General features: G+C 42.6%; 1 protein-coding gene across 1 annotated transcript; it reads left to right on the forward strand.

Annotated features, from left to right (window-relative positions):
* The first annotated feature begins 19,696 nt into the window (after positions 1-19,696).
* On the forward strand, positions 19,697-52,943 carry cfap96 (cilia and flagella associated protein 96). Its single transcript, XM_060843364.1, has 5 exons — positions 19,697-19,879; positions 23,657-23,876; positions 27,590-27,727; positions 29,692-29,761; positions 52,884-52,943. Exons 1-5 carry the CDS (start codon positions 19,780-19,782, stop codon positions 52,914-52,916), a joined length of 561 nt encoding a protein of 186 aa, XP_060699347.1. The 5' UTR covers positions 19,697-19,779; the 3' UTR covers positions 52,917-52,943.
* Positions 52,944-60,948: the final 8,005 nt, after the last annotated feature.

The following is a 60,948-nucleotide window of genomic DNA, read 5'->3' on the forward strand; positions in this document are numbered from 1 at the left end:
CTGTGGGAAGCTAGAGAAGTGATTGCTGGGCCTCTTGCTGAGATATTTGTATCATCGATAGTCACAGGTGAGGTGCTGGAAGACTGAAGGTTGGCAAACGTGGTGCCACTGTTTAAGAAGGGCAGTAAAGACAAGCCAGGGAACTATAGACCAGTGAGCCTGACCTCAGTGGTGGGCAAGTTGTTGGAGGGAATCCTGAGGGACAGGATGTACATGTATTTGGAAAGGCAAGGAACCTTTCCACTGACACCCTCCTTCGACTGACTGAACTGGTCCTCACTCTGAACAACTTCTCTTTCCAATCCTCCCACTTCCTCCAAACCAAAGGAGTAGCCATGGGCACCCGCATGGGCCCCAGCTATGCCTGCCTCTTCATCAGATATGTGGAAAGGTCCATCTTCCGCAGCTACACTGGCACCACCCCCCACCTTTTCCTCCGCTACATCGATGACTGTATCGGTGCTATCTCGTGCTCCCACAAGGAGGTTGAACAGTTCATCCACTTTACTAACACCTTCCACACCGACCTCAACTTTACCTGGACCATCTCAAACTCCTCCCTCCCCTTCCTAGACTCTCCATTTCTATCTCGGGCGACCGACTCAACACGGACATTCACTATAAACTGACCGACTCCCACAGCTACCTAGATTACACCTCCTCCCACCCTGCCCCCTGTAAAAACGCCATCCCACATTCCCAATTCCTTCGCCTCCGCCTCATCTGCTCCCAGGAGGACCAGTTCCAATGCCGAACAACCCAGAAGGCCTCTTTCTTCAAAGACTGCAATTTCCCCTCAGACGTGGTTGACGATGCTCTACATTGCATCTCCTCCACTTTCCGCTCCTCCGCCCTTGAACCCCGCCCCTCCAATCGCTACCAGGACAGAACTCCACTGATCCTCACCTACCACTCCACCAACCTCCAGATACATCGTATCATCCTTCGTCATTTTTGCCACCTCCTAACAGACCCCACCACCAAGGATATATTTCCCTTCCTTCCCCTATCAGTGTTCCAGAAAGACCACTCCCTCCGCGACTCCCTCGTCAGGTCCACACCCCCTACCAACCCAACCTCCACTCCCAGCACATTCCCCTGCAACCGCAAGAAATACAAAACTTGCGCCCACACCTCCCACCGCACCCCCGCCGCCCTCACTTCCCTCCAAGGCCCCAAGGGATCCTTCCATATCCATCACAAATTCACCTGCACATCCACATTTACTGCATCCGCTGCACTCGATGTGGCCTCCTCTACATTGGGGAGACAGGCCGCCTACTTGCTGAATGTTTCAGAGAACACCTCTGGGTCACCCGCACCAACCAACCGAATCGCCCCGTGGCTGAACAATTTAACTCCCCCTCCCACTCCGCCAAGGACATGCAGGTCCTTGGCCTCCTCCATTGCCAGACCATGGCAAAACAATGCCTGGAGGAAGAGAGCCTCATCTTCCGCCTAGGAACCTTCCAACCACAAGGGGTGACTGCAGATTTCTCCAGCTTCTTCATTTCCCCTCCCCCCACCTTATCTCAGTCCCAACCCTCGGACTCAGCACCGCCTTCTTGACCTGCAATCTTCTTCCCGACCTCTCCGCCTCCACCCCCACTCCGGCCTATCACTCTCATCTTAACCTCCTTCCACCTATCAAATTCTCAATGCCCCTCCCCCAAGTCCCTCCTCCCTACCTTTTACCTTAGCCTGCTTGGCACAGCCTCCTCATTCCTGAAGAAGGGCTTATGCCCGAAATGTCGATTCTCCTGCTCATTGGATGCCGCCGGACCTGCTGCGCTATTCCAGCAACACATTTTTCAGGGTTGTTTTTCAGACTGGAGGCCTGTGATCAGTGGAGTGCCACAAGAATCGGTGCTGGGCCCTCTACTTTTTGTCATTTACATAAATGATTTGGATGCGAGCATAAGAGGTACAGTTAGTAAGTTTGCAGATGACACCAAAATTAAAGGTGTAGTGGACAGCGAAGAGGGCTACCTCAGATTACAACAGGATTTGGACCAGATGGGCCAATGGGCTGAGAGGTGGCAGATGGAGTTTAATTCAGATAAATCTTAGCAGAACTTATACACTTAATGGTAAGGTCCTAGGGAGTGTTGCTGAACAAACAGACCTTGGAGTGCAGGTTCATAGCTCCTTGAAAGTGGAGTCATAGGTAGATAGGATAGTGAAGAAGGCGTTTGGTATGCTTTCCTTTATTGGTCAGAGTATTGAGTACAGGAGTTGGGAGGTCATGTTGTGACTGTACAGGACATCGGTTAGACTACTGTTGTAATATTGCGTGCATTTCTGGTCTCCTTCCTATCAGAAAGGTGTTGTGATACTTGAAAGGGTTCAGAAAAGATTTACAAGGATGTTGCCAGGATTGAAAGATCTGAGCTACAGGGAGAGGCTGAACAGGCTGGGGCTGTTTTCCCTGGAGTGGCAGAGGCTGAGGGGTGACTTTATAGCGGTTTACAAAATGATGAGGGGCATGGATAGGATAAATAGACAAAGTCTTTTCCCTGGGGTTGAGGAGTCCAGAACTAGAGGCATAGGTTTAGGGTGAGATGGGAAAGATATAAAAGAGACCTAAGGGGCAACTTTTTCATGCAGAGGGTGGTGCGTGTATGGAATGAGCTGCCAGAGGTTGTGGTGGAGGCTGGTACAATTACAACATTTAAGAGGCATTTGGATGGGCATATGAATAGGAAGGGTTTGGAGGGATTTGGGCCGGGTGCTGGCAGGTGGGACTAGATTGGGTTGGGATATCTGGTCGGCATGGACGGTTGGACTGGAGGGTCTGTTTCAATGCTGTACATCTCTATGATTCTATGACTCTATATAAGGTGGCAGCAGAGAGAGAAAGAGAGAGAGAGAGAGAGAGAGAGAGAGGTAATAGAGCAAGGAAGGGGAAAGAGTAATGAATGAGGTGGAGTAATCGACAGTCAGCAATATCCTGGCTTTAATGAAGAGACATGACTGCACTTGGCATGTTGATCCAAAGTGCCTCAGCCTGAGGGGGTAAAACGATGAGATGACACGGGAAAATTTAGTACAAAAAATGTCATTACGTAAGAGGCAATAAAAATTCTATTTTTTCCATGATAGAAAAATATTGACAAAATATGTAAAACAGATTAATTTAAATGAAAATAAAGGATTTAAGAAAAGATTGCTCACCATCAGATTTGTTGATAACTCCTTCCAACTGAACTCCTCCCTTTATTCGAAACAACAAATCTTCCGAATCAATTGGCAGCTGAAACAATTGATTGAAATGAAGTAATCCTTTGTCTAAATAATGTATAAGTTTACTGTGCAAGTTTTCTACTCATTCATGACCTGTGAGTATCTATTGCCAACACCCTGGACTTTTCCTTATGGCCTTTTACTTGTATTTGATTTTGCATTGAGAACTGCTGATGTGAAATTGGCCTCCTTAATTTCTCTGCTCCCCTCACCCACTATGATCTGCCTCCTCCTGAATTAACTGTGTTCCATTCCCTCAGGTCTAGCACCTATCCGATCATCAAACCTGGCCACAAGGGTGGTGAGATCTGCGCTGTTGATCTCTATCTGGCAGAGGCTGAGAGCTAACTGTCAGACACTTCTTCCTATGTGCCCCAGGATCGTGACTCCACTGTTGAACATTATACAATAGCAACCAGGAGTGTCAAGGACTCATTTTCTCTGGACATCTTAGCATTCCCAGCTTTCCACTTCAGTCTCCCAGTCCTTTATTGCCTAATTCTAACTCCTTCCCAAAATCCACAAACCAGACTGTCCTGGCAGATCCATGAGTTCAGGCTGTTCCTACCCCACTGAACATATTTATTGATATCACAACTCTACTTTTCCCCCTTTGTTCAGTTTTCCCCCACTTACATTCACCTTACATTGATGCCTCAATAAAACACTTTTGCAGTCCTAACCACCTGCTATTTATGATGGATCCATTTCCCATCATGGTGGTCTGAAGGCTTTTCCAGTACCACTCTAATCTATACCCTGAATGCTGTCTGCTCCATTCTTGAAAAGAGGCCTGCACATTGTCCATCTGCCATCACTCTCCTTTGCCTGGCTGAGCTTGTTCTCACTTTGAACAACTACTCTTTTACCTCATCTCATCTTCTCCGAGTCAATGGTGTGGCTATGGGTAAACACAAGGATCCCAGCTATGCATGTCTATTTGTGAGGTAAGTGGGACATTCCTTGTTCCAGTCCTTCTTGGGCCACCATCCATAGTCTTTTCTTCAGTACTCTGATGTCCTCTGTGCTCCTTTCTGCTCTCATCCAGAATTGGAAGTATTCATTAGGAACCCACATAGACATGGGGAGAATACAAACTCCACACAGTCTCCCGAGCTTGGATTCAGACACAGGTCCCTCGTGCTCTGAGGCAGCAGTGCTAACCACCGAGCCACCATGCTGCTCACCAAAGGGACCTGAGGGGTTCTTATGTGGGATGAGCCTCCAGAGGAGATGGTAGTTGCAGATATAGTTACAACATGGACAGGTATATGAATAGGAAAAGTTTAGTGGGATATAGACCAAATTCAGGCAAAATGGGACTAGTTTAATTTGGAAACTTGGTCAGCATGAATGAGTTGGACTGAAGGATAAGTTTCTGTGCCGTATGATTCTATGACTCTAAATGCCCCGCAGTTGTAGAAACCCGAATGAGCATTGGTATCATTAGCATCTTAAGCCACCTTGGGACAGAATTCTCCTTGTTCAAATTTTCTTTAACTTTTCAGTCTTATCCTTTGGAAGTGTATCTCACTCCATGTGTCTCACTTTCTTTTTAGCTGGACTATCTGAGATGTTCAACTCACTGTTAATAGAGTACTTTAGATACCTAATGTTTTTAACCTTTTGGCCAGCTCAAAAAAATGCAATTGAATTAGACAATAAAGCCATAAGATATAGGAGCTGAATCAGCAGGCCATTTAGCTACTGGCTCACTCCACCATTCAATGATCAGATAATCCTCAGCTCCACTTTCCTGCTTTATCCCCATAACACTTGATTTCCTTAATTAGAAATCTATTTAAGACAGCCTTGAACATTCTTAATGACCCAACACCAATTGCTTTCTACAGTAATGAATTCCACAAATTCACTACACTCTGGGAGAAGAAGTTCCTCTTCATCTCTGTCTTAAATGCTCAACTCCTTACACAGCGAATATGCCCTCTGTTCCTAGACTCTCCTGTGTAGGGAAGCAACCTCATCACATCTATTCTGTCAAACCCCCTAAGAATTTAATATTTCAATAAAGGCCAACTCTCATTCTCCTAAATGCCAATGAGTACAGGCCCAACCTGCTCAATCTTTCTCATAAGAAAACATCTCCATTCAAGTTACTCCCTGAAAACAGGTTGCACAAATCAGACTGCTTGAAAGAGATGTTTCCTACAATAAAAAGTTATTTTTTAAGCTTGGTGTTTCTTCTGTCCATCTTACAGGTGGGTTGGTCACATGTTCAGTTGTTGAAACAATTTGCTTTTCACAATGAATCATAATCCCGACAAACCAAGTTCATAAATGGCCCATCAATTCACCATAAAACATTATTGTTTTTTTCTCTCTCAAGAGCACATACATTGATGATCTAGGACAAGAACAGCCAATGTTGTAGATTCAGAAGATGCTCCCAAAGGAGTCTTACAGCAGTGTTTCTTAAATATGCCACACATTGCTGCCACTAGACATTAGTGGTGGAAAGAATCAAAGTTTAAGTTGGTGGATGGGGTGCCAATCAAACAGATGACTGTATAAGGTATCAATCTTTTTGTGTGTTGATAAAGCTGCATCCATGTAGATTGGTGGGTGGGGGACTGTATTCTATCAGACTTCTGGCTTGTGCCTTGTGGCTGGTAAACAGGCTTTGGGGAGTCAAGAGATGAGCTATTGCTGCAGAATTTCCAGCGTCTGATCTGCTTATGGCCATTTATCTCTGCACCCTGGATGCTCCCTGCTCCATTCCTGATGAAGGGCTTTTGCCCGAAATGTGGATTTTCCTGCTCCTCAGATGCTGCCTGACCTGCTGTACTTTTCCAGCACCATTCTAATCTAGACTCTGGTTTTCAGCATCTGCAGTCCTCATTTTTGCCTTATGTAGTCAGAAGTCATATGATACCAAGTTATAGTCCAACAGGTTTATTTGAAATCACAAGATTTCGGAGTGCTGCTCCTTCGTCAGGTAAAGTGATTTCAAATAAACCTGTTGGACTATAACCCAGTGTCAAGTGACTTCCAAATTTGTCCATCCCAGTCCAACACTGATACCTCCACATCCTGCTTATGTAGTGACAGTTTTATATATAGTTGATTCAGATAATTTCTGTTCAGTGTGGGTAATTCAGTAATGGTAATGCCATTGAATGTCAAAGGATGGCAGGTGGATTCTCTCATGTTTAAGTATGGTATTTGTGTGGTACAAGTTAACACAAGCCTAATCGTTGTTCATATCTTGTTGCATATTTTCATGGACTGATTCTGTCTCAAAAAAGATGTTGTTAGTCCTCAGCTGAAGTACTTGTACAGATTTAAAAGGGACCTAAGGGGCAACTTTTTCATGCAGAGGGATGTGCACGTATGGAATGAGCTGCCAGAGGAAGTGGTGGAGGTTGGCACAATTACGACATTTTAAAGGTGTCTGGATGGGTATATGAATAGGAAGGGTTCAGAGGGTTATGGGTCAAATGCTGGGAAATAGGACTAAATTTATTTAGGATATCTGGTCGGCATGGAAGAGTTGGTCCAAATGGTCTGTTTCTGTGCTGTATATCTCTGTGACTCTATGGCTGTAATACAGTCCACCATCACATCTTCATGGGCAAAGGATTACTTCTGGATCAATGAATAGCGCAGTATTCTTGAACTGTTCTAGTCAGATAGGTTCATTACACTCTGAGTGCTGTTTCATGGGGAGTTCTAGGATTTTGACTCAATAAGGATGAAGAAATGCTGATATTTCTAAGTCAGATTATTGTATGACTTGGAGGAGAACTTGCATGTGGTGCCGATCCAGGCAATTGTTGCCTTGTTATTCAAGTCAGTGATTCTCAAACATTTTTGCCTGTGGCACTCCTATCAATCCTCAGCCAGCTGCTTTCACTTGCCACCACAAAATACCTTTCAGAATTTATGTAAATAAACATATTTCTTCCTTATTCACTATATTTCACTTAGTTTCAGTGCATTTACAAGGATTAATTTGTTTTATTTTATATCATAGCAAATTATTCATTTGTGACTGAAAGAAAAGTACAGACATTTTCATATTTTAAAAATCAATGCTACAAGAAAATTCATATATTTGAACCATTCTGTGACATAAAACCATAACATTAATCTTCTTAATAAAAGCAAATTACTGCAGACGCTGGAATCTGAAACCAAAAGAAAGCTGAAACCAGCTTTGACAAAGGGTCAGTTAGACTCGAAACGTCAGCTCTTTTCTCTCCTTACAGATGCTGCCAAATCTTCACATTAATCTTCTCCTTGGAAATGAATACATATTAATAGGCACATAGTAACAGTCACCTTGAATAATACTAAAACGAGAGATATGTTGTCAAAGCTTTCTGTCTTGCAATCATCAGGACAATTTGCAGCATGTCAAATTTCAAACAATCACAGTTTATAACGTAGGAAATATCCAATCTAATTGGCTGAGGTAATGTTATGCAGAAAGCAATATGGAATACAAATTTCATGGGTAATTTGAGGAAGTACCAGCTTTGAACATGTTCCTTTTGTTTGCAGAGAACAGGTCCCTGCATATTAAAGCATGCATGAGTTTGTTTCTAAAATCCTTTATATTCAAAAATGGTCCCATTAGATTGAAAATTGGAAAACAATGACACCACATTTCAGTAAAGGAGAGGAAGAGAAAACAGTGAGTTACAGCTTTAAAATCACACAACACCAGGTTATAGTCCAACAGGTTTAATTGGAAGCACACTAGCTTTCGGAGTGACGCTCCTTCATCAGGTGATAGTCACAGCTTAGTTACAGCTTAGTTAGCCTCATTTCAGTTGTTGGAAAAATGGTGCAATTTATCAAGGAAAATTTAACAATGCGCTTAGAAAGGCATATTATGATGATAACAATTCAACATGGTTTTAGTAAATTATGTTGGAACATATATTTTATTCATTCATAGGATGCAGGTGTCACTGGCTGGGCCAACATTTATTGCCTATTCCCTGTGCCTTTAAAATTACAGTTGTGAGCTGCTGCCTTGGCCTGCTACATTTATTTGTTGAAGCCTTATACGTCAATCCAGTACAAGGAGAGACTTGATCGGTTTGGTTTATATTTACTTGAGTTTAGAAGAATTGTTTGGGGGAGGGGTCTGTGGAATCTCAAAGAAATTCTAATAGGAGTACAAAGTTAAAAATCACACAACACCAGGTTACAGTCCAATAGGTTTAATTGGAAGCGCACTAGCTTTTGGAGCACTGATCCTTCATCAGGTGGTTGTGGAGGACACAATTGTGAGGCACAAAATTTAGAGCAAAAATTTACAGTGTGATGTAACTGAAATTATACATTGAAAAATATCTTGGTTGTCTGTTGAGTCTTTCATCTGTTCGAATACCATGATAGTTTCACTTCTTTCACGTGTAAATCACTAAACCTTTTTTAAAGGTTGCATTCTCAGGTTAGCTGTAACAATTGATGTTAGCTAGACAATATGTTGAAAGTGTTGGCCCCCTGTGTTCTCTGTCTATGCCATGATGTTTAGATTGATTCTAATCTAAAAAGTGGGATAACAAAATTTCACATGAATTCATGCAGGTTTTGAGCAAAGTACAATGTAACTCTGCAAGTACAAATTCACCCCACAAAAGGACTATAACCTGGTGTTGTGTGATTTTTAATTTTGTACACCCCAGTCCAATACCGGCATCTCCAAATCATGACTAATAGGAGTAGACAGAGTAAATTCAGGAAGGGTGCTCCAGTTGAGCGGGGAGTCCAAAACCCCGGGTCACAGTCTTATATGAAACGGGGTTTAGGGCTGAGATGGAGAAAGTTCTTCACCCAGACAGTGATGAGCTGGTGAATTCTTAGTCACAGAAAGCAGTTGAGGTCAACATATTCAATGTTTTCAAGGAAGAGGTCGATAATGCTCTTATGATAAAGAGATCAAAGTGTATAGGGCAAAAGCAGAAACATGGAAATTACCAAAATGAACAGCCATGATCATTTTGAATGTCAAGCAGGCTCGGAGGGTTGAATTGCCTATTCCTTCTCCTACTTTGTATAATTCTCAATAGGTTGACCTGCAAAGCCTTTCTGAAGCCAGAGGAATATCCGGAATCTTGTGTAAGTGAGACTGAAGGAATAGAGATATATCTGTAAGTCAGGATGGCGAGAGACTTGGAAGGGTGCTTGCGGTCGTGCTGTCCTCATGTCTCTGTTGCCCTTGTGCTTCCAGATGGTAGTGGCTGTGGGTGTGGACGGCACAAAGGAGCCCTGGCGAATTTCTGCCTATGCATCTTGTGGATGATAAACACTGCTACCACTGTGTTTCAGTGGCAGAACGAATGAATGTTTGTGGATGGGTTTTGAATAAAGTGGTCTGCTTTATCCTAGATAGTGTCAAGCCCCTTAAGGATTATTTATTAGCATTCTTCGATCTAACTACACGTTAGATAAAGAGAAACCAGTGAATGCTTTTTACGTTTATTTCCAAACGGCATCAAATTTAGTGTTCTACAAAAGGTTACTAGCCAAGCTAAGGGCTGTAGGAGTTGGAGGTCATATATTAGAGGATTAGTTCACCAACTGAAAGCAGACAGTGGGCAGGCAGTGAGTAGTGGAATGCTATTAATAATCTATATTCATGACTTAGAAGAAGAGGCAGAGCTTAATATGTCTAGGTATCTGGTTTGCTAGATTCCCTCAATTAGATAGGGTAATATGCCAACACAGAGAGACTGCAAAGAAAGAATATTTGATGTGAAAGGCCTTCTAAAAGCTTTTAAGCTTTGACTTTCAGAAAGAATTGGCTATGCACATACAGAAAATCTGGATTCAGGTACAATAAGTAATTAGGATGACAAATGATATGTTGGCCTTTATTCCCAGGAGATTGAAGTACAGGAATAAAGGAGTCATGTAACAATCGCACAAGGTATTGGTAAGAAAACATCTTGAGCCTCGTTTCCTATAAGCTGTGTGCTGCTGAGAAAGCCTGTGAACATGCCATCATTCTCCGCAGTATCAATTCCATTTTTGTTTAAATATAACATGTGTACAGATCTCAGAACAATTAAACAGAGGAAACATTGATCTGGAGTGCCATCTGTAATTTTGGTTTCCACATTTAAGAAAGAATATATTGCATTGAATCAGTAAAGTGAAGATTCACCAAACTGATGGACGGCACGGTGGCACAGTGGTTAACACTACTGCCTCACAGTGCCAGAGACCCGGGTTCAATTCCCACCTCAGGTGACTGACTGTGTGGAGTTTGCACATTCTCCCTATGTCTGCGTGGGTTTCCTACGGGTGCTCCGGTTTCCTCCCACAGTCCAAAAATGTGCAGGTTAGATGAATTAGCCATGCTGAGTGGCTAAGTGTCAGATGCAGGGGTAAATGTAGGGGAATGGGTCTGGGTGGGTTGCGCTTCGGCGGGTCAGTGTGGACTTGTTGGGCTGAAGGGCCTGTTTCCACACTGTAAGTAATCTAATCTAATCTGATACCTGGGAGGTGGGGTTGTCCTGCGATGCCACGTTGAGTAAAAGATTATAAGAATATCAATGTTTATGGTGACTTGTGTATGGGAGAACAAGTCAATTTGAGTGACTTCATGTGGCAGGTCATGAGGTTCTTGGCTGTTCTCTCATGGCTTCAGCCATGGCATTACACATCAGGGTAACTCTGAAACAAGACAGACACCATCTAAGGGAAACTTTATGGCATGTACTTGGGACAGTTTTCCAGAACAATATGTTATGGATCCAACCAAGGATCAAGTTATTTTGGACTTAGTAAAGTGCAATGAAGTTGGTTTAATAAATAAGCTGAGAGTAAAAAATTCCTCAGAAAAAAATGAGAGTGAGAAATGTGGGTCAGAAAAATTTGTTAAATTTAAATAAAAGTAATTACATAGGGATGAGGACAATGTTTACTGGCATGATCTGGAAAAAACATTTAGTAAAAATTACAGTTGATGAATAATGTCAGGCACTCAAGAAAAATTTTATGATAAATGTATGTTAAGGATAGTACACATTGAAAGAAAAATGAATGAATGTGATAAAGATTAGGGGTGAGCTTGAGAATGGGGCAAGTTTTAAATCCAACAGAAGGTGACTGAAAATATTAAAGATGGAGTAAGTAAACTTTGAGGGAAAACTAGAAAGCATACAAAACAAATAGAAAGAGATTCTTTAAACATTTAAAAGAAACATCAAGGTCAAAATAAACATAGTCCTCTTAGAGAATGACGTTGGGGTATTAATGGGGACCAGGAAATGGCATCAGAGTTAAATAAATACTTTGCATCAGTCTTCGTGGCAGGAGACCTGAATGAAAATCCAAAGCTACAAAATAAGCAAGTGGCAAATGGGGGTGAGGAAATAAATACAAGTATTATCAATTATCATCAAGAAAAACTAGTTGGGCGAAAGGTTGTCAGGTCCCCTCGACCTAATGGAATGCATCCTAATATATTAAAGGAAACCGCTATGGAGATAATGGATACTCCGGTAATAATCTTCCAAGAATCCATATTCGCAAAACATTCCAGAGGGTTGGAAAACTGCCGGTGTAACATCCTTATTCAAATAGGGGAGGAGACAAAAACAGGTAATTAAAAGCCAGTTGGATTGACATTTGTCATCAGGAAAATGTTAGTGCTGGGGAAGTGCAGCATGTCAGGCAGCATCCAAGGAGAGGAAAACCAACATTTCAGGCAAAAGCCTTTCATCAGGGCTCCTCGGATGCTGTCTGACCTGCTGCGCTTTTCCAGCACCACACTCTCAACTCTAATCTCCAGCATCTGCACTCCTCACTCTCCTCACGGAAAATGTTAGTGTCTATTATAATGGATACTTTGGTAGAGCATTTAGAAATATATACTATAAACAAGCAGAGTCAACATGAAGGGGAAATCATGCCTGACAAATATATTGTAGTTCTTTGAAAAGGTAACTGGCAGGATAGATAAAGGGGAAAATGGTTGACGTGATATATTTGGATTTCCAAAAAGTGTTTAATAACATATCGCACATAAAATTGTGAGCTTATGGTGTTGAAATATTGTATTAGCATTGACAGAGGGTTGAGAAAACTGATAGTTGTAATAAAAAGGGTATTTTCAGGACGGCAACCTGTAACCAATGGAGTGCCACAGGAATTTAGTGTGAGCGCCACAGTTCTGTACAATATATATTCATGTCTTGAATGACAGAAGTGAATATATTATCGCTATGTTTGAGGCTGACAGAGGACTGATTAGGGATAGCCAACATGGCTTTGTGGGTGGGAAATCATGTGTCACAAACTTGATTGAGTTTTTTGAAAAAGTAACAAGATTGATGAGGGCAGAACGGTCGACGTGATCAAGATGGACTTCAGTAAGATATTCGACAAGGTTCCCCATGGGAGACTGATTAGCAAGGTTAGATCTCATGGAGAACTAGCCATTTGGATACAGAACTGGCTCAAACATAGAAGACAAAGGGTAGTGGTGGAGGGTTGTTTTTCAGACTGGAGACCTGTGACCAGTGGAGTGCCACAAGGATCGGTGCTGAATCCACTGTTTTTCAACATTTATATAAATGATTTGGATGTGAGCATAAGAGGTAAAGCTAGTAAAATTGGAGGTGTAGTGGACCGTGAAGAAGGTTACCTCAGATTGCAATGGAATCTTGATCAGATGAGCCAATGGGTGGAGGAGTGGCAGATGGAATTTAATTTAGATAAATGCGAGGTGCTGCATTTTGGGAAAGCAAATCTTAGCAGGACTTATACACTTAATGGTAAGGTCCTGGGGAGTGTCGCTGAACAAAGAAACCTTGAAGTACAGGTTCATAGCTCCTTGAAAGTAGAGTTGCAGTTACATAGAATAGTGAAGAAGACGTTTGGTATGCTTTCTTTTATTGGTCAGAGCATTGAGTACAGGTTTTGGGAGGTCGTGCTGTACAGGATATTGGTTAGGCCACTTTTGCAATATTGCTTGCAATTCTGATCTCCTTCCTATCAGAAGGATGTTCGAAACTTGAAAGGGTGCTGGCAGGTAGGACTAAATTGGGTTGGGATATCTGGTCAGCATGGACGGGTTGGGCTGAAGGGTCTGTTTCCATGTTGTACATCTCTATGACTCTAACAATAGGCGAGAAGACTAGTGGTGATGATTACATAGCAAGTTTATAAAGGGATATATACAGGTTGAGTGACTGGGAAAAAAATTGGCAGTTAGTATATAGTGCGGAAAAATGTGCGTTAATGTGCTTTGTCAGGAAACACAGCAATAGAGGAAGAAGAGAGGAGATGAATATTATTCAAATGGATAAAGATTATAAAAACTTGTAGCAGAGGAACTTGGGGAACTTATGCATAAACCACAAAAACCTAGCATACAAGTTCAACAGGTATAGCGTATAATGCAAATGGAATATTGGTCAAAGAGAATAGAGTATAATAAAATAGTCTTGCTTAAACTATACTAGGTTCAAGTTAGATCACACCTAAAATACTGTGAACAGTTTTGTTTCTTATCTAAGCTGGAGCTGAAGCCTGTCCAGAGAAGATTCACTATGCTGATCCTGATACAGAGGGATTGTTTTATGAGGAAAGGTAGAGTAGGTTGGACTTGTATCATTAGAGTATAGAAAAATGAAATGCAACCTTATTGGAACATTTAAGATTCTTGAGGAATTTGACAGAGTTGATTGTTTCACCTTGTGGGAGAATCTAGGAAAAGGGGGTATAATCTCAGAATAAGGTGCTGCCCATTTCAGACAGAGATGAGAAAGAATTTCTTCTTTCAGAGGGTAGTTAATAGGTGGAATTCTTTACTGAAGAGGTTCATAATTAAGAATCCAGCACTCAACCTGAATATGCCACTAACAGACTTAATCAGTAAATGTGTAGAGGTCTGCATGCCAAAGAAGTTAATCTGTGTGTTCCCCAACTGGAAACCATGGATGAACTACAACGTCCACTTTGTACTGAAGTCCAGGTCTAAGGTGTTCAAATCAGGTCACCCTGACCTATACAAGAAACCTAGGTATGATTGTCACTAAACTAGAGTCCCAGACTAACCAAATGAACACCCATCAACTGTGGCCAGGCTTACACAATAAAATGGGCTACAAAGCGAAGTTGAGTAGAATCGCTTACAACAATGTATCCCTCCCCAATGAGCTGTGTATATTGTGTTCATTTTGAACAGAAGGTCAGTGAAATTATGTCACCTGCCCAGATAGCCTCAGGTGCACTTGTACCAACAATCACTGTTGCAGATATCAGATCGGCCTTCTTGAGAGTGAACTCACGGAAATCGATTAACCCAGATACAATCCCTGGCTGAGCACTCAGATCCTGTGTGGACCAGCTGGCAGGAGTATTTTAGCCCTCCTTATCTTTTACCCCTCATTACTACAATGTGAGGCTCCCACCTACTTCAAAAAGACCCACTACCATCCTGATGCCAAAGCAAAACTCAGCCAACGCCCCTTAATAATTACCATCCAGTGGCTCTGACATACATCATTATGAAGTGCTTCGAAAGATTAGTTATGGCACACGTCAGCTCCAGCCTACCAATTGTCTTTATCTGCTGCAATTCACCCACAATCACAGTATGTCCACAGCAAATGCCATTTCCCTGGCCCTATACTCATCCCTGGAACATCTAATGAGCAAGGATCATATCAGACTTCTATTGATTGACTCTAGCTCTGCTTTAAACACTGCAATTCCAACAAAACTCATTTCCAAGCTTCGAGACCAGGACTCAGACCCCCTCTGCAACTGGATCTGCGACTTCCTGATCCGCAGATCACAAGCAGTAAGGATAGGTGACACCTCCTCCACAATAGTCCTCAACCCAGTGTCCTGCAAGGCTGCATACTCAACCCCTTACTATACTCCATATACACTCATGGTTGTGTGGCCAAACTTAGGTTGAACTCCGTTTACTAATTTGCTGATGACACCGCCATAGTGGGTCAGATCTCAGACAACAATGGGACGGGCAGGAAGGAGACGGTCAGCTTAGTGGCATGGTGTAAAGACAACAATCCCTCCCGCAATGTTAGCAACCTGTTTATAAAATCATAGGGGCATGGACATGATAAACAGCCAAAGTCTTTTTCCTGGGGTGGGGGAGACCAGAACAGAAGGGCATAGGTTTAGAGTGAGAGGGGAAAAATATAAAAGAGACCTAAGGGACAACTTTTTCACCAGAAGGTGGTATGTATATAGAATGAGCTGCCAGATGAGGTAGTGAAGGCTAGTACAACTGCAACATTTAAAAGGCATCTGGATGGGATATGGGCCGGGTGCTGGCAGGTGGGACTAGATTGGGTTGGGATATCTGGTCAGCATGGATGAGCTGGACTGAAGGGTCTGTTTCCGTGCTGTACATCTCTATGACTCTTTGACTGTAAAATGAAGAAGTTGGCCATCAACATCAGGAAGGAGAGTGGAGTACACACCCCAGTCTGTAGCAGTGGTGCTGAGGTGGAGGTGATTGAGAGCCTCAAGTTCCTAGAAGTAAATATTACCAATGATTTATCCTCGTCCATCCACATTGACATTACAATCAAGAAAGCATACCAGTGCCTTTACTTCCTCAGAAGGCTAAGGAAAATTCAGCATGTCCACAATGACTCTTAGAATTTTTTAGAGATAGAAAGCACCATAAAGTACCCTATTCCAGCTTGATATGGCAACTGCTCTTCCCAAGTCTGCAAGAAACTACAGGGAGTTGTGAACACAGCCCAGTCCATCACACAAACCAGTCTTCCATCCACTGACTTCATCTACACTTCCCACTGCCTCAGGGAAACAGCCAACATAATCAAAGATCCGTCCCCATTTATACCTCTTCAACCCTCTTCCAGCAGGCAGAAGATGCAAACATTTGAAGATACATCCAAACAGAATTAAGAATAGCTTCTTCCCCGCAGTTATCAGATTTGATATTAGCTGACCTCTCATATATTTATTAGAATTGATTTTTCTCTGCATCTTCTTTGTAGTTGTAACATTATATTCTGCATTCTATTACCCTGATATACTTATGTAAGGTATGATTTGTCTGGTTAGTACGCAAAACAATATTTTTCACTGTATCTTGGTACAAGTGACAATAATAAATCAAATCAAATTAAATCAGATGGAGTTAGTAGAGATGAGACATGATTTAATTAAATGGGAGAGAAGACTTGAGGAGCTGATTGTATTCCTCCAATCTGTGTGCTAGAAATGTGCTTGATGTGATTTCACGACCTGAATTGCACTAAGCTGTACATTCAGCACTAAGCTATGTTTTGAATGTTTTATCCCTCAACCTATCATTGTATCTTTGACAAATTGGCTTTGCTCACGATATTCTGGGGTATAACTAAGGCTGTCCCATTAAAGCCAGGCTTGAGTCACCCTCGTGCAGATAGACCTTAAATAAGTCCAGAGTGCAATAAGAATCTAATTGATCTCTGCAGCGTGTTTGACACTTGTCATTCCAAATTGTACAGTGTGTAGGCTCCGGTTTTGACAACTTTCAATGCCCAACTTTGCGTTCCCGACGGGCCAAGAGTTAAATTACAAAGGCACATTCCATGCACTCCCATAGGCAGTATTGCCCTGCTGGGCCCTTCTGGCCTGCACACTAGCTCCCCTGGCTTGATCGACGAATACTGAGACTCACCATTTTGTTTTTGTTACCGTTCACGATCCAGAGGCCGTCCCCCCGCACAAAAAAAGCCTCACGATTCTCTGTGCTCCAAGCCGCCGGGTACAGCAGGCGCGTCCTCAGTCACCATGACAACCATTCACTGTTACCAAGGCGGACATCTGAGGGGCAACAATAAGGAGGGTCAGTTCTGACCAATCAGACACCCAACCCATTCCAATTCTGGAGCAATAAACACAGACCCATTGTGGGGGTGGGGTGGAGTTTTGGGGGTGAGAATCCTGGAGATCAAAAAGAGATTTCAACAAAGATGTGCAACAAAACTTTTTTTTTCAAATGCAGGCTGGGTAGCAAGAATTAGCGTTAAAAGTTTTGTTTTATGCAGTAAGGCAATTTATTTCCTCCTCCCCCCATTTCCTATGTCTTCTCCAACACAGATTCCTATAGGTTGTTTATTATCCCTTTTTGGAACTAAAAGATTGATTGTTCCTCGTGTTCAATCGAAAGACTAACAACCCACAGGACGGTTTGGAAATGCCCCGTTGAAGGAAATATAGAAATTAACCAATGGTGGTTTCTCAAAAGATTAGGTTCAAAACCAAAGTGTGGATTGATATTAAGACCAATGGAGTGACTTGGGGTGGATTTTCAGAAACGGTTGGATGCAAATATCCTAGTGTGCTGGAATCATTCAAGAAATATTGTTACTTTGCTGCAAAGAGGAAACAGCCTCCGGATGACTGAATACAAACTCCACCGGAATGAACAGTCGCCAGTCTCGTCCTTCAGTGTACTTGGATCAGAGAAACTCAGCACATCCAGCCAATGAACATCGAACCACCTGGTTAATCCTTGCATGTAAGAAAGTGCTGCTCCTCTGACCATTTTACTTAGAGTGGATTAATGTTTGAATTCCTATTGGTAGAAAGCCGTTGCCGATGCTGCTGACTTTAAAGGCATCGTACAGGGTTAGCTTTTGAATCTCTAATAGCTGCTCTCTTTGCCCAAAGTCTCATTCCGCAGTCTCCCTGCCTCCCTAATAGGCACTAATACCCAACTTCCATTCCCCACTCTCTCACCCAGAACCATCGCCCACTTGATCACAATTAGCCTGTCACTTTCTCTTCTCATTCCTTAATCTCATTTTCCTACTCCTTGACTCAATCTTCTCAAAGTCCCAATGCACCATCACTCTCTCCGAGTTTCTGCTCACTCAATCTCCAGACCTCTATTCCTCCATTTCTCCCTGCCATCTACCATCAACCCCACCACCACCTCAGACTCACCTCACACTAGCTTCCATCTCTCTCAGTCTACCAGTCAGCCCTCTTTCTGGGCAACCTCTTGGCTGGGACTAGCCTTCTGCACTACCAGGTGAAGATACCATCCAACTGGAGGCCATACTGGTACAGAGAGGTAAAATACTAGAATCACTTGTGTCATGAGGGGCATAGACAAGGTCTTTCCCCTGGGATGGTGGAGTCCAGAACTAGAGGCATAGGTTTATATTGAGAGGGGAAAGATTTAAAAGGGATCTAAGGGACATTTTTTTTCACATTGAGGGTGGTGCAAATATGGAATGAATTGCCAGAGGAAGCGGTGGAGGCTGGTGCACTCACAACATTTGAAAAGCATCTGGATGGGTATATGAATAGGAAAGATTTAGAGGGCAATGGGTCAATTACTAGCAAATGGGACTAGATTAATTTAGGATATCTGGTCGGCAGGGACGAGTTGACCGAAGGGTGTATTTCTGTGCTGTGTATCTCTATGACTCTATAGTTAATCCACTCCCCTTTCTCATGGACAAAGCAAGTTGGCAACCCTATTTGCCCTGGAATTGAACTTGGGTCTCATACAAATCTCCTACAGATCCTACAACTCTATAAGTTTGGCAGTATTTTCCTGTTCATCATTGTCTGGTGTTCACTGGACCCAAAACGTAATTTCTGCTCTTTCTCCACGAATGTTGCCAGACCTACTGAGTTTCTCCAGTGATTTCTGTTTCCGTTTCACAAATTGCATCCGCAGTTATTTGTTTTATCAGAACTGCTTTTATGCCTTTGTTGGTGCGGTGTTGAACTGGGGTGTACAAATTTAAAAATCACAACACCAGGTTAAAGTCCAACAGATTTATTTGGAAGCACTAGCTTTCGAAGCTCCTTCATCAGGTAGTTGTGGAGCAGCGCTCCGAAATCTAGTGCTTCCAGATAAACCTGTTGGAGTATAATCTGGTGTTGTGTGAATTTTTAGCTTTTATACCTGTCTTCCTCGTCAATGACTTAGCAACGATGTGGATACAACATCCACGCAAGGCCAAGGGGATACCCCCATGCCCTTATTTGGTGTTGTGTTTGTCATGGGAGTCCTCGGATGCAACCAAAAAGGTCGGGGGTGGGGGTGGGGAAGATATATTGCGCTATAGTAATCAGGGATAGATACATCTGTATTAACAGTAATATTATGACTAACTTGTAAATCTTGAAATTCTTCATTTTAAGTGTAAAAACCTTAACATTATGTTCAACTATTGTGTCTAGTTTTGGTACAACTCCACCTCCCACCCCCGGCCCTCGGGCGCGCCTATTATAAAATTAGTTACGCATCTCCAAGGTGATGAGATTCCGTAAACATTGGTCAAGTGTCGGGCCGTGAAACTACTTTTCCGCTTTCCAGGCAAGTAGAAAGTTATAAAGCTTTTTTGAAAGGAAAATAAAACCCAAATACAATCCTAAAATGTAGGACAAGCGTTGTTAAAGACCACGAGCAGTTATTGGGCATCTTAGTCGTCTTTCTTCAGCCTCTTTAGGAATTTCAGCTTTGAGTGACTCCCAGCCTGAAAGCTTTTCCCCAGTGGCCTGTAGTCACCGACTCGGTTTTTACATCCAAACGGAATCATGCCTGGGGACTCGGGAAAAACAGACATGGAAAGGATCGGCCTCTTCCAGGAGATGAGCTATACTTCTGTTCAAGATCCGTATATCGATGGAATACCAAGTAAGCTTGTATTTCTAACTAAACGCGGTAAGGGGTCACGATTCAGAGGTGAGAAGTCAAATGTTATTGCAATTAAGTGTTTTATTCATAGCCTTTTTACCAACAACCTGAAAACAGTTTTAATAACACAGCGAGATTAGCTGTAAGATAACTATGACATCGGCCTGAAATATTGGACGGGATCTTGTTTTTGGAGATGTAAGTGTGGCGTCAAGCTGGTTGCTCGGGGCTTGGGTTGTCTCAAATTGTTACTTTCTTCTCAGCTCAATCATGCGTATGTACCAGCAGAAAGCCATATGTTGTGTACAGGAAGTTGTGAAGGTCACTGTCTTCCAGGGCTCCACCCTGTTTAAAAGATACCAGGACAGCACATCACTGTCTGCGACCTAGGAGCATCATTCAAACCTCTGTTGCTTGCTCCCATCCTCCCTGAAGCAAAGGGAACACTGGATGTGGACATCCTGCTGGTAAGAGCCTTCCACTCTGCAACTCCCAGTTGCACACAAGAAACACCAACATCTTTAAAACATCTTGAGCTTTTATGCTTTTCTATATGGCCTTCAGATCCCAGTCCCAATTTAGGAGAAGAAATTCCAGGCTTATCTCCAGTAATGGTCTCGGAGGATGAAAAATCAGCACTCTTAAAGGATGCTCCGTCAAGGTGTTCTTCCTCCCCTTCCACCAGTGCGGAGCTGTTCACTTCATTGCGTCACCCATTAGGAGTGGGTGCAGGGACACATTCTGGTGAATGCAGTGCTGATATGGACTGGCAGTTACAGTCAGGTCACTGATATTTGGAAGACTGTTGGAGAACAGGCCCCTGCCAAACCCAGTGCAGATGCTGAGTCTCTGAACTAGTCAGTAATGAACTGATGCAGAGCAACTATTGGGAGATGTACCAGAGATCATCCAGAGACCGGAGGGAAGAGTTGAGGAATTTATCCAAGTTCTGTCTGACTTTGTGACTCCAGCATATAAAGGTGTGGCAGCCATCATGGATGACCAGGTGAAGCAGATCAATCAGTATCTGTGGGCACCTTCAGTCCATCACTTGAGCCATGGATGGCTAACAGAATGGGAGCCAAGGTGCCCTGACCTACCTCTAAGTGCCTTATCTCCTCAAAGGAGTAAAGGAGGTGACATTGTACTCTGTCAGTGAGACGAAGATCAACAGCCAGAGATTGTCATCTCGGGTTACTCCATAGGTGCCCAGCCTGTTCCCCTCCACTCTGCCAGGTGCCATCATTTCAAGCCAAGGAGATTTACAGCTGCATCTGCGCAGGGGACCCCAGCTGGCAGAAGTTGATATTGGGTTTCACTCATCTGTGGATAACTGCAGTGACTTTGACATACCCTCTTGTGGTGAAGACCCTGGTGCCCCTGTTCAAGCACTCCACAGCTGAAACTCTGGACCCATGAGCCTTGGGGTCTCTGGTGCTATTGGTGATGGGCATCCCTTTGTCTTCACCTCTTCCTGTGTCAGTGAATAGAACATTCACCACCACCATCACCACTTGCAGTGTTGATTGATGTGAGTTGAACTCCAACTTAGAGTTCAATACATTATAGTCCCTGATTAGGATGCTGGTGTTATGTGTGTTAAGAGCCTATTAAGCTTTATGCTGCAGTTGTGTTTAGACTTTAACTGAGAACAGTTGTGATTATATTTGGTTAATGTTTTGATTGAGACACATGTTTGAGTGTTTGAACAGAAACTTGTCTAAACAACACTCAAATGTCTCCCATTTCTACTGTGTATTTAGGAAGGAACTGTGTGTCAACCAAATAATAAACAGAACAGCGCAAATACATTTTTCTTTAGATTCCTTCTCCCTGAAGTTTTATCCCCTGTAACCTGCACACTTCTCCAATCACTACAGATGGTCTTCTTTCCTCTGCTATTACTCCGTTGTCGTGCTTTGATTTTCTATATCCATTATATCCCTTGACTTTCCTGAGCTTTGCCCAGAGCCCATACCCATCCAACTCCCCGTGCCCAACCTTAGCCTTGAATCACTCCTTATTCAACTCACTTCTTCTTTCACCCGCATCAGCACACCTTATTGTGTTTCTTTCTCTCAATATGGATCCCCCACTCTTCTTGGTCCCTTTGACTCTCCCTGCTAACTCTGCAACTATTTTCCAAGTTCCTTCTGGCATTCTAAACAGTCAAATCTTTAAAGCTTTATCCCTGTCATACCTCACACAACAGACAAGCTCTGTTGAACTGCTTTTCAGTTGAGATCCTTTTCAAGTTGCACCCTTTATGTATGAGTCCCTCCTGTGCTCCTCTTCTGGTTTGCTGGTGTCAGCTATTATGGCAGGCTCACTGAGGCAACTACTGAGGAAGACACTCACCAAAGTTTCCAAGACGAAGTCTCCCTTGGTAGGTATATGTCTCATATATATCAGGGTTTCGGAAGAAACTTTACCTCCCAAGATTGTAGCCATGAATATAATTCCAGCGGCTGCGCTGTTAATGAATATTTATGGATGCCAATAAGTGCAAAAGAGATTCCCAACAGGTAAACCTGCCTGAAAGATTCCAGACTTAATGCCAAAGCTTCAACCCAACACTGGGACCACAGACACACAGACACACAGATACACACACCTGATGAAGGGCTCCAGCCTGAAATGTTGATTCCTGCTCCTTGGATGCTGCCTGACCTGCTGTGCTTTTCCAGCAACACACTCTCAACTCTGATCTCCAGCATCTGCAGACCTCACTGTCTCTTATAAATGAGAAGGTTCTCCCTAGTGGCTCTGTTTCTTTCTCTGCTGCAGATGCCTGAGTTGCATGGTATTTGCAACTTTTCAATTTGAATTTCCAGCATTCACCCAGTTTTTCTTTTGTACTGTACATTAGGGTGGCACAGAGGAAATTGCTCCTCAACCACACTTCATGCAGAGCCTCTTTGAATAACACATTAATGAACAAGTTGCACCTTGACCTGTCTGAAAATTTATGCCTATACTGCTGGATCCACTTTCTTTCTCCTAGCCTGCCACCTCTTGACTCCAATCCTCTTTAGATTAGGCACAGTTTGGCGAAAGTGAGCACTGCAGTTGCTGGAGATCAGAGTCAAGATTAGAGCGGTGCTGGAAAAGCATAGCAGGTCAGGCAGCATCCGAGGACCAGGAAAATCTGATCACTCTAATCTTGACAGGTTACTAATGGGATGAGATGCTGCTCTCTAGAAACCTCCTGAATTTTAGCTCCTTAACCTGGAACACATTCTTTAAGTTTGATTTACTCAAGTTTTTTTTCCTCTCCCATCTGTGATATTTTCCAACGATGTCACACAAGTTGTGAATACTTGTGCAAATAAGACCATTGGCAGAATACACTGGGGGTGTCTGAAACAATAGGATATTTAGCGTATCGTTTGCACCATAGTGTTCTGTTCCAGCTATAAATGAATTATGCACTGATCTAACATTGCAGGACTTGGAGAGAGAAAAAAAGCAAGGCATAAGTCATCAACTTAAAGAATCCAAGTGCGTGTTTAAACAGTGCATACCTAATCAGACACTTTTCACCGGCAGATAACAAATGACACCTGTTTGTTTGCTTCATCTCAATATCTTCAAGATGTTCATTATTGTTTTTAGGATACTATTCTTTTTAATATAAAGGTTATTTGTTCTGTCCAGTGCTTTGTGGTGTTACAGGGGACATGCTAAATTCGCTTGATATTCTATTCTTTTCAGTTTTGTTTTCAGCCATTAAAGGTTAATAGAATGAACATACAGCTTTGTTTTGTTTGCTTTAAGAACCTTTCAATGAGGAGGCTTACAAAGGCAAACAGTTTTTGGTGGAAGGCTCAAAAAAGAAGGCAGCCACTCAGGCAGGATACTTTGATCGTGAATTTACACGCATTTTTGAAAAGGAAGCCTATTCTGATCGGTTTAAATTGAGAAGACAAGCAAAATTGAAGGCAGCCAAAAAGAACCTCGATGGAGTTTTCTTTCCAAGCCAGACTCCAAAGAAATGGTAAGCTCCCGATGATCAAATTGGTATTTTTCATATCATTACAGGCTGATCATTGGGTTTGTCTGGTCCGTGCCAGTGTTTAGCTACACAGCTGGCTCTACTGCTCAAAGCCTTGTTTCAGTATTGAACCCAGTGTCCTATGCTGATTGCAGGATGCCAGTATTGTTTTGGTCAGCCACAGTCAAGGTTTGTGTTGTGCACACTCTGCAATATTGTACTTGGTGTTGATGATGGTACAGTGTGCAGTACAGTGGCTCGGTGGTTAGCACTGCTGTCTTACAGCACCAGGAACCTGAGTTTGATTCCAGCCTTGGGTGACTGTTTAAGCTTGCTCATTCTCCTCACATCAGTGTTGGTTTCCACCAGGTAATGTGGTTTCCTCCCACAGTCCACACATATGCAGGCTAGGTGAATTAGTCATGGCAAACGTGAGGATTCGGGGATATGGGGGAGGGGGCAGGGTCTGGGTGGGATGCTCTTCAGAAGGCCAATGTAGATTAGATGGACTGAGCGTCCTTTTTCCAAACTGTAAGGATTCTGTGAGTGGCCTGATCAGTGATCCTGAAAAGGGTCGCAGCAGTTGTCAAAAACAGGCAAGTTCCTGGATGTAATCACTTCTCCAGAGTCTCCAAAGCATCCATCTAGTATTGTCCATCCCACCTCATCCACCAGGTTGGGGCTGCTAGGCTATCAAATTTCTCCACAAGTATCTTCTGAAGAGAAAAAATGTGACATTAATTTACTGGCTGTAGCACTGGCCAAGTCCAATCAATCCAAATGTCAGTGGAAACCTTGCTATGGCCATTTCCAAGAACCTTGATGGAATTAAATTGCCATCTGATGGTTTAGGGATTCTTGGACCTTTGAAAGAGTAGATCTCATCTCTGAGAGCAGTCAGCTAAATAGAAGCATGAATGCTTATCAGTTCCAGCATGCCAGAAGTCTGCTTACTGGGATTACAGCCGGTTTCCCAGGAGCCTCAGTTAGTGATGGAGGCCCTTACAGAAGGTGAGTAAGGCCAGCATTTCAGGACCAGAAGTGTAATTGGTCAATATGGATGCAAGATTGCTCGCTGAGCTGGAAGGTTCATTTCAGATGTTTCATCATCTTTCTAGGTAACATCATCAATGAGTCTCTGGTGAAGCATTGGTGTTATGCCCCATTTTCTATTTGTGTTTAGTATTCAAAAAAGACTAGGTACCTAATGAACACAGTCCGCTGATTTCTCAGAAACAAACCCAAACAAATGGACAAAATGTGCCTAGAAACCCTAACCACTCCTCTACATCAAAGACATCTCGGAAATGACTGCCAGACTACTCACACCTCTTGGCATCATGGTAGTCCACAAGCCCACTACACACTAAAACAGTAGTGCATGAACTTGAAGGTCCCTATACAGACAGCAAGCAAAACAAATGTCATTTACAAAATACCTTGCAAGAACTGTAACAAACACTACATTGGACAAACAGGCATAAAACTAGCCACCAGGATACATGAACATCAACTAGCCACAAAAAGACATGACGCAGTCTCACTAGTATTCTTAAATATAGATGAAGAAGGACACCACTTTGAGTGAGACAACACACCCATCCTGGGATATGCCAAACAGAGATACGCACAGGAATTCCTAGAAGCATGGCATTCCAACTGGAACTCTATCAACAAGCGCATTGATTTTGACCCCATCTACTGCCCTCAGAAAAAAACAGGAAATGATGTCACCAGCCCAAGGAAATCTAAACACATAAATAGAAAGTGGAACATAAAACCAGCAATTCACCAGAGGCTCACTGATGATGTTACCTGGTGACGAAATGTCTGAAAACAAACTTTCCAGCTCAGCAAACAAACTTACATCCAGGACCTCAACCTGAGCTACAAATCTTCTCAAAACTCGCTGACTGGTCAATGTGCAAGATCAGGCTGGAGTCTCTTACATGGACTCTGCCTAATGTAGTCAGCCTGTCATTCCCGGAACCAATTTAGCAAACGTTCTCTATACCGCCTCCAAGACAAATACATGCTTTTTTGAATTATAACGTCTAATGCTATACAGAGTACTCCAGCTGTGACCTCACTAAAGACCTAATTAGTTACAGTTCTACTTTCTTCATTCTTGCACTGCTGTCCCCTTGCAGTAAAGGTCAGTACGCCATTTGATTTTCTAATTACTTGCTCGATCTGCATCCTAACATACTGTTTTGTCATACGAGTCTCTGGAAAATATTTTTCTTCTCTATTCTAATGTCTGTAATGAATAAGCCCACTGCTGCCCACTATATTCCATCTGCCTCCAGTTGTGCAGTAATTTGTAATTTGTCACTGTCTCTGTAACCTCTTTATGTCCTCCCTCTGGCTTTGTATTATCAGCAAACGTGTGCTCATTACATTCTGACTTAGTATAAGGTCGTACATATAGATTTTAAACCTGAAGCCCGAGCACTGCCCATTACTGTGTTCCACTAGTTACAGCTTCCAGGTTGAAAATGGCCCATTTATCCCTAATTTATTGTAGTTCAGTAGACAGTACCATGCCTGTAAGCAGAAGCTACAAGTTCAGATCCTACTTCATGAATAGTTGGACATGGAAGGAGATTTCATGATGCATTGTAAAGAGATTGATAATTATCCTGCTAATCCTTCCAATACTTCTCCACTATTCCTCTTAGTGAAGATACATAACAAACTTTCCTATTATCTGGCTTCCATCCTTCTGTACGCTCATATCTTCACCTAACTATTACCCTCATTCCATGACCCCTGATCTCTTGTATGGAATCTTATTGAATACATTTTTGGAAATCCAAGCATTTTTTATATATGATTACATCTTCAGAAAACACAAGAAATGTATCAAGCACCATTTCCTTTTATAAAGACCATGTTGAGTTTATCTAGCAAGAAGTCACACCACACCACACAGTGGTTGGGGCGGCACGGTGGCACAGTGGTTAGCACTGCTGCCTCACAGCACCAGAAACCTGGGTTCAATTCCTGCCTCAGGCGACTGACTGTGTGGAGTTTGCATGTTCTCCCCGTGTCTGCGTGGGTTTCCTCCGGGTGCTCCGGTTTCCTCCCACAGTCCAAAGATGTGCAGGTCAGGTGAATTGGCCATGCTGAATTGCCCATAGTGTTAGGTAAGGGGTAAATGTATGGGTGGGTTGCGCTTCGGCGGGTCGGTGTGGACTTGTTGGGCCGAAGGGCCTGTTTCCACACTGTAAGTAATCTAAAAAAACCAGGTTATAGTCCAACAGGTTTATTTGAAATCACAAGCTTTCGGAGGGTTTCTCCTTGAACCTGATGAGGGAGGCTACCTTCCAAAAGCTTGTGATTTCAAATAAACCTGTTGGACTACAACCTGGTGTGGTGTGACTTCTGACCTTGTCCATCCCAGTCCAACACTGGCACCTTCACATCTCAAGTTTATCCGATCACACTGTATATTTCTAAGTGCATTGTTTTGTGTAATAATAGATTCCAGCATTTTCCTTAGCACTGATACCATTTTAACAGGCTGAAGTTCCATTTTCTCTTCGTTCGTCTATTTTCACACTTCTGGTTAGTGCACACTCTTTCTATTCTTTCCCTTGTTTTATTATCAATGTTATGTTGGTTTCTGAAACTCTCCCAGTCCTCAGGATCATGAATACTTATGGCCATATTAAAACTTTTTTTAAATCTAGTATTGTCCTGTACTTTTATAGGTCTGGCTTGGGAAGTTACTATGGAACAATCGGTGGTTCATTCAAAGCCTTCAGTGGAATAGCGAAGGCAAAGCAACCATTTGTTGCGGAAAATAAAAACTTTTACACTAGCCCTGGGAAAAAAGGAACAGGCTATGGGTAAGTTAATGTGACACATGGATGCCTTTTATATAAAAAAAATCCAAAGTCAATTATTATGCAACAAATCAGAAATATTTAGCAAATGCTTTATTTACAAAATTGTCTTCCTTCTTGCCCATTTTGCATGTCTCCTCTTCACCAGGCACTGACTCGTGCTAGGATACAGTACCACAGGGGAGCTATTTGGTGTGAAAGGTGAAGGGGAGCAGCTGGGCTATCTTTTGCGATGTCAATTCACCTGCATTACACTGTAGATACCATTAAATGGTAATCAAGAATTGTAACCCTATTTTAACCATATTACCTTAATTCTCTTAGAGGGGCAAGGGTCAATGGTACAGCTGCTACAAGTACACTCCAACTGCTGCTACATTTTGAGAACGAGCTGCCTGCCATCATTAAGACAGCCTTTTCCTTTGCTGTAACATCATCCTATTTTACTCCTGCCTCATGTCCTACATCTCCCTTCAAACTGCTGCTGAAAGCCTGCACCATTATTTTGTTGCTGCTAAACCCCACTATAAAATGTACTCACCTGCCATTTCTCACATTCTATCCTCTCTAAGCTGGAGGTCATCCAAAACTGTGCTGCCCCGTGATTGGCTCCCAGTCAACATCATCTTGATATAACAAATCTCATCCTTTGTTTTTATAGAAACTAAGAACAGAAGTAGGCCATTCAATATGATCATGATTGATCCTCTATCTCATGCTAAATTCCTGCTTTCTCCCCATGCCCCTTGATGCTTTTAATATCTAAAAATATCTTGAATATATTCAATGCTTTGGCCATAACAGCCTTCTGTGGTTGAGAATTCTACAGGCTGAAATGCATCGGTTTTCTTGCCTCTGTAACCTCCTCCATCCACACAGTCATCTGTGTTATCTGTGCCTCCTCTACTTCTGAATTTTGATAGCTGTACCTCTGGTGTCCATGACTTTCATTGTCTACGCCCCCAAGCTCTCAAATGACCTCCTTACAACATTTTACCTCCTAAAACCACTTAGCTCCTTTAAGGCACACTTTGAAATGTACCTCTTTGACCAAACATTTTGGTCATGTGACCTAATACCTCCTTATGTTCCTTATTGTCATATTTTGTTTCAAATGGTCCAGTGAAGGGTTGATTCAGTGTTAAAGGCACTATATAAGCTATATTTGTTGTTAAGAAATGTACAGACATGCACTTTGTACGGTAAGTAATACAATGAAGAGAGCATAAAACAAAATGCTCCCCATTAACTTTATGACACTACTACCAATCTGAACTGAAGTTCAAAAGTCAGCAATGTGTGAGCAACAGCTTCCATCTGTAATTCTTCCTGAATTGGTCAGAGGACGAGACCATGGGCAAGCTCAAAGCTGGCGGGTCTATTGGAGGCTACCAAATCAGAAGTAGTAGCTGACTGCTCATGCTGGTTAAACGAGATGGACGGTGTCCTGAGATGGTGGTGGCCATCTGTCCAACCTTATGAAATCTGAAATAGAAAATAAAACCAACAATCTGGTCACAGGCAGGCTCCACAGGGAGGCCTGTGACTGCATTGGAACCCAGGCAGGCAGGGGAAACCCCAAAGGCTCAAAGCCGAGCTGCCCCATTCGGGGAGCTGTGCGCTCTCCACCTCCTCTGGGAACCTGGAGATGAACTGGAAAATCATAGTTGGCCTTCAGAAATAGAGCTTAATAGGCCTTAACTAGTTGAATCGGCTATTCTTCACTTGCAGATTGATGGGACTGCTGTGCCCCGATCTCAACAGGAAAATGACATGGCAGTGGTGATGGGAAGAAGCTGAGGAAGTGGCCATTGGTGTGAAATTCCATGCCTTCTTGCCTCTGTGCCCACCTCAATCGTACCCAAAATGTTCAGCCCATGGAAGCAGTTTTTAGATGCTTATGGAATAACTGAACAGAAGATATAGTTACAGCCTGATACAGTTAATGTCTCAAAATATTTTTACAGGTATTATAACGTCACCATAGGTCCACCGTATGAACACTCTGCAGATGCTTATATAGTAAAAGATACAAAGGTAGGGCAAAGTGCAACAGTGATGGAATTATTTTTTCATTGAGCTGCTGATAAAGGTTACCTTTCAAAGAAGCGTGTTGACTTAAAAAATTCACATTGAAGCAATAGGTTAATTCCTGTACAAAAATTGAAAACTGCAGATGCAGTAAATCAAAAACAAAAACAGGAATAACTGGAAAAGCTCAGTGGGTCTGGCAGCATCTGTGGAGAGAAATCAGAGTCAATGTTTCGGCTTGAGTGACCCTACTCGAAACGTTAACTCTATTTCTTGCATGTTATTTTACTAGAGTATACGAATTAAGAGTATTATATACAAAAGCAATTCATTTAGTGACTAACTCCATCAAATCTATTTTACCGAAATTACTTAAAATTGAAACAGCCAAGGACATTTGAAGACCATTCAGCCCATCAAAGTTTGACATTGAAGTGCCCTAGCCTTCAGAACTGCCAAATGGTGTCACTGAACAGTGTTGCCTTTCCATCAGGAGCCAGCCTCCTCTCTAAGGCCAGCACATCCTTTCCTTAAGTACAGGGCGCAAAACTGCTCACAGTATTCCAAATGTGGTCTGACCACAGCCTTACACAGCCTCATCAGTACATCCCTGTTCTTGCATTCTCGCCCTCTCAAGATGAATATGAACATTGTATTTGCCTTCCCAAGTGCCAACTAAACCTGCACATTAACCTTAAGAGAATCCTGAACATGACTCCTTTGTGCTTCAGATTTCTGAAGCCTTTTCCCATTTAGAAAATAGTCAGGAATGTAGCAAAAAACCTGGGATGTAGAGGAAAGAGTCACTGTAATAGGAACAAGAGACGAAAGTAAGAGTCCAATCTGCATATCAATTGTGGGGAACCCAATGGGTTCATCAGATATGTTGGGGAGGGAGAGTGAGTGGGTGGAGCAATAGCTCACACATCCAGCAGATACTGACTGTTCTGCTGAACCTGACTATCTATGGTAATGGCCACCCAGTCTATGGTGGCCATCTGCTCGCATGGTGAAAACGTTAGACAGACACTGAATGACTCCTCCACTGTTCTCTCCAAACTCCAAATGATTTTCTGCACCTCTGTCTGATGTTCCAATGTTTAGCTCTTGCTTACTTCTGCTTTTCCGTCAGCTCCTTAATGGCCTGACCCAGAAACGTACCATCTATATTGGGCTCAGCAGGGGCCTGTACTCCAGCAGATCTCCGAGAGTCAGAGACCTCAGCTGTTCCCTCCACCTCTAGTTAAAGTGGCTGGGCAGATTGGGACCCCTGGCAGTTGAGAAAGAGGCAATGGCACAATAATGGGAATAGTACAACATGGATGCGTGCAATGAAATGACAGTCACTGCAGTTGGAGAATGTTATGGAGATGCCTGACAGTCATAGAGATGTACAGCACGGAAACTGACCCTTCGATCCAATTGTCCATGTCGACCAGATATCCCAACCCAATCTAGTCTCACCTGCCAGCACCCGGCCCATATTCCTCCAAACCCTTCCTATTCATATACCCATCCAGATGCCTTTTAAATGTTGCAAATTGTACCAGCCTCCACCACTTCCTCTGGCTGCTCGCTCATTTCATACATGTACCACCCTCTGCGTGAAAATGTTAACCCCTCTCACCGTAAACCTATGCCCTCTAGTTCTGGATTCCCCCAGCCCAGGGAAAAGACTTTGTCTATTTATCATATCCATGCCCCTTATGAATATATCAACCTCTATAAGGTCACCCCTCAGCCTCTGACACTCCAGGGAAAACAGCCCTAGTGTATTCAACCTCTCCCTATAGCTCAAATCCTCCAACCCTGGCAACATCCTTGTAAATCTTTTCTGAACCCTTTCAAGCTTCACAACATCTTTCCGATAGGAAGGAGACCAGAACTGCACGCAATATTCCAAACAGTGGCCTAACCAATGACCTTCCAACTCCTGTACTCCATATAGATGAAAGCATACCAAACGCCGCCTTCACTATCCTATCCTATCTACCTGCGACTCCACTTTCAAGGAGCTATGAACCTGCATTCCAAGATCTTTGTTCAGCAACACTCCCCAAGACCTTACCATCAAGTGTAGGAGTCCTGCTAAGATTTGCTTTCCCAAAATGCAGCACCTCACATTTATCTAAATTAAACTCCATCTGCCACTTCTCAGCCCATTGGCTCATCTGATCAAGATCTTGTTGTAATCTCAGGTAACCGTCTTCGCTTTCCACGCAGTCAGTCTTGCATGTGACATTCTTGTGCAGTGACAATGCCTAACCCGCATTGAAGGGGCATGAAGCATTGAGCAGCCCATGGCACCCAACCTGACTGTGCGCAAGATTCATTCTCATGTGTAATTACATCCAATCACACCTCTTGGTGCTGTGCACACTGACCACTGGAGCAACCTATATCCTAACTGCCTTGTCCCTCAGGGTGGACACCTATTCTCATCCAATGGTTTGCAGACTGTTGTCAACAGCAAACCTGAGTGAGACATTGCCAGACAGCATTTTTGGCCAGCTTAGTGACATATTGAGTGGTGGGTGGGGTTGATGAGCAAAGGTTGTTTGATGTTCCTGAGTTAGAGAACTGAAGTGCTCTCAGGTGTCTTTCAAATATGGCACTGACAATTTGAAGCCCAGGTGGACCCGGAAGTGGGGGGTGAACATTCTTCCACTGAAATGTAGTGTTGCACTCATGCACATATATGTCGTAAGCTGAAAAGAACATAATCACTCAAAAAAACCTGCCCAGACCAGATCGCAGGTCCTTCCCACTTTTCAGACCATGTTCATACAGCCTCGGAAATGAACATTCCACCCCTACATGTAGGAGCAGATTCAGAGCATTTGACTCATTGAGTCTGCTCTGCCATCCAGTGAGGTCATGGCTATCTGATACTCGCCAATTTCACTTTCCTGACTTATGCCCATAACCCTTAATTCTCTTGCTTATTAAAAATCTGTCTAGCTCAGCATTGAGTTTATTTAATAACCTAACCTTTACGGTCCCTAGTGGCAAAACATTCCATAGATTCTCTGCCCTTTGAGACATGAAATTGAGATGGGAAATTACATCACCAACCCAAAGAAACCCAAACATATAAATAGAAAGCAGGAATTTTCAGCATTGTTTCACCTGAGCTCCACTGAAGATGCTACCTGGTAGGTAATGAAACATCTGGACATGAACCTTGCAGCTCAGCGAGCAAATGTACGTCCATTCTTCCTCATATTTGTCTCAAATGAGCAATCCCTCATACTATGATTACACTCTCTGGTGTGAGACTTTGACACAAGGGGAAGCAAACTCTCCGCACTGATCTTTTCAAACCCCCTAAGGATCTTGTCATTCTTTTATGGATGGTCTCTAATGTTGTGCCTTTATTTAAGAAAGACTGCAAGGAAAAGCCAGTGAATTATAGACCAGTGAGTCTGAAGTCAGTGATGGGTATATTATAGGAGGGGATTCTGAGAGGCAAGATTTACATGTATTTGGAAGGCGAGGACTGATTATGGATAGGCAGCATGGTTTTGTGCAAGGGAAATCATGTCTCATAAACTTGATTGACTTTTTTGAGATAGATAAATGAGAACAAAGCAGTAGATATTGTCAATGTGAACCTTAGCAAGGCCTTCAACAAAGTTCCACATGTTAGACTAGATAGTAAAGTTAGATCACATGGGATCTAGGGAGTGCTAACCAATTGAATACAAAATTGGCTTGACAGTAGAAGACGGAAGGTGGTGGTAGAGGTTTGTTATTCTGACTGGAGGCCTGTGACTAGTGGTGTTCTGCAGAGAACAGTGCTGGGTCCACCAATGTCTGTATTTATATGAACGATCTGGATGAAAATATAGGAAGCACGCTTATTAGGTTTGTGGATGACAACAAAATTGGAAGCGTAGTGGACAATAAAGAAGGTTACCTAAGAGTACAACGGATCTTGATCAGTTGGATCAATGTGCCAAGGAGTGGCAGATGGAGTTTAATTTAGACAAATGCAAGGTGTTGCGTTTTGGTAAGACAAACCAGGGTTACATAGTTACTGCTACGACCCTGGGAACATTGTCAAACAGAGAGACCTAGCGGTTCAGATATATAGTTTCTTGAAAGTGGCGTCACAAGTACACAGTGTGTCGAAGAAGGTGTTTGGCACTCTTGCCTTCACTGGTCACAGCTTTGAGTATAGGAGTATGGGATGTCATGTTGTGATTGTACAGGACATTGGTAAGGCTACATTTGGAATACTGCATACAACTCTGGTCACAGTGCTACAGGAAGGATCTTATTAATTGGAAAAGGTGCAGAAAAGATTTATAACGATGTTCCAGAACTGGAGGGCTTGAGTTATAAGGAGAGGCTGGGCAGCTTGGGATTTTTTTCATTGGTGCATAGGAGGTTACAGAATGACCTTGTAGAGGTTTATACAATTATATGAGAGGCATTATGGAGAAAGAGGTGAATAACAAAGATCTTTTCCCTAAGTTAGGGAATTCAAAACTGGAAGGCATAGGTTTAAAGAGGGAAAAGATTTTAAAAGAGACCTGGAGGGCAACTTTTTCACACAGATGTATATGTGTAATGAACTGCCAGAGAAAGTGGTAGAGGCAGATATAGTTACAACATTTAAGATACATTTGGACTGGAAATGGACTGGTTTAGAGGGATATGGGCCAACCCAAACAAATTGGACTAGTTTTTAGTTTGGGAAACATGGTCCGTGTGGACAAGTTGGACTAAAGAGTCTGTTTTCATGCTCTATGACTCCATGAATCTACACACCAGTAAGTACGAACCCAACCTACTCAGTTATTCCTCATAAGAAAATCCCTCCAAATTCATAATCACCTAGTGCCTTTCTGTGGACTGCCTCTAATGCCAGTATATCTTCCCTTGGATAAGGGACCAAACTACCTACAGTATATCAGTTGTTGGCTGACTAGTGCCTTGTATAGTTTTAGCAAGAGCTCTCTATTTATAATACCATTCCCTTTGAAATAAAGACCTGTAGTCTATTTGCCTTCGCTATTACTTGTGCATTTGTTTTTGTGATTCATACATGAGGACTTCCAGATCCCTCTGTGCTGCAGCTTTCTGCACTGTCTTCTTATTTAAGTGTAATTCAACTCCTCTATTCTTCTTGCCAAAGTGCACAACCCCACATTTTCCGATATTATATTCCATCTGCCAACTCTTTTGCTCATTTATTTAACCTGTCTGTATCCCTCTGTGAATTATTTGTGTAATCCTTGCTACTCATCTTCTCCCTTTTTGTGTCATCCACATACTTGGTGATAGCACATTCATTTCACTTATCCAATTCATTAATCTACATGATAATTAATTGTGAGGAGAAAGTGAGGCCTGCAGATACTGGAGGTTAGAGTCGAGAGTGTAGGGCTGGGAAAGCACAGCAGGTCATTCCTGATGAAGGGCTTATGCCCTAAACATTGATTTTCCTGCTCCTCGGATGCTGTCTGACCTACTGTGCTTTCCCAGCACCACACTCTCGATGATAATTAATTGTGGTCCATCATTTCTAAATGGTGTGCTATAGTTCCAATTTTCTTTTTTTCCCTCCTTTTTCAAATAAAGATGCTACATTGGCAGCTTTCCAATCATCTGGGACTTTTCCAGAATCGAACAGGTTCCAGAAGATTGTTATCCACTATCTCTGGAGTTACTTGCTTTAAACTCTAAAAATGCAACCCATCAGATTTAGGAGACTTATTGGCCTTAACCCCCATTAGTTTCCCTTTTTCTCGAGTGATTGTTATTCATTGGTTTTCTACCCACTTTAGTGCTTTGATGATTTAATATTTTTGGAATGCTGCCAGTGTTCTTTACAATGAAGACTGATGTAAAATAATTTAGAAACAAAAATAGAGGTTGCTGGAAAAGCTCAGAAAGTCTGGCAGTGTCTGTTGAGAGAAATCAGAGTTAATGTTTTGGGTCTGGTTCTGAGGAAGAGTCATTGGACCCAAAACGTTAACTCTGATTTCTCTCCACAGATGCTGCCAGACCTGCTGAGCTTTTCCAGTAACCTCTATTTTTGTTTTCGATTTACAGCTTCTGCAGGTCTTTTGGTGTTGATGTAAAACAATTGTTCAACCCGTCTGCCATTTGCTGGTTCCTCATTACTATTTCGACACCCTGTTTTCTAAAGGGCCTATCTTCATTTTGTCCTCTCCCTTTGTATATATTTAGAAAAAAACTCTTGCTGTTTGTACTTGAATTTTATATAAAAAAGGTCTTACTGTCTATTTCTGAAATATTTGATACTTTATCTTCATAGTTTATTTTCTTCCTCATTATTTTCTTTTGTCGCATTTCCCAACCCTCTGATTTATCATTAATCTTTGTCATATTCTATGTTTTTTCTTTAAATTTGATACTATCCTTCACTTTTTTGGTTAAACACGGTTGGTTTATCCCTTTCCCTTCTTCCTCACTGGGATATAGCTTTGCTCTGAGTCACAATCTATAAATACCTGAGTAAAGCATAATTTGACAGTGCAGCAGTTATTGGTGTTACTGCAAGACAAAACTCCTTTAACAGGTTATATAAAAGATGCACAAAGAAACAGTTTGGTGCATAATTTGGTATACAATATAGTATTTAATCATTGGCTTTGCACAGAGTGGTGTGAGATTTAGAAAACTTTACTTGGAAGCAGTTCCCATCTTGAGACTATGGCATGTGTTTTGTGATTAGTTTGAGATTGAATAGAGTATGGGTGCTGTTATGCTTTTGAAGGTAATCTTCCCTTCACAGGCTATACAAAGATAAAAATGAGACTTCATATTTTGAGGTTTGATTTCCAGCCTCAGGAAGCTGTGCACCTGCAGTAAACACGATCTCTATCAGGGATCCTTGCTGTAAGGGCTGCTTCGATTGAAGCTTCATCGAGTTTTTAACTTGTTAGTGCAATTTGGAAAATATGATTGTCACAATAGTGGTATTTATGATTTTTCTGTGTCTTTAGGGATGTCCCACAGTTAAAGTGATATATTTGAAAAGGTGACCTTCAGATATCTGACCCAAACTAACAAAAACAAGAAGTGCTAGAAAAGCAGTCAGTGATAATGAAACGACAGGGCTGCCAATTGCTGCAAAAACCCACCTGGCTCACTAATGTCATTTAGGGAGGGAAATCCTTTACTTACCTTACATAAACTGGCCTACGTGTGATTCCAGACCCACAGTAATGTGGTCAACTCTTAACTGCCCTCTTAAATAGTTCAGCAAGCCATAGACATCAAGCTCAATTCGGGATGGGCAACATGTGTTGGCTTTGCCAATAACTCCCATATCCACAAAGAAAAAAACAGGAAATAATCTGAAGCAGGTTTGGTGCTCTCGGTAGTAGAGGAACAGAGTTATGGCTCTTCAGAAAAGGCCATTGTAAGCCTTTCTTTTTGTGAGAGTCATAGAGATGAACAGCACAGAGACAGACCCTTCAGTCTAACTTGTCCATGCCGACCAGATATCCCAACCCAATCTAGTCCCATCTGCCAGCACCCGGCTCATATCCCTCCACACTCTTCCTTTTCATATACCCATCCAGATGCCTTTTAAATATTGCAAATTGTACTAGCCTCCACCACTTCCTCTGGCAGCTCATTCCATACACGTACCACCCTCTGCGTGAAAATGTTGTCCCCTCTCACACTAAATCTATGCCCACTAGTTCTGGACTCCCCGACCCCAGGGAAAAGACTTTGTCTATATATCCAATGCATGCCCCTCATAATTTTATAAACCTCTATAAGGTCACCACTCAGTCTCCGACACTCCGGGGAAAGCAACCCTGGTCTATTCAACCTCTCCTTATAGCTCAAATCCGATAGGAAGGAGACCAGAATTGCACGCAATATTCCAACAGTGGCCTAACCAATGTCCTGTACAGCTGCAACATGACCTCCCAATTCCTGTACTCAATACTCTGACCAATAAAGGAAAGCATACCAAGTGCTTTCTTCACTATCCTCTCTACCCATGACTCCACTTTCAAGGAGCTATGAACCTGCACTCCAAAGTCTCTTTGTTCAGCAACACTCCCTAGGACCTTACCATTAAGTGTATAAGTCCTGCTAAGATTTGCTTTCCCAAAATGCAACACCTCGCATTTATCTAAATTAAACTCCATCTGCCACTTTTCAGCCCATTGGTCCAGGAACATATATAGGAACATTACTTGTTCCATTCCTATTCATGCCCCGTACCTCTTTATCCAGTACATCAATAACTATTAATTTGTCTCCTGCTGTCACCCAGATCTAGAAAACATCATCAAATTTGTTCCCAATCTCTATCCTTCACCATCACATGGTCTATCATCAACACTTCCCTTCCTTGACTCCTTTGATTCTACTTCTGAAGATAAGCATTTCACTGATTTTTATGATATACCCACTGACTCTCCTATGGGTGCATTGACTACACTTCTTCACACCCTAGAAGACTCAATTCCATTTTCCTAGTTTCTCCTGACTCTTCAACCTACTGCACTAACAAAAGCCATACTCAACTCAAAATGCCAACTCGTTTTTCTGTCTCCACAGTTGCTGCCAGAGTGCTGTGTATTTCCAGCATGTTCTTATTTTAGATTTCAAACATCTGCCAGTATTTTCATTAATAAAAATCAGATGAACCAATTTACTTAGTAATGTCATTATGGTGACTGATTTAGTGGCTACTCTGACAGTTCTCATGCTGGGTTTTGTGATGTGGTGGTAATGTTCCTGTCTCTGGGTCAGAAACTGTGTTCAAATCCCACCTGTTCCAGAGGTGTCTCATAACATTGCTGAACATGTTGTTTAAAAGAAGTATCTAAAATCCTTATGCTCTGTTTAATTGCAGCAGATTAAAGCTGCCTGAGTTCTTAATAATGACCTCTTTGAATCTTAACTGTGTTGGCCTGAACGTACGGCCCCGGATTGAATGAAATCCCTTCCTTCGTCAGTGAGGTTTGTACCTGGTGAACTCACTGCATTCATTAGCTTCTCCAGCCTCTAACACTGGCTTGATCTGGCAGAGGCTGTAGTCACAACAGGAGCCACTGTTCCCAGTGGTGCTGCTGGACCTGATGTGTTACAGACTCTCTGACTTGACAGCAGCTCCTGGAGACAGAGTGCAGGGGACTAATTGCCCTGGCACCAGAAATAGTATGGCTTGTCAGGCCAGCAGAACCAGGCTGACCCAGACTTTCCAACCAGGAGGCGAGATTTAGATTAGATTCCCTACAGTATGGAAACAGGCCCTTTGGCCCAACAAGTCTATACCAATCCTCTGAAAAGTAACCCATCCATATCCATTTCCCTCTAACTAATGCACCTAGCACTACAGGCACCTAACCTGCACATCTTTGAACTATAGGAGGAAACCAGAGCACCCAGAGGAAACCCACGCAGACATGGGGAGAATGTGCAAACTCCACGCAGACAGTCACCCGAGACTGGAATTGAACTCCGGTCCCTGGTGCTGTGAGGCTGTAGTGCTAACCACTGAGCCACTGTGTCACCCAACATGCTGCCCTGAGGGCACTTCCAGCACAATGAATCGTGGCTAATCTTTTTTTTTAGATTAGATTACTTACAGTGTGGAAACAGGCCCTTCGGCCCAACAAGTCCACACCCACCCGCCGAAGCGCAACCCACCCATACCCCTACATACACCCCTTACCTAACACTACGGGCAATTTTAGCATGGCCAATTCACCTGACCCGCACATCTTTGGGCTGTGGGAGGAAACCGGAGCACCCGGAGGAAACCCACGCAGACACGGGGAGAACGTGCAAACTCCACACAGTCAGTTGCCTGAGTCGGGAATTGAACCCGGGTCTCAGGCGCTGTGAGGCAGCAGTGCTAACCACTGTGCCACCGTGCCGCCCAGAAAAACTGATGAAGCATTTGAATAACCTGAGAAAAGCTCAGGGAAATGTTATTTAAGAGATTTTTAAAATTCTGACATCAAAAATAACATTTTTTATAGCAAAATGTTTATTAATACCAAAAATCCAATAATTGCCAACTGCGCATTGCCACCTCTTATCTCTCTAATTCTGCCATGCGTATACCAATAAAAAAAGCCAATTAAAAGTTTATCTTTTTTAAGTTCGATTTTGCTGAAACATTTTTGCATTTACCAGTAGATTCCTCCGTTCAATTCTATTCATTATTATGTGTTCGCAAGCTTTTTATGTTGCTCTTTTCATGGGTGTCAGCAGAGTTGGAAGTTTCATAGAGCATTATTTCATAATAACTTGATAACAACATTTATGAATTCAGTTGCGTCAAATAATGCCTTTAGGTGATGGTTTTAATTACTCACTGGTCTTTTCATGGACTTATAAACTTGACTCTGTAGCTCCCCCTTTTTGGGCGTAAACTAGTCAATAAAACCCTGATAAGGGAGGCAGGAAAAATGGGAATATTTCTGGCCAGAAATAAGCCAACTGCTATATTTGGATAAGTGAATAATTGGCGTTTTTTCATCACACCTGAGGCAAGTGTTTAGTTCTTTGCATATTTGACTAAGGAGTTGAATGCCCCACTTGAGAGTTTGCCCTGAGTCACGTCACAAGGAAAACCAGACCTTAATCAGACCTTGGAGAAAGTGAGGACTGCAGATGCTGGAGATCAGAGCTGAAAAATGTGTTGCTGGAAAAGCGCAGTAGGTCAGGCAGCATCCAAGGAGCAGGAGATACGATATTTTGGGCATAAGCTCTTCTTCAGGAATGAGGAGGGTGTGCCAAGCAGGCTAAGATAAAAGGTAGAGAGGAGGGACTTGGGTGAGGGGCATTGGGAATGCGATAGGTGAAAGGTGGTTAAGGTGAGGATGATAGGCCAGAGAGGGGGTGGGGGCGGAGAGGTCGGAAAGAAGATTGCAGTCAAGAAGGCCTGAGTCCGAGGGTTGGGACTGAGATAAGGTGGGGGGAGGGGAAATGAGAAAGCTGGAGAAATCTGCATTCATCCCTTGTGGTTGGAGGGTTCCTAGGCGGAAGATGAGGCGCTCTTCCTCCAGGCGTTGTGTTGCCATGATCTGGCAATGGAGGAGGCCAAGGACCTGCATGTCCTTGGTGGAGTGGGAGGGGGAGTTGAAGTGTTCAGCCACGGGGCGGTTGGGTTGGTTGGTGCGGGTGACCCAGGGCGTTCTCTGAAATGTTCCGCAAGTAGGCGGCCTGTCTCCCCAATGTAGAGGAGGCCACATCGGGTGCAGCGGATCCAGTAAATGATGTGTGTGGATGTGCAGGTGAATTTGTGACGGATATGGAAGGATCCCTTGGGCCCTTGGAGGGAAGTAAAGGGGAAGGTGTGGGCGCAAGTTTTGCATTTCTTGTGGTTGCAGGGGAAGGTGCCGGGAGTGGAGGTTGGATTGGTGGGAGGTGTGGACCTGATGAGGGAGTTGCGGAGGGAGTGGTCTTTCCGGAACGCTGATAGGGGAGGGGAGGGAAATATATCTTTGGTAGTGGGGTCTGTTTGGAGGTGGCTGAAATGACGAAGGATGATACAATGTAGCTGGAGATTGGTGGGGTGGTAGGTGAGGACCAGTGGAGTTCTGTCCTGGTGGCGATTGGAGGGGCGGGGTTCAAGGGCAGAGGAGCGGGAAGTGGAGATGTGGTGGAGAGCATCGTCAACCACATCTGAGGGTAGCTGTGGGAGTCGGTTGGTTTATAGCTACCTAGATTACACCTCCCACCCTGCTTCTGTAAAAATGCCAAGCCATATTCCCAATTCCTTCGCCTCCGCCGCATTTGCTCCCAGGAGGACCAATCCCAATACTGAACAACCCAAATGGCCTCCTTCTTCAAAGACCACAATTTCCCCTCAGACGTGGTTGATGATGCTCTCCACCGCATCCCCACCACTTCCTGCTCCTCTGCCCTTGAACCCCGCCCCTCAATCGCCACCAGGACAGAACCCCACTGGTCCTCACCTACCACCCCACCAATCTCCAGATACATTGTATCATCCTTCATCATTTCAGCCACCTCCAAACAGACCCCACTACCAAAGATATATTTCCCTCCCCTCCCCTATCAGCATTCCGGAAAGACCACTCCCTCCACAACTCCCTCGTCAGGTCCACACCCCCCACCAACCCAACCTCCACTCCCGGCACCTTCTCCTGCAACCGCAAGAAATGCAAAACTTGCGCCCACACCTCCCCCCCCCCCCCTCACTTCCCTCCAAGGGCCCAAGGGATCCTTCCATATCTGTCACAAATTCACCTGCACCTCCACACACATCATTTGCTGCATCCGCTGCAGCCAATGTGGCCTCCTCTACATTGGGGAGACAGGCCGCCTACTTGCAGAATGTTTCAGAGAACGCCCTGGGTCACCCGCACCAACCAACCCAACCGCCCCGTGGCTGAACACTTCAACTCCCCCTCCCACTCCGCCAAGGACATGCAGGTCCTTGGCCTCCTCCATTACCAGACCATGTCAACACGACGCCTGGAGGAAGAGCACCTCATCTTCTGCCTAGGAACCCTCCAACTATAAGGGATGAATGCAGATTTCTCCAGCTTCCTCATTTCCCCTCCCCCTACCTTATCTCAGTCCCAACCCTTGGACTCAGCATCGCCTTCTTGACTGCAATCTTCTTTCCGACCTCTCCGCCCCCATCCCCTCTCCGGCCTATCACCCTCACCTTAACCACCTTTCACCTATCGCATTCCCAATGCCTCTCCCCCAAGTCCCTCCTCTCTACCTTTTATCTTAGCCTGCTTGGCACACCCTCCTCATTCCTGAAGAAGAGCTTATGCCCGAAACGTCGATTCTCCTGCTCCTTGGATGCTGCCTGACCTGCTGCGATTTTCCAGCAACACATATTTCAGCTTAATCAGACCTTGGAATCACCAATTTTAAATTTATTTTATATTTATTTACTTGAACATGAATCTGGAGGAGAGTAGAGTGTTTCTCTCGATCCCACATTGTACCCACTTCCTTCTCCTACCACTACTCCTGACCCCCAGTACTGGCCTCCTGTACTGACCCACAATTTTCCACTAGTCCGTGAGTCCTTGAATACTTCAGACCCTGAATGGGAACACGAAACCTTCTCTCCCCTCTGGTCTAGCCTTGGTGTTGCAAAGATAATCAAATCCAACCATGGATCCCCTTACCAGAACATCGCTGAACCACAAGCAGGAGGCTTGATAGTACAAACAGTACAGTTTGATACTTTGTTGCCTCTGCTATAGCCAATTCTGTGGCTCAGTAGCTGCATTCTGTTCAAAATTTCAATTATGAAAACATGGCAGACAAAACTCTTCTTCAAAGTGTTATTTTTAAGTTTTTCAGCTTTTAATGCTTATTCACTTGAAGAAGTTTGCAACATTTTGGTCATGGCTGAAAATGTGTTGCTAGAAAACCGCAGCAGGTCAGGCAGTATCCAAGGAGCAGGAGAATCGACGTTTCGGGCATGAGCCTTTTTCAGGACTTCCCTTGGATGCTGCCTGACCTGCTGCGCTTTTCCAGCAACACATTTTCAGCTCTGATCTCCAGCATCTGCAGTCCTCACTTTCTCCTCGAACATTTTGGTCATTTTCAAGAATTATTTGAGTTCTGAGGAAAACTGTAGCTTTAACACCGCAGTTGAAGGCAGATCCTTTCTAATCACTTTATTAACTCCTTGTCTGGTTTGAAATGTTATTGCTCAATTGTTTCCTCAGCCTTGAAACCCACAGCCTTCCCTCTGGAATAGTTGGCATAGTGGCAGTTGTACAACTTGTCACTCACCTTTGGAGATCCTGACACCTGCCCTGCGTTCCAGCGTTTCCAATGAAAGTTCCGTCAGCCTCTGACAGTTATCAACTCCCTCCTCCCTGCCCCAAATACTGTCACCCCTCATTGCTGATTCCCCTCTGGGAATGCTCTCCAGTCATGAAATTACTTTCAATTCTGCCTCATACCAAGCCTTTTGATTTCAAGGTCCAAGGTTAGGCTCCAATAACTCATGGTAAAATCTATATTTTAGTTTAAAGTTCGTCATGTGCTTGTATTGTATTTTACTGAACCCTAACCTACTCATACTCATATTTGAGCTGAACAGTAACGTTTTGGTTCCATTTCTATAAACTAATGTCTCTGTGGTACCATTACAGAAAGAACAACTCCTTGGAGGACCATTTCGATTGAACCTTTACCCTAGGGAATACTTTGATAGTAACCCCTACAGGACTGAAAAAATCTTGCCTCCACTAAAGGAGGTACCCCCAATGAAAAAGATAGAAATACCTTTTAAACCTGCTTCTCCTGGAAAATCAGTATGTATTTGATTTCACTATTTCAGTTAGTGTCAACTTGTTGTAACAGGGATGAAATACACTTGGAGAGGCACTGTGTTAAGAGTCAGCAATGAAGGTGGTCAAGAAATTTGGAGAGAAAAAAAGGATGTTGGAGATTGGAGATGAGATGTCTGCAGGAACAGAGGATGGGCTTTTTGAAGTGGAGGAAATGACAAAGCTGGGGCCAAATCCTAAAGAGAGAGATCCAGCCAGCATCGGGATCAGGAAGTGTATTTGGTTGGTTAGTTGTTGAGTGGGAATGGCGTGAAAGGGCAGGAGGTGGGTCTTAATGGTGTGATGAACCTGGAAACAGAATGATAAGAGGGAAATTAGGGAAAGTTATAGGTTTCAGGTCCTGGGTTGAGGAAGTTGAGGGGCCATTTGATTAGGTGAGAAAGGAAAAGGATAAAATATGACAGAGATAGTTGAATTATTGATTTTAATCTCACTGGCAAAGCAATAAATGGACCCTTCACATCTGATCAAGATGGGGCTTTTAGAAGGTAGAAAGGATGGGTTTGAGGAAACAGAGATAAGAACCTTGGGATAGGGCAGAAAAGGAGTGGGGGGTGATCCTCACATTGCAGGTTGCCCAGAATTAAATTAGGCATATGCAAATGTGTTTAAGGTTCAGGCTTGAAGAATGTGTAAGTTAACTGATGACTGATGCCAGGCTTTGTTTAAATTTTAAACCCAACGGTTTGATTCTCAATTTGTCAACGCATTGCTAAATTCAAAGAGACTTTACCAAAAAATCAGTTTATAAATTAAAACAGCAGGTTTTGAGAATTCTACATTAAATTCTACATAATCATTCTACATAAAATCTGTGTGTGATGCCGCAGGATATGACTTTAGCAGTTATGCCAGAGATCAATAATGAATATGTTAATACAAACTGAATCAACCTGAAAACTCAATTGACTGATTACATCAGTTGTAAATAAACATAGCACAAAGTTGATAAAGTGACTATAAAAATGACTTCACATTGCCAACTAACGGCCAATGCATGCAGCTGTATCATAACAACCGATTATGCTCCTGACAAAGTTGAAATTCCCCACCATTAATTTTTGGAATAGATGTACAAGGATTAACAAAAATTATAACAGGAAATTCATGTCTACACAATCTTTTGATACAATGCAGATCTATGTACTCATCTGAATAAGAAAAATGTTATTTATTTATCAATTACCCTGTTTTAATTTATCAATGAACTGGTAGCTCCATAGTAAGGTTCTATTTTTCATATGTGTTTGTTCCATGCACAAAGTGCCCATCACATAAAGGTTGCTGGATTCAGATTTCTGAAGAGTTCATCCCAAAAACATTCACAGAAAGCAGTTGTTTCCCTTGCTATGGTGCTCAGTGAGAAGATCTTGATATTATTTCAATGTCCAATTATTTATGATTGTTCGATTGGACAAAATCTCTTAGGGACCTGGATTATGTGGGCTGCGGTGAGAATGTGGCAAAATTACAGAAGAAATCCAGCAAGGCTTATCTTGAAGTTGAAAGCAACTTGCTGCAAACTTTATCTAATTTTGAGAGTATCAAGAATAAGATTCTTGATTGACAGTGACGAGTTGCCCATGAAGAGGGATTTTTGCTTGTTAACAACCTCATTAAGCACAGCTTTCACCTTCTTAATGTGCAACTTGCTACCCTCTAAACTGCTGCGACCAAACTAGACTCTAAGGATTCTCAATGGAAGTCAGAGTGGGTACTAGGTGTTACATTTCAAGAAGGACCAAGGAGGCCAAGAATTAAACAGCACGAGCTTCATTATGGAGGTGTTTAATCTGCAGACATCAAGGTTAGATGAAGCCGCGTCCCTCAAATGGGCAATGACACCATGTGATTGGACTGTTAAAATGACAGTGCATCATACATACCCAGATGCACAAGACCTTGGTAATTTCAGCTGGCTGCAGAGACCCTCCATGTTGCTCACTATGCAGTAGCATTTTGGGGCACCATCCATAGGTACCAGCCACATTCACCCTTAGTCCATGGCTACCACATCTGATATTTGCTTACACTTCAGGATCCTCATGCCGCTTTCTGATTCACATGCAGGTTACTCAGGAAGCATAGGCCTGCATTGCACAGTGCACTAGCAACTGACATTGAAAGCTGCTGCAAGGACACTTTGTACAAGGGGTCAGGAACCCAACTCAAGTTGAACTGCATCTATTTCAAGCCCACCAACTTCCACAGCTACCTGGATTACACATCCTTCCAACGCCATCCCTCCCGTCTCACCTACATCCAAGGCCCCAAAAGATCTATTCACATCCGACAGAGATTTTCCTGCATATCCACCCACCTCACATACTGTGTCCGTTGCTCTCGATGTGTTCCTCTCTACATTGGGGAGACAGGATGCCAACTTGTGGAGCATTTCAGGGAACATCTTTGGGACACATCTACCAAAACAACTCTAATGCCCTGTAACCGACCACTTCGACACCACCCCGCAACCTCCAATTCCTCTAAGGACATGTAAGTCCTGGGCAGATCCAAGCCACTTGACAACTGGAGGAAGAATGCCTTATCTTTCACCTTGGGACCCTCCAACCACACGGCATCAACATTGACTTCACCAGTTTCCAAATCTCCTCTCCACCCGCCTCATTCTAGATCCAACCATCCAACTCGGCACCACCCGCTTGACCTATCCTACCTGTCCATCTTCCTTCCCACCTATCCATTCCACCCTCCCCTCCGACCTATCACCATCACCCCTCGACCTGCATCTGCCTATCACCTTCCCAGCTACCTTCTCCCCAGCCCCACCTCCACTCTTCTATTTATCTCTCAGCTCCCTTCCCCACCCCCAACATTGCTGATGAAGGGCTTATGCTCAAAACGTTGACTCTCCTGCTCCTCAGATGCTGCCTGCAGACCTCACTAACTCCTAGGCTGCACCTCAGGCCTGCTCTCTTCCTGCTTGCTCATTAACCTGCATGCTTATAGCAGGCAGCTTGTCTTACTGGTCAGTCTCACTCCTGCTTGATGTGGCAGCAAAATCATTTGCACGTTTTAGGTGAAGAACCTCCCTGAAGTCCATGGAAACATCTGCCAGTCAGGAGTCCCATCACACTAAGCCAAGGACACGCTCTAATACCAGTCCAGAAGATTGGTCGTGGTCAGGATGCTCTTTGTCAGAAGGGTCACTGCCTCTGTAGACCAGGGAGTGGGTAACTGTCAGTCCTGTAGCTCCATAGCAGCTAGCTGGGGAAGTAGGGCTGACATGGTCAGGGCTATACACAGGCAACTGTCAGGGGTTTGGGCACTGCTCATCTGGGTTCGTCTGGTTAAGTTGTTCCATGGGTGGGACACAGTCAGGCTATCAGATCCTGCCTGCAACTTTTTAAATGTGGCGGGGTGCCAAGGATGCTGGCCTTTCAGTGATATCCAGTGTGTTGTGCGTTGTTCCAGGAACAGCAAATGGTAAGATGGGGCTAGAATCAGGTGACGGCGATGGGATAGGTAGTTAGTAAGATGAGAGTAGTAAGATATAGCGAGAGATTTTGTCAGGACTCGCAGTGAGAATCTCTCTGAGCTGCACAGCAAAACATAACCAAAAAAACATAAGAATCAGACCATGGATTCTATACAAAGTTTCCTGTCAACAATTTCAACAGCATCCACAAATCTTCAATTTATAATTCCGTTTTTAATAATGTATTAAAAGGGAAAAAATTATGTTCTGTTTCTCTTTTTGTTTTAGCTTGGCGGCATGAAGGCAGGTGCATTTGATGTTTATCCAGCTCATTTCAGTACTTTAATGAAAGATGCAAAAGAAAGCCAAAAAGTTGATAGGGGTTTAGTGTTTAGACCCAATGCTGGACCGAAGAGCAGGCCAGTTAAAAGTGTGCTTGCAACAAATATCAACAGGTAAGTAATGGCACCTAATTAGCTAAATTGTTAGTCAAATGTGCTTACGTTATATAAATAATGAGATGTATACAAACCAGTACTCTCCATTTTGAGAATCTTTGAGCAAGAGTTTGCTGACACCTACAACTTTGGGGAATATGCATGTGTACTAATCCAGGAACACACACGCTCACTATTCCAGACACTGTGTCATCATGTAGAATGTACATGTGACGTCATTCACAGTTTTCACATTGAAACGCGAGCACGGAGTTCAGCAGCAGAGAGTCAGGATGCAGGAGGAGGGAATCAGAGGCTAGGGGAGCCAATTAGTGGGGAGAGAATTGAAGGGGAAAGGAGAGCAAGGACCTGGAGATGTCAGAGACCTGGTGATGAACAGCCCTGCTCTTTGGTGAAGCCTTCTTAGAGGTTCATCTGTAAACCATCCAGGCGAAACAAAGATAATGTTTCCCTCGCAATGGCAACAAGAGACTGTCCTAACTGATGAAGACAGCTTGGACAGAGCTAGCTATGGAAGTCAGAACCATGAGTGTCTCAAGATATTCTGAGTCCAGGCCAGAAGAGGTTGAATGATCCCCTTCCCGTAAGAATATGGGCCAGTATTGCAGGTTGGCACTGCAGAGGCCAATTACACAGGAGCTTCAGTGTGAGGCATCTGATGAGAGATGCAATCAATGTGCAATCAATGTCTGTCACTTCATTACAGACACCACTACTGGCACCATACACCTGCCAGGGTTCCGTTCCGACTGTTACCATAAAAGGAGGTAATGTGCTCAGCAATGTGCTCATCTTCAGGTCACTGACCTTCCATCGCAACTAGGATCTGATAGCTCTTCAGCAAAACTTTGATACCAAAGGCTTGAATGGGACAAAGAAGCAACCAAAACAGATGGCTAATTGAGTGGTGTCAATTTTAAATTGAGCCCTGATTGCTTGCCCTGAACTCAGATTTTCTAGCTTCAGTCAGAGTGGCTGCCTTGCTTCAGCAATCCAGTCAGGCTTCACCACTACATTGCCAGTGTTTTGTAACAACGAGCCAGACTGCATATGACTGAGACTGCTCGTAGGCTGTTCAACATGGAGAGTGATCAACCTTCACATTGTTATTGTTTAAACAAAGAGATAACAAGACTATAAAGGAGCCAAATAACATAAAGATGTTTGTATTCACCAGAAGTCGGAGGAAAGAGTTTATCCCATTAGGTTCATGCCTCATTAATATCTGTGAAATGTCTGTGAAAACACATGTTTCCCATTTATAGCTAACAGAATTGTGCCCATGAATATAATTCCATTAGCTATTAATCAGTGTTTATGACGTGCTATTAAATGCAAAATATATCAGGAAACCAGATGCACCTAAAAGGTTCAGAGAACATAATTTAACCCTCTGTCTGAGAACTGAGGTGTTGCCTCTTGCACAATTAAGCTCCCCACTCATAATTCTAAAGGCTTTAGGTGGGTCTAAAAACTTGCACCAAAATTTCAGATCTGTGAAAGTGACAAACTTTGAACTACGCAAGGAATTTAACACCCATATGCACTGCCGGGATGGGAAAGTATAGATTCAAGAATTATTCTAGTTTACCTAATAAAATTTGGCATGACTCTGGACTATTTAGGATCTATAAGTGGCCAGCAGGAAGGTTGGGCATGCCATGTGGCAGGCTGTCTGGCCTATTGTAGCTGCCTGCCTGCAGCCTGGAGTTGATTAGGCACACTCCTCTGATGAGCTCTGCCAGCAGCAAGGATGATTCCATCCCCAACCCCTTACCCCATAAAACACCTGCCTCTTGCTGGGTTCTGCCTGACTGCCTCTGAGAAGGCACCCAACTTAGCTACAGTCTGAGGACTCCATAGGTCCTCTTCGTCTGGACCAATTGGAGTCCCAACAATCACCATTGCTCCTTCTGGTTCCATTGAGATTGAAGAACTGTCAAGCAATCAAAAGCAGGATATTCACATGGAATGCCTTGTAAACCCTGACAGCTACCTGCCTGATGGGGATTTGATCCCGTGTTGTGTCTAGGAAATGGGTGAAGGTGTATTGGTTATGGGTCTCCAGCATGACCATTAAATTCAGGGTAACTACATTTCACTGTCCAGCAATGCCTTCATTTCCATTTCCAGCTTGTTCTGTTTTCATTTGTTTAACTGACATGATTGAGTGTATTACAAATATAGAGGATTTTCGAGAGTAATCCAGTTGATCTGCTGTTAATAGATGTCAAATAAGAATTTGATAAAGTGTCATAATATTACACCCCATGAAATAAAATTCAGTGTTAGCATAAATACAAAAGTACCTGAGTGACAGGAAACAGAAGGTAGTGGTGACCGATTATTTTTAAGACCGGAGGGAGATATACTGTTGGATTCTGCAAGACTCAGACCATTGCTGTTTCTGATCTGGTTATGTTCCTATGGGTGGCCTCAACACCCAACTCCACTCACAGATAGATAGTGTCCAGAGTTGAAGTTTTGTTTTACCCCCAAGTATGACCTCACCCATCCAGCCAATGGACCCAACAGGTCATTGTAACCTTTAAAACTTTTGGCACCTTTAGACATTTCAGCCACGTTATCAATGTCAAGGAAATAAACAATTCAATCACAGTGTGTGATTGCTCCCAGAAATTCAACATTTTTACATTGAAAGGGACTAGTGAGGCTTCAAATGCCAGGATATGAGAACTGTCAGGAAACAGTTTGGCCTGAGGTTATGAAGGATTTCTCAGAGTTCCCAATGTTAATGTTGAGATAGCCTTGATTGTTGAGCTGGAAAATCAAGTTGAAGGGGAGGAATTTGAAGACCTGACCATAACAGGATTTGAGCTATAGGGAAAGGCTGAATAGGAGGGGCTGTTTTCTCTGGAGAGTCAGAGGCTGAGGGATGACCTTATAGAGGTTTATAAAATTATGGGAGGAGAAAGATATAAAAGCGCCATAAGGGGCAACTTTTTCACGCAGAGTATGTGCATGTATGGAATAAGCTGCCAGAGGAAGTGGTAGAAACTGGTACAATTACAGCACTTAAAAGGCATCTGGATAGGCATAGGAATAGGAAGGGTTTCGAGGGATATGGGTCAAGCGCTGGCAAATGGGACTAGATTAGATCGGGATGTCTGGTTGGCATGGACAGAAGGGTCTGTTTCCGTGCTGTACATCCCTATGACTCTATCTCTCTAAGACCATAACCATATGATCTCAGGAACTGTTTCAATCTCATTAGACAGAAATAATTGGTGTAACTGGTGATACAGATGAGGAGGGGGAGAGGGAGAACTAAGAAGCTCCATTTACGACAAAGCTGATGGTAGATCTCATGAAATGATAATAAAGGTGACAGACAATGAGACAAATATGGAAAGAATCATTGTCTTGACAGAAAGTGACACTGCTATTGATCTTATAGAGACATAGAGTTATACAGCATGAAAACAGACCCTTCAATTCAACCAGTCCATGCCAAACATCATCCCAAACTAATCTAGTCCCACCTGCCAGCACCTGGCCCATATCCTTTGAAACCCTTCCTATTCATATACCCATCCAGATGCCTTTTAAATACTGTAATTATACCAGCCTCCACCACTTCCTCTGGCAGCTTATTCCATACACACACATACTCTGTGTGAAAAAGTTACCCCTTATGGCCCTTTTATATCTTTCTCCTCTCACCCTAAACCTATGCTCCCTAGTTCTGGACTAGTTCTAGCTCCTGGCCCATATCCCTCCAAACCTTTTCTATTTATATATCTGCCCAGATGTCTTTTAAACGTCGGTACTTGTACCCACATCCACTACTTCCTCAGGGTAATTATTCCACACGTGAACCACCCTCTGTGTAAAAGGTTTGCCTTTTATATCTTTTTTAAATCTCTCTCCTCTCACCTTAAAAGTGTGCCTCCTAGTCTTGAAATCCCCCATCCTCGGAAAAAGACAACTACCATTAACTCTATCTCTACCTCTCATTATTTTGTAAATTTCTATCTTGACTGGGAGCATTACAAAATTCAAAAGCAAAAGGGGAATCATTCAGAAATGACACCTCTTTTTCCTACTGCTACATCAGGATTAAAATCCACTTTGTTCACTCCCTCCACCTCTATTGGAGAAAACTTTGTCCAACTTCACCTTACATTAAGGATCAATGTTATGCCATTTTCTATATTTTAAAGTACATTTCACTATTTCACCACTTGAAAGTCTTCATTTTGTATTTTAAACAAAACATTGTTTTCAGTGAATTTTACCTGCTTGTCTGCTGTATGAGAAGTTTGATTGGCTGAAACCTGTTTCAAAATTAGGGGTCACCTATTGAGATCAGAAATAAGGAGTTTTTTTCTCACAGAGAGGGTCATGAATCGTTGGAACCTTCTTCCTCACAAGCCAGTGAAAACAAAGTCTGAATTGTTTTAAGGAAAGTTGAAGAGATAGATTCTTGATAAACAAGAGAGTATCTCCAAGAAATGTCTTGGGGATAGCAGGAATGTGGAGCTATCTGACATCATTGAGTGGCAGGGCAGGTTTGAGGAGCCATGTCCTACTTATGGTCCTGATTCATATGTTTGCATGTACAATCCATGTAGTGTTCAGAAAACCATCTGATGGCTCAAATTACCTGTCTCTGCTGTAAATCTCAATAGACAACAGACAGAGAAATGCATGTATGCCCAAGTGAGGGTTGTTATTTTTTCACATCTCTCAAAACGGCTTGGGATCAAGTGTGCAAGTAAAGTGATTAGATTCTATTGGGAATTGCCAAACTTAGGGGCAAATCTAATCAAAATGGTTCCATTAGAACAAGATGGTTATTTTCTCAGGACTTAGATTTGAAGAAATATTGTCGGCAAATATTAAATGCGTGTTTTGTGTGCCTTTACAGTACAAACATTTTTAATTCATTTTCTTTGCAGGGTGGTGAACAACTTGAACTACAAGACTGTTGATCGTGTAATGGTTTACTAATGAAAGGATGCATGGTTTGCAGTGTAAAAGTTTCCAGCCATGGTAAAGCCATCTTGCAAGTCAAGTGTATGCTGAAAATACTCTACAGAATATTCCTGTTCTGTCTCATTAACCCATTTAAAACAAAATGGAGTTTGGAAATCTCTCAGTCTGAGCCAGTTTGGTGAAATTATTGGTTTTTTTTGTAAATACTGTACTGCTATAACTAAACTACATTTTTGACCCTTTTTTTTACTTCCTCTCTTCATTCAGATAAGAAAATAAATCAGTGCCATTGTCACTCTGTGGCTCATATTGAGGCTGAATATCTAATGGTCTGGATAGACAAGGAACAGTTGAGAGTGTGATGCTGGAAAAGCACAGCAGGTCATGTAGCATTTGAGGAGCAGGAAAATCGGCGTTTCGGGCAAAAGCTCTTCATCAGGAATCGGGCTATTGCCCAAAACATCGATATTCCTGCTCTCGGATGCTGCCTGACCTGCTGTGCTTTTCCAGCACCACACTCTCAACTCTAATCTCCAGCATCTGCAGTCCTCACTTTCACCGAAGGACAAAGAACAGACAGATCACTCATTAGAGAACTGGAATTTGAGGTGAAAATAACATCCACAAGCCTTCTATCCCAAGTAAATTCTGGCCAAAGAGCTCAAATGGGAACTTGATTATTAGCATGATTGTGTTGCTGGGTTAGAAATCAAGCATTATAAACTCATGATTGAGAAACAAGAGTTCAGGTCCCACCACAAACTCCACCTGGGTCACCTTACCTTGTCTGACCTGTACGTGACAGAAGATTCACAGCACGGTGGCTGACTTTTAACTGCCTCTGAAATAAACTAGCAAGTCACTCAGTTGAAGGTAATTTGGGAATGTGCAGGAGGGGTCTGCTAGTGGCAAACTGACTATTAGACAAGCTTGCCTTTGGGTTGCCAACAACAGAGTCCAGTGGATTAATTATCGATTGCATGAGATTCTCGGAGAAAATGACCCATGTAGCCAGTATGTAGAAATGGGTAGATAAACCGAAATTGCAGGGCTCTCAGGCTGACAAGCAGATGTTACCTTGCTTAGACTGAGGGTGGCTAAAAGTTTATTAATGCCACTGTTGCAGTAAAATATGGCAACTATCTTTATATGCTGATGTCATTGCATTTAAAGGAAATAGCAGTAGATAATGAGATGATAACCGGTTTACAGGAGGAAGAATTGTTAATGGGAGTATCATTGCACAGACAGAATTATGGAAACTAGGAGCAGGAGCAGGTCATTGGCCCTTCAAGCCTCTGTACTATTCATGGCTGACCCTCTGTCTCAATGACATATTCACACTTTCTCAACCTACCCTTTGACACCTTTAAAATCTAAAAATGTACCTATCCTGTTCTTGAATACATTCAGTGATGTGGCCTCCACAGCCTTCTGTGATAGTTAATTCCACAGGCTCACTACTCCTTTACGTGAAGAATTACATCCTCCTCTCAGTCCTAACTGGTTGACTCTGTATATCTGAGACTGTATCCTCTGATTCTAGATTCCCCAACCAGGGAATACATGTTTGATACATTCATTGACTAGTGTGAAACAATTCCGATCATTTTTGGACCATTTAAATAATACTGTTTTTCTGTTATTACACTAAGGTGTATAGTTGGCCACATTTAACCACATTGCACTGCAGCTGCCCTCTCAACATGTCTAAATCATCCTGGGGTGTCTTTGCAGCCTCCTCACATCTTGCATCCCACTCAGTTTTTTGACCTCAGCAAACTTGCAAATTTTGCATTTGGTTGTCTCATCCAGATCATGTGTATATATTGTGAATTGCTGGGACCCAAGCATGATCCTTGCGGTACCCCACTAGTTACAGCCTGGCACCTGGAATAAGACCCAATTATTCTCACTCTCAGTTGCCTGCCAGTCAAACAAATCTTAATCCGTGCCAATATATTACTCACAATCGTATCTGCTTTATTTTTACCCACTAACTTCTTATGTGGGACTTCATCAAAAGTCTGAAAATCCAAATGCACCACTCCCACTGGTTTTCTATTCCACTAGATACATCTTCAAAAACTCTGGTAAATTTGTTAAACATGATTTGCCTTTCTTAAATCCATTCTGGTAAAAAGTGAGGTCTGCAGATGCTGGAGATCAGATCTGAAAATGTGTTGCTGGTTAAAGCACAGCAGGTCAGGCAGCATCCAAGGAACAGGAAATTCCTGATGAAGGGCTTATGCCCGAAACGTCGAATCTCCTGTTCCTTGGATGCTGCCTGACCTGCTGTGCTTTAACCAGCAACACATTTTCAGCTTAAATCCATTCTGGCTTTGTTCAATCCCATCAATTCTTTCCAAATTTTATGTGATCACCTGTTCTATAATAGACTCCAGGGTTTTCCCTAATACTGATAGGCTAATTGGTCTGCAAGTCTCTGTTTTCCTCTCCCTCCCTTGTGAAGTTACATTTGCTACCCATCAATCTGTAGGAATGCGGAGAAGATTTTTTTCACTAGTAGGACAGACTGGGACCCGAGGGTTCAGTGGGAAGGGACAACCCTTTAGAACTGAGATGAGGAATTTCTTCAGCTAGAAGGTGGTAAATCTATGGAACTCATTGCCACAGAAGGCTGTGGAGGCTAAGTCATTGAGTGTAGTTAAGACAGGGATACATAGGTTCTTGATTGGTAAGGGGATACAAGGAGGAGGCAGGAGAATGGGGCTGGAAAATATGTCAGCCACAACTGAAAGACAGAGCAGATTCAATGGGTCAAATGATCGAATTGCTTTTCTGTATCTTACAGTCTTATGGATAACCCCCTGCAAAGCTTTCTGCCTTTGGGTACCTCTTATCTTCACCCATACAAATTCCATATCATGATTTCCAAGCCAATATTTTCCTCACTATTACACTGGAGTAGAGAGGAAATTTCAAGTCACCAGTGAAGAATAAAGCTGGTGGTTTTTTTAAAAATAAAGTTCTCTCCTGGGATGTCAGCATAGCTGGCTGGGTCAGTATTTATTTTCCATTTATTGTAGATGACGAACCTTTTAGAGAAACTGTCACATTTTACTTTTCAATTATTTTGAGCATCTCATCCTTAATGCCAAACTACACCCCAGGTAGACAAGCAGGAGGCTGGAAGAACACAGCATCCTTCTTCCAGCCACCTGCTTGTTGACTTTAGATTCCAACATGTGCAGTTTTTGTGTCTCTAAACTATACCCCAGAGCGAACTGAAAATGATTGCTTGTGTTATTTTCTTAATTGGAAAGTGGAAAACCAAGAACATTGGCAATATTTACAGTAAAACAAAAGAAAACACTTGTTATAATTTTGAGTTAGGATCAGCAATATTGAGCTCCCCGGTGGGAGAATTAGATGATTATTCAGTCTGTCTGAAATATCAACTAATTACTGCAGTGAGAGTGTCTGTTGTCATAAAATAGAAATTAAAAATGCATTTTGAAATGATCTCAGTGCAAGCAAAAGCTCAAAATTGAGTTTGCAATTAAATTTTACAGTGGAGGAAAAAATTCCTCTTATCAGAAAGTTTAGTAACATTATAAATCTAGCAAAGAAATCGAAAACAGTTTTGTTGGTCACACTATATGTACATCATACATGACCATAAAATACACTATCATACTGTACATACTCAAGGAATTGTGAATCATGTAAAAACCAACCCCCCCCCCCGCAGTGAGTTTTTGCATATCATGTGTAGCAGTTAATCCATGACCTTTGGCTTTAATATTCTTATGTTTTCATATTGGGAGAAGAGCTGATGGTGCAATAGCTACAGTATCTTCAGTATGGAGGAAAATCTGGTTGTTAGAGGGACCCCCTACTGAACATGGTCGACAATCATCTAGAAAGTTCACTGTCAGTAACCTTCTTGTGACTGTTTAAGTGAGAAAAGAGCAGTTGTAGAACAGTCAGAAATAAACTGCTTTAGTAATGGGTAGTGTAGAACAGACAGACCAAGGGGTTCCAGTACATAATTCTTTGAAATTTGCATCACAGGTGGTTCAGAAGACATTCAGCATACTTGCTTTCATTGCTCAGACCTTTGAGTACAGGAGTTAGAGCATCATGTTGAGGTTGTATGGGATGTTGGGAAAGCTTCTCCTATACAGTTTCTGGTTTCCCTGTTTTGGAAGAATATCATTAAACTGGAGGGGGTTCAGAAAAGATTTACCAGGATAATACTGGGAATGGAGGGTTTGAGTAATACAAATAGTCTGGATAAGATTGGACTTCTTCCACTGGAGTGTAGGAGATTCCAGGGTGACCTTATACCATTTATGAAATCATGAGGGTCACAGATAAAGTGAATAGCAAAGGTCTTTTCCCTAAGATGGAGGAGTTCAAATCCAGGGCCATATTTCTAAGGTGAGAGGAGAAAGATTTTAAAAAGACACAGGGGAAACCTTTTTTACATAGAGGGTGGTCAGTGTGTGGAATTAACTGCCAGAGGAAGTGGTAGATGCCGGTACAGTTACAACATTTAAAAGACATGGATAAGTACATGAATAGGAACGTTTCGGATAGATATGGGCCAAATGCAGTCAGGTGACTGTAGTTTAGTTTTGGGAACGTAATTGGTGTGGACTAGGTGGACCGAAGGTTCCGTTTCCATGCTATATGACCCTATGACTCTAAGTTCCTGTCTGAATTCAGTTCCATGGCCAGCAACTACTGCGATTGTTAGTATTGTCAGCTCCCAAGAACTGGCATTGGTTTTCAGCCCCTCAGGGATATTACACATGTATAAGCTGATTTACTATTTATTCCACAAAGACTTGTTTCAAAAACTTGACTTTCATGCAAGTATGCAATGTACCTGGAATTGTTCTTTCTATCATTCGACTCCTTTGAAGATTTCCTTTTGTTTAGAAAGGTTCCTTTCAAACTGGCAATCACCCACATTCTGAAATGTACCATGCATTCTAAAGCAGCATTTCATTTCTCATGTTTGAAATGCAAAATGTTTATTGTAATTTTGCTGTATGTTAAATTTTGGAAATGTGTTTTGCAACAAGTACATCTTGCTTCTGCTTGTACATTCAACATTCACAAAGAGCTGAGACTGCTGGGATTTATTTCTGCAACAAATAAAGTGAAGGGCTACATGTAGTACTTAAACAACAAAAAAAATTGTATATGATATTACAATTATGTTCAATTGGCACACAGTCACCCTGTGTTTCTGTTTGGTAGGTATTTCTGCACAGACTGATCAGAACTTCTCCCTTAATCTTCTTTTAACTTTGAGGATCTGGAGTCTATAATACAATTTAAAACATTACAAAACAAAACATAAGGGTCATTTAATGTTGTTATTGAAATAACCATGGTCTATTTAGCTTTCCTTTCTTTAACACCCAGCACCTGGCACCTTTTCCAAGTGACAGTATAGGGCCGTGGGATTTCCAATATAACATAATCCATTGTTGTGCATGTAAGATTACTATAAATACAAATAAGCACCTTTAAACAAATAAGAGCAGCTTGCAAGGCTGTGAAGATGTTGAAAAACTAAGATGGAATAAGTGGATTCCTTTCATTCGTAGAAGGTAGATATTTCCAAAATTATTTGTATGTAAGGTTTAGATTTCTCTGGTCTGGTACTAATTAACATAGTACAGCTATGTTAATCAACCTGCTTAAACATGTTAATGGCACAGTTCCAGGGGAAGGGGGGACTTCTACTCAGACCTTCCGAACCAGATAAATGAAGGGACAACACCACAAGATCGTCTAAAGACTGGCATATGCTGAGCTTTATAACAAATTTCCAAGAGCTCCTTTGTGGTGCTAATATTATTGTGACCCCACAATCTAACCCAACATATCAATATACACAAAATAACCCCATTGATAGGTGTGTGTTTATAAGTTTCTGTATAGGTCTAATACTTTAGTACAATAATGTCAGGCTGAACAAAATGTAACTAGAGTCCTATCCTAGCCAGAAGCCAATGCTATTTAAGAGAAGGTAATGAGAAGCAATAAAGAGAAAGAATTAAAACTGAAAATTGGCTCTTTCAAATTGTTATTTCACTTAGAACAAAGGTTAGTTGAGAAATAAAGTTATTGCAGTTCTGCGAATCACTTTTCATTAATCAGTATTAACACTGTGTCCCCAAACATCCATTTTGCTCATATGATGCTACCTTTTACTGTGAGTGCCATAATTGGGCTTGTTTCCCAATTGACGGTGTTGATCTTTCTGGGTGGTAGGAACTACCTGTAGAACATGACATCTGAGGCATATGGCAGCCATAATTAGGCCTGCTTTTCATTTGAATGAGCGCAGGCCATTGAAGGGCCAGTGGACTCACTGTGTAGAGAAGAGAACAGTGAACAAGAGTATACAGTGCCCGCTATCACCCAAAAATTCCTGGTGGCAAAATGTTTTTAAAAAGCCTCAATACTCCCTGTTCTGAAACTGACAACCTTAGATGTTGAAACTAAGGTGTGGAAAATTGTTTGGGTTTGGCAATTTTGAATTGAAAATTACCCTCTGTCTCACTCAGACCCAATAACAAGCTTCTCAAGGAATTTAACGTTGATAATTGAAGCAAAATGATTCCCATTACCACTCCCTCACTTTGAAAGTAACAGTTCATCCTAGAGATTTCAGGACATTGAGTTGCTACATGGGAGTGGAATTTGCAAGGGCCATTGACTATGCTACTGAGGACTGGAATAACTCAGACTTTTAAAAATAATATTGAAAATTGAACTGGATAAACTGTTGGTTTGTTTTCTCCTTGTTAGCATTTTTGAAAGCAGTTGGAAACTTTTGAATGAAAAAGATGTGGAAAAAGCATAATGTTGAGAAAGTGACACTTCATACACATAAAGTGGTTGAAACAAAAGTGTACATGGATTTAAGGAGAGGCGAGATAAGAATGTGAGAGATAAGAGAATCAAGGGCGACAAGATTAGACTTAGGTGAGGAAAGGTGGGAGAAGAATCAAACACCAGCATTGAGTTGGTTGTCCAAATGGCCCATTTCTGTGTTATGTATTCTATGTAGGCCTATATCATCATTTTCTTGTTCATAGGATGTTGGTGCCACTGCCTGGAACAGTATTTACTGCCATCACTAGTTGCCCTTGAGTAGTTGATGGTGAGTTGCTTTCATGAAACAATCCAGTAAAAAGCAAAAAACCTAAAACATTTTGATTAGCTCTTAAAACCAGAGCCAAAATATTACTAACCTTTGACAAAAAAAATCAATGGACTTAAATAACAACAAAATGTTTTCAAGAGTAACGCTCAATACAGAGATGAGTAAAATTGAGGTAAATTACTGGTTCAGTAATAGAGCAATAATTTCATGCTGTGATAACTATGGATTGTTATGGTGACAATCTGAGGCTCCATTTTCATCTATTTCCTACATTTCTGCTGCCACTGCTTTACTCTCCCTTCCAGCACCATGATCGAAATCCCCTTGCCCTCATATTCCACTGCATTAGGGCGGCACGGTGGAACAATGGTTAGCTGTCTCACAGCGCCAGATATCCGGGTTCAATTCCCACCTCAGGCAACTGTCTGTGTGAAGTTTGCACATTCTCCCCGTGTCTGTGTAGGTTTCCTCCGGGTGCTCCGGTTTCATCCCACAGTCCAAAAATGTTCAGGTTAGGTGAATTGGCCACCTTAGGTGAAATGGAGCACCTTCATTCTGTCCATTAGAATGACCCTGAGCATCCAATGGTCTGTCACTTTAATTAATCCCTGACATCTCTGTCCTTGGCCCAATGAACTGTTCCAGTGAAGCTCAATAGAAGCATCAGGAACAGCCAGTTACAGTCTTCTGCACTCAGGATTGAGTTGAACCAGTTCAGCTTTAAAACCCTGTCTCCCAAGATTATATTTAGTACAAAAAAAATCACTCAATTCTCTCACAGCTGCTAGAAATTAACAAATTACCTTCAGTGTCTCATCTAAACCACACTCCAGAGTCTGGAACCTCCAATTGTTTTCCTTTCCTAAAAGAGG

Source organism: Hemiscyllium ocellatum, chromosome 2 (assembly GCF_020745735.1).
Source record: "Hemiscyllium ocellatum isolate sHemOce1 chromosome 2, sHemOce1.pat.X.cur, whole genome shotgun sequence".
Taxonomy (NCBI): domain Eukaryota; kingdom Metazoa; phylum Chordata; class Chondrichthyes; order Orectolobiformes; family Hemiscylliidae; genus Hemiscyllium; species Hemiscyllium ocellatum.

What these genes read in the sequence shown, in the direction of transcription:
- cfap96 (XM_060843364.1), top strand. Translation starts at nt 19,780, where the DNA reads ATGCCTGGGGACTCGGGAAAAACAGACATGGAAAGGATCGGCCTCTTC. An exon ending in GTATATCGATGGAATACCAA is followed by an intron (nt 19,880 to 23,656) that starts GTAAGCTTGTAT and finishes GTTTGCTTTAAG; the next exon opens with AACCTTTCAATGAGGAGGCT. An exon ending in ATATAGTAAAAGATACAAAG is followed by an intron (nt 29,762 to 52,883) that starts GTAGGGCAAAGT and finishes TTTTCTTTGCAG; the next exon opens with GGTGGTGAACAACTTGAACT.